Genomic DNA, 72,089 nt, shown 5'->3' with positions numbered 1-72,089 from the left:
AAGTGTGAAGTGCAGCTGCTTTTACATTGTGTGTGAGTCAGTTGTGTTGTGTTTTGTTGTGTGTGTGTAAAGTGTGAAAGTTGGTTTTTGATACCTCTTATTGTTTTTTATACTTTGTTTATTATTCTTATTATTTATTGTTATTGGCTACGCCCAGCCAGCCATCTGACCACCAAGCCACGCCCACCAATTAAGCCACGCCCACAGAACCGGTAGGGAAAATTTTTAGATTTCACCCCTGCCCTTACTAGAATCTTATTAACGATTTTAACTGTTGAATTAAACTAGTAAGGCACAAGCACAAGGCATGTGTAAATTATACATTTTAAAGTGTGTTTACATGTCTTGACATAGAAAATAGCCTTTTTGTAATATCTGATGAACTACCTGGGAAATATAAAAATATTTTTGATAATCAGATCGTAAGAGAGCTATTTAATATCCACTGAGTGGTTAAAACCAGATATTAAATTATTTTCCCCCATATTTCTTGTAATTATCAAAATTTATCTCAATAAGATTCTTCAATTGTTTCTGTAATTGAACTATTGGTTCAGCCTTTTTTGAAAGAAAGAAAGAAAGAAAGAAAGAAAGAAAGAAAGAAAGAAAGAAAGAAAGAAAGAAAGAAAGAAAGAAAGAAAGAGGGAGGGAAGGAGGAAGGAAGGAAGGAAGGAAGAGGGAGGAAGAAAGGAGAAAAGGAAAGGAAAGGAAAGGAAAGGAAAGGAAAGAAAAGGTCCTGGGGCCATGAATCCATTATTCACGCTTTTACTTGTCTTCGCAGTGGAATAGTAGAAGTTGCTCCTCATCTGCCTTTCTGCCTTGTTAGATTTATGGGTTCCAGTAATATTGCTGGAGCTGGCCTGGGTTCTTTCCTTGCCCTTGGTGCTATTTGAGAGACATCAGATTAAGCCAGAAGCAATAAGGCCTGTTGGAGGCCAAGAGCTTATTTCAGAAGCTACTAGCACATTACCACTTTGCTCCTTGATCAAACTTGGACCTTGACCATGTTCGTAATTGTAAGGGTTTCTAGAAAGAGAAGGAGATCATTTTGGCTAGGACTAAAGCTCAGAGGTGCCTGAGGAAAATTCCTCAGAGACCAGGAAGATAAATGAAAAATAAAATTGCAATTGAGGGGAAACTGCTCAAGAAACTTGATGGTTTGGGGGCGGGGGGACAAAAGAGAGAGAGAAGACAGGAAATCTGAGACAGCAGTGGTTACTGTATTTCCAGAACTGAAAAAGAGAGACTCAAAGCTGAAAATGGCCTAGGGTTAAAATTCGAAGCAGGACTGCAGTCATAGGTCTCCAATACAAATTATGATGATAAAAAAAAATATGGCAGAATGTTTCATCACACAGCCTCTGGACATACTAGGCTCCTAATTGACTCTACATCTGAGAAGGCATCTAGGCTTCACCAAATCTGGAAGATTTCGTCTGCAGAATCATAAACCTTTCAGCCTGCCTCTGAGGGCTCTGTAATTGAACCCTGGGTTGAGGAGGTGAAAGAAAAGTAGCCGCCTTACAACCTGAAACAGCTTAGAAGGCCATGACCTTAGGAGGCCTTGTTCCTTTACTGAATGAATCACCATAGTAGATTTCTTCAAACATCTTTATGCCACACTGAGTCAGGCTTTCCTCTAGCTGCATTTGAATTTTTGTCCTTGCTGTTTCAGCTCTCCCATTCAACTATGCATTATGGGGTCACCTCTGAATCAGGTTAGACAGGCTCTTGGGCATAGCTGGGTCAGCTGCCCTAGCAAGCTCTCAATCCCAGGTATCAACTAGGGCCATGATGGCGAACCTATGGCATGTGAACCAGAGGTGGCACGCACAGAGCTCTCTCTGTGGGCACATGCGCTATCGCCAGCTGCTCTTTTAGTTTCCATTTTGGGGCCCGGAAAACGACCAAAAAAGAGGCATGCACACGCCAACCAGCTGGTCTTCGGGTTTCCGGCATTCTGGCATGTGCACATGCACGTACATTCCGGTTTGGGCACTCGGTGCTGAAAAGGTTTGCCATCACTGAACTAGGGCATGTTCGAAACCCTTCCAGTTAGACCCAATAAACAGAGGTGAGCGTCACATACTGTAACAACCGATTCGCCTGGAACTGAAAATGTGACCCTGCATACATGCGCGCCGCAGCATCAAAAAACCTCTGATTATACAGGACATGATAGCGCCAGGGCAGGTGGGTGGTTCACCTGAACCGGTCCAAACTGGCAGCAGCCCACCACTGCCAATAAACTTATTGGGTCGATCATGCTAAGACAAATAGACAGCAATCCAACTTTAACCAGTGAGATATTCATTACAGTGGCAACTGTGAGGACCTCTGATCAGAATAAAGTACAAAATCAAACATGCATCATGTGTTGGCCCCATTCCAACTGAGCTAGACCCATAATTCTCCTAAGGACTTCCATTCTGCTACAAACAAACCATCCTCCAAAAAAAAAAAATCTTCCAGTATAAAAAGCCTAGAGATCTTCTACAACCAGGTCTCTCCAGAAATTTATTAGGCATGGAGCTGGCTAACAGATCCCCTGTCTATCCTTGATTTCAGGACAGATAGTTGATATGAACTAATTTTATCATGGGTATCCTAGTAATGAAAATATAACTGCTTTGATCTTAACTACACCTACTTCTGGCTTGCTGTACTATAGAGAAGTCCTCTAGGAGACGTTGGACCCATATTAGTCTGTAGTGCTGTGCTATAATCCATTCCCTGATCCTAACCAGATGATAACCAAGACCTGTTGATGAAAGTGAGACAATCCAGATTTGGAACTAACAAGAGAGGGACAAGCAAGAAAAGGACGCCAGGAGCCACAACGAAAGAAAGCTAAGCTAAGCTAAAGGCAGAAAGGGCTTGATTTATTTTGTTATTCATTAAGTCTGTTTGTAGTTCTTCAATGGCTTTGGCACCTTTTCAAACAACCTTCAAATGCCTCCCTCAGGCAGGTTTCTCTGACACAAGTCGGGTCAGATTTCTCATCCACAATCAAATTGGGGGTGATCTTTGCTTTATACTGGACTGTTCTGGCATCAAATTCAAGCAAGGCCTTTCTTTCAGGAACTGGAACTTATTTTCCGTTGTCTGGGAGCAGACAAGACCAGCAAAATAAGAATTGACTTTTAATTGGGTTTTTTTTTGGGGGGGGGTGTCTCTGTCATGGCTTACCAGCCTGCCAAGGCCAAATTTTCTATTCCACCCTGCTCTCCGCCATTTCTAGGATCCGCACCCCAAGTCCTATAGATACAGACCTTGCCTGAGCCACATACTCTTAACAGAGCAACTAAGTACTTTAAAAGGATGTATTCTCTGTCTTTCTCTTTGCTTCCCACGCCCTCTCAGTCAATCTCCACACCCAGATTAGAGCAAACACACAAACCACTCAATGCAGAGTCAAAAATACAGGTTGATGTTTATTTATTAAACATCAGCTATTTTTTTTTAGTCAACTGGCAAAAGAGGACAAAAGGCAGGGAAAACCAAAGTGAGAGAAACATGAACAAAGGCAAGAGATAAAACAGAAGAGCAGTTCATATCAAACATCTGCATTTTCTATGTCTCAATTTCAAAAGGCACAGAACTTTCCAGAGCTGCTAGCAATGATACCGCAGGTAATTAACATGGACAGGCTCAGCCCTTGATTTTTCCACCTTTAACACTTTGATGTAAACAACAATAGCGGAACAGAGAACGTTGATTCTGTGCCTTTAAAGAAACAATTTGACAGAGGAGAATGATCTGGTGAAAGGTATCCAACCTTTATACATTCTAGACAACTGATGTATACCAATGATTTTCTTACTTTAGAAAAATTATCCTTAAAGTTATAACATAATGTAAATTTCAGCCACATATTTTTCATTATTCCATCTGTACATTATAATCAAAAATTTTAGCCCACTTTATCAACATTTTTTCACTTCTTATTCTGTTTCAAATTTCAAGAAAAGTTTGTATATTTTAGCAATTACATGCTCATTACCTGTACACAGTTCTATTTCAAAGTCAGTCTTACAATGTTCAAAGCTTAATTTTTCTGTCTCCTTTAAATCTTACTAATAATTGTAAATGAGAAAACCATCAATATGAATATCCTTTCTCTTGGTTTTATTTTACATTCCCCTTGACAAAATTCTAGTATCTCCCAATAAGTTAGTCATTTGTGTTTACTTATTTTTTCTCATCTATAAAATGCATCTTGTGCTGAGAGCCACAAAGACATTTTCAGGCACAACTTGGGTTTGCATCTATCCCATATTCTTAATGTAGTATGTTTAACATAACAATTTTTAAAATGCATATTATCCTTAACTTTGCTGTTGCACAAATACTCATACCACCCAAATCTCAGGTCATGTCCTCCTAACTCCAGAAGTCTTTTACTTCTCAACAGCAACCAATCTTTCATCCACATCAAACAGAAAACTGCAAAATAAAATTTCAGTTCAAGTAAACCCAATTCTCCTCCTTCCTTTGCATGTTGTAACATCTTATATTTAACGTGTTTTTCCCTACACAAAATTAGGTGCAGCCTTCTGCCATTGTTTAAATAGTGCATCACTTGTCCAAACAAAGAGACAGGCTGATAGATAGATGATGGATGATAAAGAAGGGCCGTGATAGCTCAGGCTGTTAGAAGCCTGTTATTAGAACACAGCAGCCTGCAATTACTTCCATCCTTTATAAGGTAGGTAAAATGAGGACCCAGATTGTTGGGGGGGGCAATAAGTTGACTTTGTAAATATACAAATAGAATGAGACTATTGCCTTATACACTGTAAGCCGCTCTGAGTCTTCGGAGAAGGGCGGGATATAAATGTAAATAAAAAAAAATACAGAGATAGGTAGGTAGGTAGGTAATAGATAGATAGATAGATAGATAGATAGATAGATAGATAGATAGATAGATAGATAGATAGATAGATAGATAGATAGATAGATAGATAGATAGTATAAGACCTGAGTGAGCAGGCTGACACACACCAGGAACACATGACAGGACCTCGGACTTGGAGCCAAACCAGGGCCCGGGATGCTGCATCACAGCCATCTGCTCAAGACATCACATCACAGAACTTCAGAGGCTACAACACCAAAGCTCAGGAACAAAAGACCAGGACCACACCCACACAGGATGCTATGAAACAGCCAACCAATCTGCAAATACCCACTCCATCTACCAATCAGGATGCAACCACACAGCCAACCAACCCACTCACAGCAACACTCCCCACCTCCCCATGAGTATTTATAGAGAGACGACAGCTTCGACCTCCTTTTTGCTCGAGAAGCACGAAGCCGAAGACACCAGCCTGAAGATGATGATGACGAAACTTCGCCAAGATACTCTCAACCTTACATAGGAAAAGACCCGAAAATGCCAAGACCTACATACCTATACCTGTGAAAACCTACAAAAACAAATATATATATATGTAGGTCTTTGGATATTCGGGTTTTTTCCTGCATAAAATTGGAAGTGTCTTGGCGACGTTTCGACGAAGTCTCATTCATAATCTTCAGGCTGGTGTTTTCTGCTTCGTTCTTCCTGTGGATTTAAGGTGTTCAAACCCCCACCAGCAGTTAAAAGGAAGAAACAGCTGCGATCACACTTTGCTCCTAGAAGCACGAAGTAGAAAACACCAGCCTGAAGATGACAAATGAGACTTCGTCGAAACGTCGCCAAGACACTTCCAATTTTACGCGGGAGAAAACCTGAATAACCAAAGATTTACATACAAACCCTAACATGAAGAATGACGCAAGACCCACACTCACGAGTGCCACACAGCATGTCACCACCACACATCCACGCAGAAAGCAGACTCAAACCCACACCGATGATGAAGCACGACCACGGACCAGAAGCCAGACCACAACTGCATCATTAGCCATTTCAACCCGCCCCCCAATCCATACAAGCAGCAGACTGACACCCACCGTGAAGATGTAGCATGACCACGACCACGAAGCCAAACAACAGCAATGCAGCTCACCAGCTCTAATCCCCCTGCAACTCAGACTAATCTGAGCACAACCAAGCCCCCACCCAAACAGGACATACCCCCAGCCAATCAGAGCACAAAAAAACCCCATCCAATCAGAGCACAGCCAAGCTCCCACCCAATCAGTTCAAACCCCCACTAGCAGTTAAAAGGAAGAAACAGCTGCGATCACACATTGCTCCCAGAAGCACGAAGCTGAAGCCTGAAGATGACGAATGAGATTTCGTCGAAATGTCGCCAAGACACTTCCAATTTTACGCGGGAGAAAACCTGAATAACCAAAGATTTACATACAAACCCTAACATGAAGAATGACGCAAGACCCACACTCACGAGTGCCACACAGCATGTCACCACCACACATCCACGCAGAAAGCAGACTCAAACCCACACCGATGATGAAGCACAACCACGGACCAGAAGCCAGACCACAGCTGCATCATTAGCCATTTCAACACCCCCCAATCCATACAAGCAGCAGACTGATACCCACCGTGAAGATGTAGCATGACCACGAATGCGAAGCCAAACAACAGCTATGCAGCTCACCAACTCAAATCCCCCTGCAACTCAGACTAACCTGAGCACAACCAAGCCACCCCACACCCAAACAGGACACACCCCCAGCCAATCAGAGCACAAAAAAACCCCATCCAATCAGAGCACAGCCAAGCTCCCACCCAATCAGTTCAAACCCCCACTAGCAGTTAAAAGGAAGAAACAGCTGCGATCACACATTGCTCCCAGAAGCACGAAGCTGAAGCCTGAAGATGACGAATGAGATTTCGTCGAAATGTCGCCAAGACACTTCCAATTTTACGCGGGAGAAAACCCGAATAACCAAAGACCTACATACAAACAGCCGCAAAAACCTCAGAAAACAAATATATATATATATATTCGTAGGTTTTCACGGGTATAGGTATGTAGGTCTTGGTGTATTCGGGTCTTTTCCCGTGTAAGGTTGAGGGTGTCTTGGCAACATTTTGACGAGGTCTCACTCATCATCTTCAGGCTGGTGCTTATGGATTCATGCTTGTGCTCGCAAGGCACCCTCAACCTTACACAAGAAAAGACCCGAATACACCAAGACATATATAGATAGATAGATATAGATAGATAGATAGATGATATATAATGGATTGTGAGACATAGTATGGTATAGTATTGTATGGTGCTATAACTACACTAAAGCTATATAATTATATACTAATACTAATACTAATACTAATACTAATACTAATACTAATACTAATACTATACTATACTATACTATACTATACTATACTATACTATACTATACACGTATACACATAAACACATATAATGTCTCAAAGTGTTTAGTGCGAAAGGCAGCCATCAGGCTTCTAACCAATGGATAATAACTGGAACTGTATTAAGTCCATATTCAAAGCCAGTTTTTTTTAAAAAAAATATTAAAGGAGGGGTGGGCAATTAAACTTCCAAAGGGGCCACATGAGAAACTGGGAGTCTTGTGGAGGGCTTCTCTTGCATAGCCATCATCTATTGTACACTATGGAATGGGGTTCCTTGCCACTGCATTTAGTCCTCCAATGTTAGGTTTTAGGAAAGTAGCCAAGACTTTTGTCTTTAGCCAAGACTTTTCTGTTTCAAATAATTAATTGCTCATTCATCTGGGATTTTAAATCATTGTTTAACTGCTTATGCTTTATTTTTTACTGTTGGCTGCCTTGAGTGCTCTTCAGGCATAAAGACAAGATACAAAGAGAAGTAGAAGAGAAAGAGAGGGTAATTAGGAAGAGGGTCATAACTATTGGCATATGATTAATAAAGCTATTACTATTACTAAAACTATTTACTGTCATTTGGTAATTTATTTATTTTTTTAAAAAATGAAATCTAATACAGCATACCCAATTCCCCAACAATGGATTTATGTTAAGGGGAAAATAAATGCTTATTGGATTTTGTTCCTGTTAGCATTTATCTAGCATGGATCAGCTGAGAGCAAAACCTCCAAATTTACTCCCAATAGGATGAATGATAAAAATCTTTTAAATCCCTACATTGGAATTTCACTGATGGTGTTATCTGCTACTGTGGTGAACCAGCACTAAGGATCAAAAGGATAAGCATAAATGGATGTTAAGGATAGAGATACACCGAGAATGTCACACAATGTTTAGAACTGACCAACACAATTATAATAAGCAATTGTTTGATGTAAATTCCAGCACAGAAGAGAGGAAGAGGATTCTCTTCACCTTTCTTTCTTGTAGAATTATTTTGCACATTAAAAAAAAAACATATATATGTTTTTGCTCAATTCAGAATCGAATATATTTTCTATACAGATGTTGCATGTGAATTAATCCTTAGGCCAACTGGAACAGATTTTGTAAAATATGTAACTGCAATTATGAAAAAAGAAACTAAGACAAGTCTCTCAGAAGAATGGTCGCCTAAATGTAACTTGAATCTAAGTACTAACCTGTTCCTTAACTGGGCCCAATTCCAATTGCTGAAGTAACAATGCTTATAAATCAGCTAAAGCCTGGGTAAAACTTCAGGCAATGTCTTTATTACTCCCAAATATTACACAATGATTTGGAATGGTGGACCTCAGTTCTTACTTCCCTGTTTACTTACATTGATCACACTGCAAAAAAAAAACCAAAAAACAGAAGACTGAGGTCCAGCCCTCATCGTGCCCATTTATAAAAAGGGCACCTGAAACCTTCCTGCTAATGATAGGCCTGTTAGGCTTTTAAGTATAATAAGCAAGCTGTATGCCACAACATATTAATTGAAAAGCTACAGCAGTGATGATGACGTTTTTGGGCTCAGTTTGTCAGAAAATGCCTGACCTGATTCTGCTTCTCTCTCTCTCACACACACACACACACACACAAACACACACACAAACACACACACCAGACAAAAGAAAAACAACAAAAAGTAATAAATGAAATTATTTGAGTTTATTACTTAATAAATAAGTAACAAAAACTTACATTCCGTATTTTTCAGAGTATAAGACGCACCTTTTTCCCCCTAAAAGGGGGTAAAAATTTGGGTGTGTCTTATACAACAAATGTAGCCCCTCCCACCCACTGGCTCCCACTTTTTGGCCTCTGCCTCCCAGCAATTTACCTCCTTGAAGCAAGCAGCAAGAAGAAACAGCCCATTTCAGCTTTAGCACAGCCTAATTAGCACAACTTGATTGTCCCCGGCTCTCAGGCATTGCCATTGCCTATTGTTGCGCAGGCCTCTGCTGCTTGCTGCAAGGAGGTAAATTGCTGGGAGCAGATTTTTTTTTCTTGTGCTAATCAAGCTATGCTGAAAACAAAAATGAAAGTAAAGCAGGCTATGCTACTTGCTGCAAAGAGGCAAAATTGCTGGGAGACAGGGGCAGATTTCTTTTTCTTGTTTCCTGACCAAAAAAGGTAGGTGCATCTTATAGTCTAGAGCATCTTATACTCCGAAAAATACAGTAATTGTAAATATTTTTCAAAATACTTATCCAAGGCAACTCAGGGTTATATGAGGCCCGGATACTTCAAACAATGCTCCTGCAGGTCTTCACAGCCTCTGAAAAGAGTGAGAAATGCCCATTTTCACACAATTTTCAGAGGCGCCAGAGGCTGTAGAAGACCAGGGTCCTCTTGTGTGATTCCCAAGGTCCAAAGGCCTGGCATATTAACTGTGTCGCACATGTCATAGGTTTGCCATCCCCAACCTAGAACATATATTGGCAGATGAGCAAGTGGGCTTTAGGACTGGATATTTTATCTATATATATCTATATATTCTATCTATGGACATGTCCTTACACTTCAACACCTGGCTGAAACATACACATTTAAAGTAGACTCTGTGTTATGTACTGCATTTATTGATTTTAAATCCACATTCGATCTCTTCCCAGAACAAAGCTATGGACTAAGCTTATGATTATGACAACTGATAGACAGTTGCTTATACATAATCTTTATAAGAATTCCAGAATGAAAGTTCGATTTAGGACCACAACACTCATGAGATTCCAGTTCAAAGAGTAGTGTGGGGACAGGTACTTTAACTCCCCTATTGTTTCATCTGTCCATAAATCTATTCATGACCAAAATTAGAACTTCACCCTGCAAAACTAGCAAACAGACTTATTGCAATATTATTGTATGCCGATAACATAATACTTCTATCTTCAACATTAATTGGACTTAAATAAGCTTTGAATACTCGGCTCTGTGGGAGCACTTGAAATCAACTATAGTAAAACGGCTAATCTTTATAAAGAGATCTAAAACTCCATGCCTGAAAGATAAATGACCAGAGAATTGAACGAGTGAAATATTTTAAATATTTGGGCATAGTTTCTACCAGGGGTGAAATGCTCCCGGTTCGGACCAGATTGGCCGATCTGGTACCGATGGCAGCGGATGATTCAGAGAACCGGTAGCAAAAATCCCTGCCCCCACCCCCTGCCCATGCCCATCTAATCGCCCAGTCATCCGCTTGCCCGCTTGCCGCTTCTTTTAAAAAATGCTTTTAAAAGTAAAAAAAAGAGGCTCTGATGATCACAGCTGAGCCGCGCGATCATCAGAGCCTTTTTTTTTTACTTTTAAATGCATTTTTTTACAACCTACTTGGCCAAATAGGTTGTAAAAAAAATGCTTTTAAAAGTAAAAAAAAAAGATTGCGTGCCACAGCTGATCATACCACACACCCTGCGTGCTGTTCTACTTACCCCATGCCTCCTTTTGGTGTGCACTGCACACCTCATACTTGGTACATGGTGCGCACTGCACATGTGTGCAGACAGCACGCATGCGCAGCCAGCGAACCGGTAGTAAACAGGTTCAGATTTTACCACTTGTTTCTACCATGCCATCAAATGCACTGCAAACCAAAATTATGTTATACAAGCAACATTGTAGTTATATTCATACTATACAAATTGTAATACTGCCTTTAAAACTAGATAGATTTTGATTATCTACCGATGAACCCAACACCAAATGTAATATTTTATCTTGGTTTGTTTTTACTTGATTTTAATGAGTTTTTGTTTGCAATTCTGGACAGTGACTGTAATTTTTTTTTAAAAAATTGTTAATTCTCACAAAACAAGACTTACGAAAGATTTTCTTTTGTTTTAAAGGAAACTATTTATTTATTTATTTATTTATTTATTTATTTATTTATTTATTTATTTATTTATTTAATTTTTATACCGCCCTTCTCCCCAGGGACTCAGGACGGTGTACAGCCAGAAGATAAAAAACATAAGAAATATACAATTAAAACAACAATTTAAAACCGAGCATATTAGAAAATGGCCAATTAAAAAATTTAAAATTTAAAATTACAACCCTAAAATAATAAAACCCCGGTTAAAAAATTTAAAAATATTAAAAAATATTAAAAATATTAAGCCAGTCCCGCTTGAATAAATAGATGTGTTTTCAGCTCACGGCGAAAACTTCCTATTCCTTGAGCCTGGGCATATTTACATACAAATATAGATGTATACATATATACATATATTCATACACACACAAAAAATTACTGGGAAATTCCATTCGCCTATTTACAGATCAAGAAAAAAGAAGACCCTCTGCTTTTAAATTGCATCATTTGCAATCTAATGAGGATTTTTAAATATTGACTAATGTGCTGAAATATTCATCTTCTAGATTCTTCTCTGTTGTGTATCAGATCCAGCTAGCTTTGATGGGTAATTAAGGTATCTTAATTAATGGGTGATGAAGGTATTAGACTACAAGGGGAGACCCAGATTCCAAACTGCCTTCAGTCTTAAAAGCTCAGCAGGTTATCTTGAGCCATTTGTTCTTTCTCAGCCAAACCATTTTACAGGGTTATTGTTCTGCTGGAAGGTAGGAGGAAGAAGCGATGAATATGCCATATTCAGCTCCTAAATGAGAAGTAGACTATAAATCAAATCAATGAGTCATAAAACACTATAAATACCAGGATGAAAAGTTCTTATAATGACCAACTAGAAGGTCAGCAAAAAATGAAGTGGTTTCCCAATAGAGTTAATTAGTCAAGTCTTCTACAGTAGATAGCCACTGCTTGGGGCCTTAACAAAGGGTGGAGCCCACTGGAATTTGTCTCCGAGCTAATCCAATTGAACCTTTCTGCTTCTCTTCTTGACTTTTTCTGCTTCCTGTTCAGCGTTGGCAGAATACTTCTGTACAAATGCAAGAAGAAGAGAGAAAGTCACCTGCATAAAGGAGATTGCTACAAATAAGCCATGATTTAACTCTTAGTATCCTACATCAGGCAGGATGAATAAAAGAACTCGGATTCTGAACAGTTTGAGGAGCACAGATAGTCCTCGATTTATGACCGCAATTGAGCCCAACATTTCTGTTGCTAAGCAAGACAGTTGCTATGTGAATTTTGCCCCATTTTACGACTTTTCTTGCCACAGTTGTTAAGTGAATCATTGAAGTTGTTCAATGATTCCAGGTTGGTAAGTGAATCTTACCATGGGGAGAAACAGGCTCAAGCTCAATCCCTCCAAGACAGAGTGGCTGTGGATGCCGGCATCCCGGTACAGTCAGTTGAGTCCTCGGCTGACTGTCGGGGGTGAGTCATTGGCCCCGATGGAGAGGGTGCGCAACTTGGGCGTCCTCCTGGATGAATGGCTGTCTTTGGAAGATCATTTGACGGCCGTCTCCAGGAGAGCTTTTTACCAGGTTCGCCTGGTTCGCCAGTTGCGCCCCTTTCTAGATCGGGATGCCCTATGCATGGTCACTCACGCCCTCGTGACCTCTCGTCTGGATTACTGCAATGCTCTCTACATGGGGCTCCCCTTGAAGGGCATCCGGAGGCTACAGTTAGTTCAGAATGCGGCTGCGCAGGTGATAGAGGGAGCCCCTCGTGGCACCCACGTGACACCTCTCCTGCGCAGACTGCACTGGCTGCCTGTGGCTTTCCGGGTGCGCTTCAAGGTGCTGGTAACTATCTTTAAAGCGCTCCATGGCATTGGGCCAGGTTATCTACGGGACCGCCTGCTGCTACCAAATACCTCTCACCGACCCGTGCGCTCTCACAGAGAGGGACTCCTCAGGGTGCCGTCGGCTAGGCAGTGCCGTCTGGCGACACACAGGGGAAGGGCCTTCTCTGTGGGGGCTCCCACCCTCTGGAACGAACTCCCCCCAGGACTTCGTCAACTTCCGGACCTCTGAACCTTCCACCGCAAGCTTAAAACGTATCTATTTGTCTGCGCAGGGCTGGATTAGGTTTTTTAAATTTTTTAAATTTAGATTTTAAATGGGTTTTACATATATTGTTTTAATTATCGGGCTATATTTAATAAGTTTTTTAACGGACATTTTATCTTGTATTTATATGTATTTTAACTGCCTGTGAACCGCCCTGAGTCCCTAGGGAGATAGGGCGGTATACAAATTTGAATAAACTAAACTAAACTAAACTAAACTAATCTGGCTTCTCCATTGACTCTGCTTGTCAGAGGGTCGCAAAAGGTGATTACGTGACCCCCAAGACACTACAACTGTCATAAAGATGAATTAGTTACCAAGCATCTGAATTTTGATCATGTGACTATGGGCTGCAACGGTCGTTTGATGAATGGTCATAAATCACTTTTTTCTGTGTCTGCTGTAAATTGGAACCGTCACTAAAGGAACTATTGTAAGTTGAGGCCTACCTGTATTCTACCAAAATCTTAGAATCCAGCAGCTGCCTTTCCAACAGAGTTATAAATAGGGGCTTCCTCAGCCAAGGACAATATCTCTAAAATGATGGATGCAGCGGGGAAATGAAGCCTCGCACCTTTTTATATAAAGGTAGGCCATGTTCAATGACTGCTGCATTTAGTGACTGTCAACAGTTATGAGAGTGATGAAAAAGTAACTTTACAACTAACCCTCCCATTTATTACCTTCAGCGAAGGTAAGCTGAAGTAAGATTGGAAGCACAGTTGTGGTTTCATTTATTGACCGCTTCACTCAACAGCCAAGTTGCCGGTCCCATTTGTGGTCACTAAATGTGGACTACCTGTTCATGCAATGTGTATGAGGTAACATGTAAGGCAGTGGTGATATTCAGCCGGTTCTATCCAGTTGGGGCGAACCAGTAAGGGCAAGTACAGGATGCCCTGCCAACCCACGCAGAGGTCATGAGGTCCCATTTTTCCACATTTTCAAGGCTCTGCGCATGTGCAGACGGTTGTGCGCACCCATTTGCAAATCAGTAGGGAAGGTAAGTGAATACCACCCCAATGTAGGGTTTCATCACATACTTGTATCTGCCATTTTAAAGCCAGTGACAGCAGCTACAGATGCCCCTCGTTATAAACTTTTCCCATTAATTTAGGGGGAATTGGTTGTTGTTGTTTTCATTTTCAGTTGGGAAAATCAAGAGATCTTTGACGATTTTCTTTCTTCTGCTTTAGCACACCCAGCGTTTCCCTTTTATTTTGTCAGCTGAAAGAGTACAAGTCTGTCCTAAGCAACGGAGGGCACTGAGAGGCCTCTCCTGTGAAATATGTGCCAGTACATTGTGATTGATTGTGTTCTTTATGGAAGTCGACTGCCATTCGTTTCTTCATGAGATGATCTCTTAGCCAGCTAGATAACCAAGAGACAACCCACAGGTTCTACCAATTACAGAAAGCTGAAATAAACCACTTTGCAAAAGACCCTCACTATCCTCACCATTTGCTGATCTGTACAGTAAACAGATCATTATCTATCAAACCTTTCTTTAGTAGTGAAGGAATGATTTTGGCACAAAGGGATATTCATTATTGCCTTTTGAAATGCTGGAGAATAATGCCCATCCTTTTGGTTAAGCTTCTCTCTACAACGATGAAGAATAAAAAGTTGATATCTTTAAAAAAAAGAAGAAGAAGAAAGGAAGTTTTTCTAAGGAATTGAAGATCCTGCAGATAGTGACCAATTATCCAGGGTTTTTTTCAGGGACAGACCTACCACCGTGCCTTCATTCAAGGAAAATGTCCATTAGCCACTCGTTATGCCTATACGAGTTCTTTATGAGGGCTGCCATAGATACAAAAATCCAGATGACCAATAAATAATAGCAAAGAAATATAGAGATATAGAGATATAAACAGTGGTGGGAATCAGCCAGTTCGCACCTATTCGAGAGAACCAGTTGTTGGAAGAAATCTTATTTTGGTTTTTTCCACTTTACAGGTCTAATCCTGTAAGGAAGGCAGGAAGGAAACGTTCTGTTGTTTCTAGCCTAATCTTTATTGCCCTGCCTACAGAAACTGCCTCTCTGGTTAACCCTTATTACATTGTACCAGCTAAGGTGAAGCACCCATCGACGTGACTGATGTTGAGTTGGTCACTCCCACACAGTCATATGATCACTGAGCCACACCTACCCAGCTATTCATTAGGGCAGAGAACCGATCGTTAAATTATTTGAATCCCACCACTGTATATATATTTTTTTGTTTACATTTATACCCCGCCCTTCTCCGAAGACTCAGGGCGGCTTACAATGTATAAGGCAATAGTCTCATTCTATTTGTATATTTTTTACAAAGTCAACTTATTGCCCCCCCAACAATCTGGGTCCTCATTTTACCTACCTTATAAAGGGTGGAAGGCTGAGTCAACCTTGGGCCGGGCTCGAACCTGCAGTAATTGCAGGCTTTGTGTTCTAATAACAGGCTTCTCTATTGCCTGAGCTATCCCGGCCCCTGCTGACATACTGCTGACATATAATGGTCACCTGGCATTCTGAAGTAACTCGAATATGTTTGACCTCGGGGGGCTGGGGTGGGTATAGCCAGGGTGGGCATGGCCAGCTCAATGTCATTCCATGTCAGAGGTGCCTGTGTTGGTTCAAGAGCTCTGCCAGCGAAAACGGGCTCCTGAGCTCCATTTTTGACTGTGGCAGCCTCCTGCAACCCTCCACCAGCGAAAATGGAGTTTCTGAGCTTTGTTTTCATTGGCAGAGACACCGTGGACCAGTCTGCTGTTTCCAGGGTGGTCCCACAGGCCAGATCTAAATGCTCTATGGGCTGGATCCTTGAGGCCTTGAGTTTGACACCCCTGCTCTATATGAGAAAAAAAAAAACACCAAAAATAGTCATAGATGTGGCACCAAATGATCAGATTGTCTTTCATTCATCAAGTTCAGGAGTACTTCTGGGTGTCGGAATGGAAAATAGAAATTCTCCACTTCCTGACAGATTGTTTATTTATTAAGTTTGCCCACTTAATGAGAGAACAGGATTGAAAAGAGCAAAGAAATGTATAAATTCCTTTATCTGTTTAACTTCTTTCCCCAGGTGCTTCCTGCTTCTGTTCCTTTTAAAGTTTTTCTTGCCATACAGGCCTTGGTTCTTTCTTCTTCTTTTTACAGATTAAGATAGCCAAGGGGTCAAAGGGCAATCCTCCAAAAAGTTACAAGTTCTTTAAGATCTTTAAATGGGAGCAGGAAAATCTCTGAAATACCTTGAGCTAGAAGCAACATTGGGCCCAGCTAGAGAGCCATATTAAAGTGCTTTCTTCTAACTATGAACCAGTGGTAAAATATGCTGGCAAACTCGTCTGTCCTGACAGCTGATCCCTACTCTGCCAGACTGGGGACTGGTGTTGTTGTTTTCTGTTTTAATGTGCAACAAGTTAAGGAAAGTAATTGTGGATTCTCCTTAAAACATATGAAGAACAGTTGCTGGAATTGGGTAAGTCTAGTTTAATGAAAAGAAGAACCAGGGGAGACATGATAGCAATCTTCTGATATCCCAGGGGCTGCCACAAAGAAGAGGGAGTCAAGCTATTCTCCAAAGCTCCAGAGGGTAGGACAAGAAGCAATGGATGGAAAGTAATCAAGGAGAGAAGCAATCTAGAACTAAGGATGAATTTCCTGACAGAACAATTAATCAGTGGAACAACTTGCCTCCAGAACTTGTGAATGATCCAACACTGGAAGTTTTTAAGAAGATAACCAAATGGATAACCATTTGTCTGAAATGGGATAGAGTTTCCTGCTTAAGCAGAGGGTTGGACTAGAAGACCTCCAAGGTCCCTTCCAACTCTGTTATTCTAAGTTCTAACTTCCTGCCTCCCACCTCACCCCGCTCCTCTTTCACCAAGTACCACTTGCAAATAGGGAATGCAACCACTATTTTTCTCACAATGTGGTGAGACGAGAATAGGCAAGTGAAAGGAGATGCTTGGAACAACAGCTTCAACTTCCTGTCAAGTAGGCCAACTCGCAGTTTGCAGGTGCAGAGGAGTTCTAGACATGTTACCTGTCAATCAGGCTACTTCTGAAGATAGACCAGCAGCTCTTCTAAAAAAAGTGCTAAACCCAACACTTGAACATAGTTTTACTGACAGTCATACATGTGAAAAAGGAACATGGGTGATGCAGGAGGTAATTTCAATAATGAACGAACTTGCTGCTTAGCCGATGTGGTCACATGTGGCAACCAATGAAGTGACATTGGAGTTACTCGCAGAGTAGGCAAAATCATGTCCTTCATACATATACAAGTACAACCAAGTGAAACTATGGAAGCAGAAGCTATGGAAAATCTGAAAGGCAGTCAATGCATTTCATATCTTTTATTTTTCCTGGCAATTGAGTCACTCTTTCAGTTTTACAGGGAACATTTTCAGAGCTTGCCAATGCCTCTTTCTAGGATTGAGAGAAAGTAACAGGCCCAAAGTCACCCAGTTGGATTCTGACAGGACTAGAACTCCGGTTCCTTCCCGACAGTCTAAAGGCCTCCGCCATGAAACCAAAGTATTTATTTATTTATTTATTTTGTCAAACACAGCAATATATATAAGTATAAGCATGAAATAACCACACAAATTGAATACAACCAAAGGGAACATTAGGACAGGAACGGTAGGCGCACTGGTGCTCTTATGCACGCCCCTTAGTTCCACACAATTGACAAAAGTTGGTTTTCTCAGACAGAGGATCGACATAAGTTAGACATAAGTCTGCCATTTTTTCAAACGAGCAGTAAGCCTGTATAAAGGGTGTCCTATAAGTCTTAGTATCAATAAATAATAAATAATAAATAAACTTTAAGGTCTCTCAGCTACTTGCTGTTTGCGATGAGATAGAAGGCAATGTCACAAGGGCCCAGCATTAAAGAACAACAACACACCAATTATTGGAGCATGTTTCTGCTGTGGTTAGTGGAGGGAAAGCCCATGGACTGTAAATGTGGAAGGACAATCCTAGCGCTTTCCCACAAAATGAATGACTGTTTTAGAAGAGTACATTGCCCAAATTAGCCATTATCCAGCGAATCAACCATCTACATAGGTTTCGAATAAGGGCAGCACTCTTATATTTATATCCATTTGCCACTTCATGCACTTTGCAGCAAATCATCTCCGAAATTAATCACTACTGCTGCCTGCTGTTATTGGGTGAGTTCCCAGGTGTCTCTCTTTTGAGAGTAGAATAATGTCATTCTCTTTAAAACACCAATCCTTGTAAAAAAAAAAAAAGACAAAAAAGAAGGGATATGATTTACCATGCCAGAAAGAGTTTGAAACAGTGGATGAGTGGCCTGGCCTATAGTGAAGCATGCAGACAAGTTGTGATGGTTGCCTTTGAGCTTTAGAGCAAATGTTAGTCTTTCAGTTAAATTATCAGCTGCTATAAAGTACTCTTAAAACAGGGGTGTCAAGCTCAATTTCATTGAGGGCCACAACAGGGCTGCGGTGGACCTGGGGGGGGGCAGGCGGGTGTGGCTGACTGGGTGGGTGTGGCCAGCTTGACACCCACTCAATGGATGTGGCGAACTGGGTGGATGTAACATAACATAACATCAGAGTTGGAAGGGACCTTGGAGGCCTTCTAGTCCAACCCCCTGCCCAGGCAGGAAACCCTACACCATCTCAGTCAGATGGTTATCCAACATTTTCTTAAAAATTTCCAGTGTTGGAGCATTCACAACTTCTGAAGGCAAGTCGTTCCACTTATTAATTGTTCTAACTGTCAGGAAATTTCTCCTTAGTTCTAAGTTGCTTCTTTCTTTGATCAGTTTCCACCCATTGCTTCTTGTTCTACCCTCAGGTGCTTTGGAGAACAGCCTGATTCCCTCTTCTTTGTGGCAACCACTGAGAAATTGGAACACTGCTATCATGTCTCCCCTAGTCCTTCTTTTTGTTAAACTAGACATACCCAGTTCCTGCAACCGTTCTTCATATGTTTTATCCTCCAGTCCCCTAATCATCTTTGTTGCTCTTCTCTGCACTCTTTCTAAAGTCTCAACATCTTTTTTACATCGTGGCGACCAAAACTGAATGCAATATTCCAAGTGTGGCCTTACCAAGGCATTATAAAGTGGTACTAACACTTCACGTGATCTTGATTCTATCCCTCTGTTTATGCAGCCCAGAACTGTGTTGGCTTTTTTAACAGCTGCTGCACACTGCTGGCTCATATCTAAATGGTTTATATGCTGGCTCATATCTAAATGTGGCCAGCTTAAGGCTACTCCTCAAATTGCTGGCATGTTTCCTCTTCACATTAGGTAGCCCAGACCAAAGCGATGTGTGCTGGCACCTTACATTTTGCAGGACAGCCCCAGGGGCTGGATCCAACCACATCACAGGCCGGATCTGGCCTGCAGGCCTTGTGTTTGATACCCCTGCTCTAAGAGGCCCTTCTTATATCAGGATAAATACATAGGAACCTGATCACATGCTGCAAAAAATATGTGAGGACATTATGGCTTAAGTCAGGGTGGTCAAACTCCTGGTCCATGGGCCAGATGCGTCACGCACTGGCCACTCCCACATCCAGTTTAACGAAGGGGGGGAATCCTGATATGTCACGTGATGCCGCCATGACGGTGTGAGTTTGACATCCCTGGCTTAAGGCAACATAGAGAACAATTCTAACTATGTTCCCCATTCAGCAACTAGATGAAGGTCTCCAAAAACAAATGGATGCATACGTGCTCTTCAAAGAATGAGGTAAGCTTTCTTAAGCCTTCTGAAGCTCTGAAAGGGTAGTATAGATTGAGACCATGTAAAAGGCCAAAGCAATTTTAGCTAGTGGGCAGCAGAATGAAAGAGACCCTCTGCATACATCAACTGTTCAACGCACACACAAAAATTCAATCTCTGCTCGTTTTACAACTTCTGCAGCATGACTCCCTTCCCTCATTTTTGGTCATAAACATAGACATGAGCAAGATTCTCTGTGAGTTTTTCTCCACAGCAATATCACTGCACAGTTCCAGAGGGAAAAGGTTTGGCACGGAAAGAATCCACATCACTTCTTCTTCCACTGGGATCTTGAGTTCCCGATGTTACTCGAACAGAGCAAGAAGGAAATACACCATATCAATTCCCACTTTATGGATATAATGTTATAGTAGCTCTTTTAGAAGAAGGCATTCTGATTCTCCCCTGAGAACTTTGTCCATGGAGCATGGAGAAATTTCCTCCACCCTTGAATGTTATTGACTATGTTCTTTGACACAAATCATGACTGCACAGAGTGCAGTTGTTTGAATGTTACTAAACAACCACTTCTGACAGCTCTAGGAAGCCTAATCAAAGCACCTTAGGTCCTCATCATGGGGCATGAAATGGCTAACATATGTGCAAAAGTGAACTATTCATTGATTTTTCTGGCTGGCTCTCACAGTAAATGGGAGTTTTTCCTTCCTGTGGAACAAATCTGAGGGATACGTTATGTCTATTAAATTTTGGGGGTGGGGGACTGTTGAGGGAAAGTTCCATCCCCCACCTCAGCCCCTTCTTTTTCATATTCCTACTCATTCTGTGAAACTAAGCCCTTTCTGCCTACAATTCCTCAACTCTCTTGTTCTCCCACTTAATTGATTCCTGGTGTTTCTTCACTTCCATTTATAAACTCTACTTTTGGGATTGTTCAGGTAGCCAAAGTAATTCATGTGTGGTGCATATATATGAATGATAAGAGGTAGAACATTAGAGAGCAACTACATTGTCTCAAATGGCTGCCATTAAACAGATACCTCAATAGTAACATTTGTGTGCAAGCCAATACAGTACACAACCAAGGTTTCCCCAAGAGATACTGGGGTTAGTGATAGACTTCTCCCCTGTTCTCCAGTGACCTTGCTTCAGAAAGGAAATTGATCACAGAGTAAATTGGAGGAGAAAATAAAAGCAGTGCCAGGACTTATCAACTCATTATATGTGAAAGGTTTTTGGAACAACAAAATACCATGGACCTAATTTGGCAGGCACCAAGCTGGTAAGCAGCTGTTCTGCATACATTCTTGACTCATTTGGTGCCAGCCTATTTCAAATTTCTGCCAAAATAAGTGAATGTGAACTGAATGCCAGTCAAGTTAGGTGAAAGCACAAGATAGTTGCTGGGATTGACATTGCTAATTCTGGAAAAGTTGTTCTTGTTGTTGTTAGTTGCGAAGTCATGTCTGACCCATCGTGACCCCATGGACAACGTTCCTCCAGGCCTTCCTGTCCTCTACCATTCTCTGGAGTCCATTTAAACTCATGCCTACTGCTTCAGGGACTCCATCCAGCCACCTCGTTCTCTGTCATCCCCTTCTTCTTTTGCCCTCAATCTTTCCCAGCATTAGGCTCTTCTCCAGTGAGTCCTTCCTTCGCATTAGGTGGCCAAACTATTTCCGTTTCATCTTCAGGATCTGGCCTTCTAAGGAGCAGTCAGGGTTGATCTCCTCTAGGACTGACTTGTTTGTTCGCCTTGCAGTCCAAGGGACTCACAGGAGTCTTCTCCAGCAGAGTTCAAAGGCCTCAATTCTTTGGCGCTCAGCCTTTCTTATGGTCCAACCTTCACAAAGTTGTTCTTAGCAGTAGCTAAAATCCAACTTCTAAATGAAGAGCACATTGCTTTTTTCAACAGTTGTATTGAACTGTGCTTTGCTAGAACTTTTGGTTTCTCCTCATTCATTTCTCCTTTCCCTAATATCTTCTTGACCATGATGTCCTAATAAAAAATACCCTATAGTAGCTTTTAACATTAACTGTAGCAGGGTAACAGAGTTGGAAGGGACTTTGGAGGTTGTCTAATGCAACCCCCTGCTCAGGCCAGAGACCCTATACTATTACGGACAAATAGCTGTCCAATCTCTTCTTAAAAACCTCCAGTGATGGAACACCCACAATTTTTGGAGGCAAGCTGTTCCACTGATTAATTGTTCTAACTGTCAAGAAATATCTCTTTAGTTCTAGGTTGGATAAGCTTCCATCCATTATTTCTTGTCCTGCCCTCTGATCCCTTGGAAAATAATTTGACTCCCTCTTCTTTGTAGCAGCCCCTCAAATACTGGAATACTACTATCATGTCGTCCCTAATTTTTCTTTTCTTTAGACATACACTATGTTTTGTTCTAAACTTCTTGGTTTACCACCTTTGTTGATTGAGTTTGAGTTTGTAAGTCCTGACACAAGAGTAGAAATGTGCTTTGCCATTTCTACCCTTTATGTTATGAAAACTTCGCATTCTGCTTTTGCTGGAAATGGGATTTCCCCCATTATCCTATATCCAATCGCATATAAAGATGGAAGAGTAGCAGACATTCGTTTTTCATATTCAACTGAATGGTTTTTTTGAAGATGTTGGACTTGCAATTATCTATGTTGCAAGTTGACTAGACCAGCAGTCACCAACCGGTGGTCCATGGACCACTGGTGGTCCACAAGAAAATTTTGATGGTACGCAGAAAAATTATTTGCATTTTTTATATTGCACTAAATCAAGGGTTCTCAAACTATGCCCTCTGGGCCAGATACATGCAATGAATGTTTGTGTTGCCGCAGAGAGTCTCCCCCTTTGGGGTCTTTTTCTGTGGGTCGGAGGAAGGCAGAAATTCCGACTTGGGGTCTGCTTCAGCCTCCTGGTACAGGGGCTTTGGGTGAAGACTGGAGGGAAGTGCCACTGGTGGCGAAGAGTCGGAGGGCCTCATTCCAGTGGGACTCCATTATGGCCTGGAACTGGCTGCCCATCTCAGCCTGTTGATCCTCCAGGCATTGGTACCTGGCCTTGTACTCCTGCAGGTCTTCCCTCTGCTTGGAAAGCCTATGCTCGTAGTCCTCAGTGAGGTGCTTCAGCTGAGCCTCCTTCTTGGTCAGATCCAATTTGAACTGAGTCAGCTCTTTTGCCAACTCTTCCTCATGGTGGCTGCTTAGCTCCAGCAACTGCTTCCTGTTGGGGCCCTAAGGAGCCCAGGTGGGCAGGCAAGGAGTAGCGAGTAGAGACTGGCAAGTCACTCTTCGACATGAGTGACTTCGAATTGGCCACGCCCATCCAGTCACATGGCCACCTTGCCACGCCCACCCACCCAGTCATTAGGCAGATCATATTAGTGGTCCGCAGGATTTAAAATTATAAATTTAGTGTTCCCTGAGGTCTGAAAGGTTGGTGACCCCTGTATTAGAGCACTGTGAAATTGGGGCAAATGGATAAAAATAAAGAAATACAATAACAATTTGAATTTCCCCAAAGCTTTGGATATGATCCCTCTGAGATATTTATTCAAGAAACAGAACCAGGGCTTTATACAGTCTTTTGAAAATATTTTCAAAAATACATACGTTCACAAAAAAACATATCAAACGGCAATACACACTTGCTTCCCAATTCCCCTCCTCTCTTCAGATAGGTTGTAAGAGAAAGCAGAAAAGAGATTTGGGGAGTGAAGGGTCACTTCTTATCAACCTGAAACCAGAAAGAGCCAGGTACCTTTTGACATTTTGCAGATAAACTCTTAATTCAAAGCACCTTGCAATCTCTGCTGTGCCAAGAATTAAGGACAAAGTAACAATGGATTGTCTCCTTTGATTTAAAACATGACCCTTTTTAAACTGGCTTACAAAGTTCTTGAGTGCTATAAATATAAACTGTGATTAAAAGTTTCCCTTGATCTCTCTTTGCTTGCTTGTATATCTTTGTTTATTTTCCAGGTGAATGGCTTTGAGTATATCCATAAGATTATTCACCTCCTTCGAATTTTCTCAGCCAGAAAAAATGCCAGAAATTACTGGAGTTAAAGAGATAAATCAGGCAATTTAATGCAACAACTAAGTCTGAGGGAAGATTATTCTATATATACTTGTCTGATGTAAGTATTATTCAACTTTGTATATATTTCTAAAACATTTATATGACTATCTCTTTTTAACCCACTTTATTCTGTATAAATGAGTCCTATATTTCATTATAGTTGTCTATACGAAGTCTATGTCTACAGGCAATCTGCTCATAAGTGGCAACTGCAAACAGATCTACAATTCAGTGAATAAATGAATGCGTACATTTATCTTTCCAGTGTTGCAATATCAGTGAACCATAGTGTTTTGCTGGTTTCAGGTGTGGCTTGGTATAAAGACAGAGTCTCTATAAGGGGTGTTTTCATTGAGGGCCGCATCAGGGCTGTGGTTGACCTTGGGTGGGCCAGGCGGGCATGGCTGACTAGGTTGGTGGGTGTGGCCAAGTGGGTGGGCATGGCCAGCTTGATACCTACTCACTGGATGTGGCCGACTGGGTGGGCATGGTCAGCTTGAGGCCACTCCCCAAATTGCTGACATGTTTCCTCTTCACACTGGGTAGACGGGGCCAAAGCGATGCGGGTTGGCCCCTTACATTTTCCAGGATAGCCCCAGGGGCTAGATCCGACCACATCACGGCCCAGATCTGGCCTGCAGGCCTTGTGTTTGATACCCCTGGTCAGCTGAATAAAGACAGGCCTCCCTTAGCAAGAAAGAACCCTGAACACACTTTGACACTCAAACTTATATGTTTGCTACATTGTCCACTTCTCCACCCAGAAGCACTGGCACGCTCCACCCAGACAAGCACACTGGATATACAGAAATATCCATCTACCACCCTTGGAGATGCTCCAAGGACATTGGGTGTCATCATCTCAGGAACTTTGGGTGTTTCCTGAGGAACTTTCCGTGACCTTGAAGGCCTGCAGAGGCAATGGTGACATTGGCACATCTGGTCCTTCAAGACTTTTAATAGAAACATTAGATTCCTGGTCAACAATAGTGAGGGCAGGGAGAATTCATTTACATTGTCCAGTTGCCAAATTCCATGTATTATGTATATTGTTCAAAAAGAATATTATCCTCTGAAAATTTTACCTTTTGTCACAGAAACTTATTTTTATAATCTACTACCGTATTTTTTGGAGTATAAGACACACTTCCCCCCCCCCAAAAAAGAGGGTGAAAATTCTGGGTGAGTCTTATACAATGAATGTAGCCCCGCCCACCTCCCGGCCCCCACCCTTCGGCCTCCCTTCAAAAGGTCCATTTTGCAAAGAGAAGATCCTTTGCAAATGGAGCTTTTGGAGGCTGCAAAGGCAGCTTCCCAAACAGAGAGCCTGTCAAGCAGCCTCCAAAAGCTCTGTTTGCAAAGACAGCCTCTCAAATGGAGCTTTCAGAGGGTGAAAAAGCAAGGCCCAGAGGCCAAAATGGCAACCCGGAACAGCTGCTGCCTTGCCGGACCGGTTCCGCGCTTCCCCTGTTGTACTCACTGGAGTGCCCTGCAACGATCAGCTGCATTTTTGAAGCTGCGTATCTGCCACAATGTGGCACGTGCGTGCTCACAGCCAATGGACCTGTTGATAAAGTTCACCTCTGGGAACAGCTGATTGGGGGTATTTTGGAGGTGATCCACTAGCCAATCAACTGCTCGTGCTGAATCAGGCTAATCTGCTGAACCTAATCAGGCTGTTTGCTGTTTGGTGCAAGCAAGGACACTAGCCAGATGAATATTGATGGATGCTGGTAGGCAGAGGCAGAATTTTTTTTCTTATTTCCACCCACCCCCCCCAAAAAAAATAAAAAATAAAGTGCATCTTATACTCCAGAGTGTCTTATACCTGAAAAATATGGTATTTTCTCCCAAAACTTGCTAAGTATAGGAGATCTCCAACAAAACGCTCTATCAGGCACAAAAACATAAATTCTAAATATTACTTTTTGTTGTATAAGTTGTAATTTGAGGTCCACTGACACTCCTGTTAAAGAAGTTAAAACTCTCTCCCATTGTCTAGATAATATAGTACAGGTAGTCCTCGGCTTACGACCATAATCGAGCCCAACATTTCTGTTGCTATGAGATACATTTGTTAAATGAATTTTGTCCCATTTTACAAACTTCCTTCCCACAATTGTTAAATGAATCACTGCAGTTGTTAAGTTAGATAACAGGGTTTTTAAGTGAATTTCCCATTCTTTGCTTGTCAGAAGTTTATAAAAGGGGATCACATGATCCTGGGACACTGCCACCGTCATAAATATGAGTCAGTTGCCAAGAGTCTGAAGTTTGATCACCTGACCATGGGGATGCTGCAATGGTCGTAACTGTGAAAAATGGTCATAAGCCACTTTTTTCAGTGCTGTTGTAACTTTAGCAGTCACTAAACAAACTGTCGTAAGTATGAAGAATACCTGTAGCCTTTTATTCCATTCATTTCTTAACATCAAATTGGTGTATTGATAACAAATATCTGTAAAAACTAATAATGGGGCGGGTTTTTTTTTTAGTTTTAAAAGTTTTAACAAGTTGTTCTAGTATCTCAGGTGTCTCAGAAGTTGAAAATGCTGTTGGTCCAAACAGTGTTATTAACAAATGCTCTATTTATGAATATTGTAATTGGGTTATATTCAGTGGTGGGTTGCTCCCGGTTCAGTCCTGTTCTCGCGAACCGGTAGTAATGGTGGCGGGAGGCTCCGCCCACATGCCCGGATGTCATCATGGATGATCTGTGCATGCGCAGAAGCGCACGCACGCTCCCATTGCAAACTGGTAGTAAAGGTAAGTGAAACCCACCCCTGGTTATATCTGATATATGATATTTGTCTCTTAACACATGATAGTTAGATGAATCTGGTTTCCTCCACTGACTTTGCTTGTCAGAAGCCAACTAAGAAGGCCACAAATGGTGATCAGATGACCCGCTTTGCTGGCTGAGGGACTCTGGGTGTTGAAGTCCACAAGTCTTAAAGGGACCAAGGTTGGAGACCCCTGCCCTAGCACAGTGCAACTGTCATAAATACATGACAGTTGTCAAGTGCCCAAATTTTGAATCACATGATCATAGGGTTGCTGCAACGGTCATAAGTGTGAAAAACAGTCATAAGTCATTTTTTTCAATGTCATTGTAATTTCGAGCAGTCACTAAAGGAATGGTTGTAAGATCAAGGACTATCTGTTCCAAATATTGCTCATAATTAATAAACCACATTTTAAAAAAAAAACTCGAACTTGAATTGATTTTCATCAAACTGAATAAAAATTGTCAGAAAGATAGGCTGGATAATTTTTTTCCCCACCCAGCACTTATTCAAAGAGTGGGTGAAATGGCACAGTTCGCATTCATCATTCTACCCTTTCAGTTTTTGTTTGATTAAAGGGCAGTTTCTTAAAATTCTCCCTTTTGTGCTAATTTTATGCTAAGAATCAACCGTTGGTGAGTCCTCTCCCCATCCCTGTCTGTTGTATCGCATTAAGCCATGATTTGATTAACCCATGTTTATTGAATAAGCCACCTTTCAGTATACTAAACTTAAAGCAAATGAAAGTGCCCTGTTCCTATACATAAACCAATTCTATCTTTTCTACGGCAAAGAAGGAGGACTGAAAGAATTTTTTGCCATTGGGGTCATCTGCTTTTGTTTACCATCTTTAGCATGGCATTCTCCCAAACAGACAGAAATGAAACAAACTACATTTAACCTAACCTTTTCTTGTCTCAGTTCCATTATCACCAAAATAAACAAAAAAAACACAACCCAGACTGTACATAACATTGCGAGGTTAACTCGTTTTCCCCAGCGTGTCTCATTTTTATCCTTTCTCGTGTCGAGAACAGCAGGAGGTTACAGAGGAATCAGGGTGATGTTTCTGATTTCCTGAGTTCCTTGTTGGGGGTAGAGATTTCAGAAGGAGAAATTCCTTACATCTCAGGGTCAAGGACATCTGTTGAACTTCTGAAGGGACAGGATTCTACACAGCTGGGACAACTTCTGAAAAAGGTCCCCATCTTGTCTCACACATAGACAGTGGTGGGATTCTAGTGATTTAACAACCGGTTCTCTGCCCTAATGACTTCTTCCAACAACCAGTTTGCCAAACTGCTCAGAAAGTTAACAACGGGTTCTCCCGAAGTGGTGCGAACTGGCTGAATCCCACCACTGCACATAGATATATAAATACTATATGTTCATCTGTTGGGGCTGACGTGACTCTGTGTTGTAACCCTTGCAGGTAAAAAATAAACAACCCAGATAGATCTATCCATGAAGTTCCCAGAATTATGCCTGGCCTAGCCCAGATAATGGCTATAGTCCCCTTTAAAAAAACTGAAAACAGCTATTGTTACACAAGCACCAAGTTGTCTACGGTATTATATAGTACGTAGCCTGCTAGGATCCAAGCTGAAGGCTAATTGTATGGTTTGAATGGAAACCTGGTAGTGCAATGGTTACAATGCAGAATTGCAGGCAAAAACTCTGCCCACAGCCTGGAGTTCAATCCTGACGGGACTCAAGGTTGACTCAGCCTTCCATCCTTCTGAGGTCGGTAAAATGAGAGCCCAGTTTGTTGGGGGCAATATGCTGACACTGTAAACTACCCAGAAAATGCTGTAAACTACATTGGGTGGTATATAAATCTAAGTGCTATTACCATTGCTATTGAATATCAAAGAGATAGATCAGTCACATCTCCATATACTTAGTTCCTATCTTAATTGTCTGGATGAAGTCTTCCCCTCTTCTTCATTGGAGCAGGCTTTACCCTTCACCTGACACCCATATATGCTCATTACCGTTCCCCTCACTGGGGTAGACCATCTAGTCCAGGTGGAGCTACATTCTTGGCTGGGTGGAGCTATATTCTTGGAAGAAGAATGAATGACATGGCAGGCATCTGCAAAGCCTTTAAGGGTGATCTTTGGACCACCATCCCAAGCCGGCTGCTGAACTGAATATTTTCAGTATTAGAGAACAGGACAAGCATTAAATACAGGTGATCATATTATCTATCTAGTTAAAAGTATTAGGTATTCTCTGTTTTTTGGAAGCCCCTAATAAGCTATCAAAAGGGACGTGGTGGCTCAGGGGCTAGGACGTTGAGCTTGTCGATCGAAAGGTCGGCAGCTCAGCGATTCGCATCCCTAGTGCTGCCATGTAACGGGGTGAGCTCCCGTTACTTGTCCCAGCTTCTGCTAACCTAGCAGTTTCAAAAGCACGTAAAAAATGCAAGTAGAAAAAATAGGGAGCAACTTTGGTGGGAAGGTAACAGCGTTCCGCGTGCCTTTGCCGTTGGAATGGAATGGAATGGAATGGAACGGAATGGAACGGAATAGAACCGAACCGAACAGAACAGAACAGAACAGAACAGAACAGAACAGAACAGAATAGAATAGAATAGAATAGAATAGAAATGGCATTGCACCAATCTCATATGTAAAGCTCTGGTAACAAGCCACAGTAAACATGTGAGTTACTCTAAATTGACTTCACTTGTCTCACAAGGCCTTTTTTATTTTTATTTGTGTGTTTATATCCCACCTTATTTTTACAAATAATTCCAAAGCACCAAATATATCCAACACACCTTCCTCCTTCTCAACGACAACCCTGTGAGCTGGGTTGGGCTGAGAAAGAATGTCCCAAAGTCACCCAGCAGGCTTTCATGCTTCTTGCTTTATAGCCTGGCGCCTTAATTACTAGGACCAAACTGTCTACATTGATAAACTTAATATATTGATCACCTGAGCAATCCGTACAATGGTCCTTGTAAAAGAATTCAGCATTTAATGGAAGCGAGTGTTATTACTCCCACATCGCAGATAAGAAGACTGTTGTTCTCAGTGAATTGTCCAAGATCCAACAAAGAACTCATTGTGGCTGCAGAGCACAATCCGAACTGGAGACTTTTAGATTAAATTCATACTTTAGCTAACTAAACTGTATCAGCATGCCATTATACAAGCTGAGTGATTTGACTAACCCAAATCTATTCACTAATGTCCTTGAGCTAGAGGAGGCTGTGAAACACGCAAATGGATAAATTATTGAAAAGAGATGTGTTTTGCAAAAGCACAAAGATTCCATCAGTTAGCCAGCTGTCCCTAAACAGATGTCTTTTTGCTTTATCTGCTCATCACCTCTTCTTGCAGCTTGCCAAATCAAAATCTGGCAAAAGGACAGAAAAGTTACAAAAGACTAGTGCTATTTCAGCTATCAACTTATTCCGTTATCTCGTGACAGCACGCTACAGATTAAAATAGTGTAAAAGTATCACTGGTCCTGCTAATATGTAATCTGGGAACAGTGTCCTCCTCTATTCCTATGGATTATAAACATGTAAAAAGTTTAAAGTTAGCTCAGACCAGCATCCTATTCCCAGGGCTGAATTGTATCCTCCTTTGCAGTTTCTGATATTCTTACTTCAGCTGAAAGTATGTACACAATGAGAGAAATTGAAAAACAATGGTTATGCTTGCTGGACACAATGAACAGACCTGCCACATTCATTTTAAGTTACATTGCAAGTTTAGGAAATGGAGGTGGCAAAGAAAAACAAAAGTCAATGAAATTACGAAGAGAGAAACATAGCCAGTGAGTGCCTTCTAGGAGAAAGGAAATACTGTATATAAAGAGGAGGAGGGTTTTATTCATTAAGGAATGACACAGAATGAAGAACAACAAAAAAAACTATATATTTGACTATTTTTCTTCAAAATTTGAGTTCCAGCCAGGAACCTAGAAATTATCCAATTAACATTGTAAGATATTATTATTCGTTGCGGTCAGCCAGATGTTCAGTCTAAATTGACATTTTTATTAGACCTATTGAGTCCTTCCCAAGGACTTGTGATAAGCAAATGTAGATGTCTGATAGTGTCAGAGGTATCGTCTAGGATGTAAGCTGCTCGGAATAAAGCTACCTTTTGCAATTGACCAATGGAGATTTTTGTCAATGCCAGTGGTGATGCTCCAGTTGTTGTTGTGGTGGTGGTGGTTGTTACTCCTCTTTCTCTTCCCTCTCATTATTGTTATCTCTTATCTTTTAGAACTAAATTTCCTTCACAACATAAGCCAGTAATAAGTGTGCGCACACACATACAGACAAATAGTTGAAAACTTTTCCAATGATCTGTCCAACTTACTGTCTAAATACAGTCAAAAGAAGAAAAGAAAATTCTAAAAAAATTCTAAAAAAAAGAAAAAAAGACTGTTATTTCTTTGGATGATAATATAGTTACTTAGTCTACAATTGATAGCAATTTGTTCAGAATTGCAAAATAAGAAATGGTGGACTGTGGGGATTTTATTTTTTATTAATTAATTTTATTTCTTATGTATTCAATTTATATGCTACCCATCTCAGTCTGAAAAGTGGCCTTGTCAACTGACAATTAAAATCATAGATATGAAACAAAACACAAAGACAAGAAGCAAACAAGGCAAGATACAATGGTAGTATCTTCTCAGTCAATCCACCACCTCCAACACTGAGCACTCCGTCAAGACCCCAGGCTAACTGGCAGAGCTGGGTTTGAATGCTCTTCCAGAAAAGGATGGGGAGCTGGGGAGTTCGGGAGGGCTGCCTCCTAGGCTCTGTTTTTTGCTGGCAGGGGGTTGAAGGAGGCTGGAGCATCCAAAAACAGAGCTTGGGAGCCCATTTTCGCTGGCAGAGTGCTTGGACCACGACAGGCGCCCCCGACACAACTGACGTTGAGCTGGCCACATCCACCCTGTCCCCACTCCCAAGGTCAAATACAACTCTGATGTGGCTCTCAATGAAATCAAGTGTGACACCCCTGATGTAAGTGGTACATACCATTTCCAGTGGGAGTAGCTGTGTGTTGATACACAAGTGCAGAGTCTGGGAAAGTGTTCAAAATAGGCATATAAACCCATCAGTCTGTCTGCCTACCTGCCTGTTTTAGCTACCTCTCCACCCTCCGTTGATCATCTCTATTTAAAATGTATTTTAAAAATGACTGACGAATCTTACCCTATATTGTGCTTTTGGTGTAGGCTTTTAGGAATCCATTTGAACTTTGATTCAGAAGACTGGATTTCATCCAAGTTGAATCTGCAAGGGTCAGACAAAAGCCAGGAAAAGCTCCAGGCCCAGACAAGATAACTCCTTCTTGCTTAAAAGTCTGTGCTGACCAATTGGCCCCCATCTTCACCCATATTTTCAATAAATCACTAGAGATGTGTTATGTTCCTTCTTGCTTCAAACGCTCTACCATCATCCCAGTGCCGAAGAAGCCCACCATCAAGGAACTGAATGACTACAGACCAGTTGCTTTAACATCTGTAGTCATGAAAACCTTTGAAAGGCTAGTGCTTTCCTACCTGAAATCCATCACGGATCCGCTGTTAGACCCCTTGTGATTTGCATACAGAGCAAATAGATCAACAGATGATGCTGTTAATATGGCTCTGCACTACATCCTACAACATCTTGAGTCTCCAAAGACCTATGCAAGGGTCCTTTTTGTAGACTTTAGTTCAGCATTCAATACCATCATTCCAGACATTCTTCTAACTAAGCTAAACCAGCTACAGGTACCGGAACAGGCTTGTAAGTGGATCACAAGCTTCCTAACAAACAGGAAGCAGCAGGTGAAGCTAAGCAAGATCACATCAAATACCTGTACAATTAGCACAGGGGCCCCCTAAGGCTGTGTGCTCTCCCCACTTCTCTTCTCTCTGTATACCAATGACTGCATCTCCAATGATCCATATGTTAAGCTACTGAAGTTTGCAGATGACACAACAGTGATTGGTCTCATTCGAGACAATGACGAATCCACATATAGACGAGAGGTCGAACGACTAGCCTTGTGGTGCAACCAAAACAATCTGGAACTGAACACACTCAAAACCGTAGAAATGGTGGTAGACTTTAGGAAAAACCCTTCCATACTTCCACCTCTCACAATACTTGACAACACAGTATCAACAGTAGAAACCTTCAAATTTCTGGGTTCTATCATATCACAAGATCTCAAATGGACAGCTAACATCAAAAACATCATTAAAAAAGGACAACAAAGAATGTTCTTTCTGCGCCAACTCAGTAAGCTCAAACTGCCCAAGGAGCTGCTGATCCAATTCTACAGAGGAATTATTGAGTCTGTCATTTGCACCTCTATAACTGTCTGGTTCGGTTCTGCAACCCAACAAGAAAAACACAGACTTCAGAGGATAATTAGAACTGCAGAAAAAATAATTGCTACCAACCTGCCTTCCATTGAGGACCTGTATACTGCACGAATCAAGAAGAGGGCCGTGAAAATATTTGCAGATCCCTCGCATCCTGGACATAAACTTGTTGTGACCCAGGTTCCTGGACCCTGACTCCTGGACTCGGATGATTCAGAAAGTGAGGGAGAAGACCTGGCCAGCCCTGCTTCTCTTGAGCCCTTTCCCTCCCTGGCACCCACTCAAAGGGATGGGGAGGGGCCGGCACAGCCTGATTCCATGGAGCCTCCTTCTGATTTGGCAACGCCCCAAGAACAGTTTTGGAGCGATGCAAGGTCACGTAGACGTAATCGCCGTGCGCAGCAGCGGAAGAGTTGGGACAAAGCCAAGTCATAATTGTCATGCAGTGACATCTGCAGAGACTATAAATAGGAGGCGGGACTTCCTGGTTTTTTGTCTTGGACAAAGTAATGAGTTGGCGAGCTAATGAATTGGCGAGCTAACTATTTCAATGGAGGAAGAATATATTCGTGAGTAATTCTGGCCTTATCTATAATTTCCTCGTTATCTCCAGAAACTTGGCAGGCCCGTGGGTAGACGTGGCCAGGACATGTATCTATGTAAATAAAAGGAAAAAGGAAGGCCTCTGACGGACTCTTTGCTGGGAGTATTGGGGAAGGAAACAGAACATTTTGTCCAAGACCTGACTAAAACATCTTCCACCAAAGATGGATCAGCAGCAGGTACAGCAGCAGTTAGAGCAGCTACAAGCAGCTAATCAACAGCTCCAGCAGCAAGTGGCTCACTTGGCAGGCCAACTTGCTGCCAGGAATGTGCCTGCAGCCCCCATCCTCCCACTCCTCCTCCTCGCCGCAGTGCCCGATAACCGTGCGGATAAGTTTTCTGGGCAGCCTGAGATGTTCCCGACCTTCTTGGGACAGTGCCAGCTCTACATGGCTATGAGGCCAGAGGATTTCCCAGACGACCGGGCTAAGGTGGCCTTCGTGATTAACCTTCTTTCCGGCTCGGCTGCTCGATGGGCCACGCCTCTTGCTCCAGGACAGCCCCTGCTGGCGGACCAACAGCGTTTTGGCAGCACCTCGCACCATGTATGAGGACCCGTTCGAATGCTGACGGCAACCAGGCGCCTTAAGGAACTCAGTCAAGGAAACGCCCCTGCAGGAGTACATCGCCGAATTTCGTCTTTTGTGCCAGGACTCTGACTGGAATGATGCAGCGCTGGTGGGCGCGTTCAGGAGGGACTCTCAGAGGAATTGCAAGACGAGCTGGCCAGCGTGGAGGCGCGCGGACCCTCGACAACTTGGTGCCCTTTGTCTTCGCCTCGATGCCCGTCTGCAACGGCGACCGTCCCGTCGCACCCCCCGGGACCCTCCGTCGACATCTGCACCCCCACTTCCTGCACCACCAGCACCCAGGGTCGCCCCACGTTTTGTAACCGCTGCGGAAGAGCCCATGGAGTTGGGAGCGGCCAGACCTCGCCTGACAGCCCAGGAGCGGAACCGGAGGCGCCAAGGGGGATTGTGCCTGTACTGTGGGGGGCCCGCCACCGCTGCTTCTTGCCCCAGAAAGTGGGGCACGCACGCCGGTCCCCGAATCACAGCGTGACCAATCGGGAAACGGAGCAGGCCCGACCTCGGGGAAACCCTAGGTCGGGCACGTACTAAGCCCCCACTGGACGTTGCGGAAGTAGACTCTGGGCCCCCTCGGCATCTGATTCTGGACACACGGATATGGTTGGGGAACCAGTCGGACGGGCTCCAGGCGCATGCGCTGGTGGACTCAGGGGCCACAACAAACTTTATGGATCAGGCCTTTGTGACCCAGTTTGCGGTCCCCGTGGTTCCGGTGGACCCTCCGATGCGGGTAGAGACAATTGATGGGCGAGAACTGGTGTCCGGCCCCATTAAATTTGCCACCCAGCCTTTGCGCCTGGCTATTGGGGACCATGAGGAGGCGATCCAGTTTTATGTCACGGCGGACCTTCATTTTCCTGTGGTCCTTGGGATGGCCTGGCTTCGGACCCACGATCCTCAGGTGGCCTGGTCGCGGAACACCATCTCTTTCCCGAGTCTGCAGTGCGTCGATCACATCCGCCACACCTGTGCCGCCAGAACGCCCCACCGCTGCCATCACCTTGCCTCCTGAGCTGACGGACTTCGCCCGGCGTGTTCAGCGAGAAGGAGGCGGACCGACTACCCGCGATCGGCCCTACGATTGCCCGTGGACCTTCTGCCCAACGCACCACTGCCTGTGGGACGCCTGTATTCCATGTCGGAGCCCGAGTTGGCCCTCAGGGACTTCCTGGACAAAAACCTGGCCCGAGGGTTCATCCGCCTTCAAAGTCCCTCTCGGCCCCGGTCCTCTTGTGAAGAAGAAGACAGGGGACTTGCGCCTATGCTGTGATTACCGCCGGCTAAACGCCATTACGGTGCGGAATCGCTACCCCCGCCGCTCATCCCGGAGCTACTGGAGAGGTTGCGAGGCCACGATCTTCACCAAGCTCGATCTCCGGGGCCTACAACCTGGTGCGGATGCGAGAAGGAGGCGAATGGAAGACGGCATTCGGCACCGATACGGACACTACGAATACACTGTCATGCCATTTGGGTTGACCAACGCTCCGCCGTTTTCCAGCACTTCATGAACGACGTGTTCCGAGACATGTTGGATCGGTTCGTGGTTATCTACCTGACGACATCCTGATTTACTCCCGGTCCAGGAAAGCCACCTTCGACACGTCGGTCTGGTTCTGCAACGCTATGGAGCAACAACTCAATGCGGCTGGAGAAATGTGTCTTCTTCCGGACTTCCATAGAATTCCTCGGCATATCATCTCGCCCGAGGGCATAGCCATGGACCCATGTAAAGTAGAAGCTTTGTGTAGCTGGGAAGCCCTCGTCGGGTGAAGGATGTTCAGCGCCTGCTGGGCCGCCAACTACTACCGGACCTTCATCCCGGCTTGCCACACTGACAGCTCCACTTACCCAGCTCCTCAGGAAGAAGGTTGCGTTCCGGTGGGGTCCCCCGCAGCAAGAAGCATTCACAGCCCTCAAGAAAGCCTTCGTCACGGAACCCGTCCTGAGGCATCCCGACCCGCTCCGGCCTTTTGTGGTGGAAACAGACGCGTCCAATGTGGCTCTGGGAGCGGTGCTGCTACAGGCTCCGACGAATGGTGGCACACTTTTTCCCGCGCTTACTACTCCCGGAAACTCAATCCTTCCGAGCGCAACTACACTATCTGGGAAAAGAGTTGCTGGCTATCAAGGCTGCATTCGAGGCTTGGCGACACCATCTGGAGGGGCCCGACATCAGGTGGAGGTCGAACGGACCATCGGAATCTCGAGCACCTCACCACAGCTCGGAAGTTGAACCAGCGGCAGATCCGGTGGTCGTTGTTTTGCCGGTTCAACTTCCGCGTGACGTACATTCCCAGCGGTCACAACCGGAGGGCGGATGCCCTGTCCCGCAAGCCAGAGTACCTCTGCGCCAAGGACCCCCTTCCTCCACGGACAGTGCTGCCGGCAGAAGCCTTGGCCGCAGCACGGAGCCAGTGGACTTGCGGGCCCAGGTGCGAGGCGCAGCGCCAGGACGCCTGGTCGCAGCAAAGGAGAGCGGAGGTGGGCCCACGTCTCCTTGGACCTTGGAGGAGGACTTACTCAAGTTTCGGGGGCGATTATATGTGCCCACAGGACCACTCCGAGCCCTCGTCATGACCCAGTGCCACGACAACCCTGCAGCAGGACATTTTGGGTTCTTCAAGACCCTCCACCTGGTGACACGGACCTTTTGGTGGCCCCGAGTGCGGCATGATATACATGCCTATGTGACATCCTGCGTACCGTGCCGGCAAGCCAAGGTCGCCACGGGGGCCCCGCCCGGGCTCCTCCAGCCCTTGCCGACACCCGACAGACCCTGGGGGGCGATCTCTATGGACTTCCTGACAGACCTGCCACTGTCCTCTGGGTTCACCACGGTGCTGGTGGTGGTGGACATGCTCACCAAGATGGCACACTTCATCCCATGCCGCGGACTGCCCACAGCCGCAAAAACAGCCCGTCTCTTTCTGCAGCACATCTTCCGCCTCCATGGTCTACCGGACAGGGTGGTTTCGGACCGGAGTTCAGTTCACAGCCCGCTTCTGGAAGAGCCTGATGGCCGCGTTGGAGGTGCAGGTGTGTCTGTCGTCATCGCACCATCCGGAGACCGGCGGGGTACAGAGAAGGTCATCGGTATACTGGAACAGTATCTCCGTTGCTTCATCAACCAGCAACAGGACAACTGGGCCGACTACCTGTCCCTGGCGGAGTTTGCTTTTAACAACTCTCAGCACACCTCTACTCAGATGACCCGTTCTTTGCCAATGTGGGTACCATCCGCGGCTCTTCCTCTGGCACCACCGGACTCTCCTGTTCCCGAACGCAGACCTTCCTGACGGAATTGCATGCGGTCCAACAGTTGGTACGTCAGCAGCTGAATCGGGCAAAGGAGGATTACAACGGTCCGCCGACCGCTCCCGACGGCAACGCCCCGCTGGCAGTTGGAGACCGGTGTGGCTCTCCACCAAACACCTCCCGTCCGACCGCCCGGTAAAGAAGTTGGACCACCGATTCATCGGCCCGTTCCCTGTCGAGGCAGTCATCAACCCGGTAGCCTACCGACTGACCCTGCCACGATCCATGCGGATCCACCCCGTTTTTCACCGGTCCCTTCTGGTTCCTGAGGCCACACCGAGTCCCCTTCGGTGCCCAACAGCACCCGTCACTGTCGCCGAGGACGGATCGGAGGAATACGAAGTCCACAGCGTATGAGACTCCCGCTGGCTGAAGGGTCGTTTCCAATATTTGATCGCGTGGAAGGGATACGGGACTGATTTCTCCTGGGTAGATGCCTCCGACGTTCATGCCCCTGACCTGGTGCAGGCCTTCCATGAGCAGAACCCAGCCCGACCGCATCCCGATCGTCAGCCCCGGGGGAAGGGCCCTGCGGTGAGGGATAGTGTTGTGACCCAGGTTCCTGGACCCGGACTCCTGGACTCGGATGATTCAGAAAGTGAGGGAGAAGACCTGGCCAGCCCTGCTTCTCTTGAGCCCTTTCCCTCCCTGGCACCCACTCAAAGGCATGGGAGGGGCCGCACAGCCTGATTCCATGGAGCCTCCTTCTGATTTGGCAACGCCCCAAGAACAGTTTTGGAGCGATGCAAGGTCACGAGGCGATCGCCGTGCGCAGCAGCGGAAGAGTTGGGACAAAGCCAAGTCATAATTGTCATGCAGTGACATCTGCAGAGACTATAAATAGGAGGCGGGACTTCCTGGTTTTTTGTCTTGGACAAAGTAATGAGTTGGCGCGAGCTAATGAATTGGCGCGAGCTAACTATTTCAATGGAGGGAAGAATATATTCGTGAGTAATTCTGGCCTTATCTATAATTTCCTCGTTATCTCCAGAAACTTGGCAGGCCCGTGGGTAGACGTGGCCAGGACATGTATCTATGTAAATAAAAGGGAAAAAAAAAGGAAGGCCTCTGACGGACTCTTTGCTGGGAGTATTGGGGGAAGGGAAACAGAACAAAACTGTTTCAACTCCTACCCTCAAAACGACGCTATAGAGCACTGCACACCAGAACAACTAGACACAAGAACAGTTTTTTCCCGAAGGCCATCACTCTGCTAAACAAATAATTCCATCAACACTGTCAGACTATTTACTGAATCTGCACTACTATTAATCTTCTCATAGTTCCCATCACCAATCTCTTTCCACTTATGACTGTATGACTATAACTTGTTGCTGGCAATCCTTATGATTTATATTGATATATTGATCATCAATTGTGTTGTAAATGCTGTACCTTGATGAACGTATCTTTTCTTTTATGTACACTGAGAGCATATGCACCAAGACAAATTCCTTGTGTGTCCAATCACACTTGGCCAATAAAAATTCTATTCTATTCTATTCTATTCTATTCTATTCTATTCTATTCTATTCCTGTTTTCCAACAAAGAATTTCATCCTAAATCCACAAGAATGAATAGCCTATGATCTTCCAACATCTTACTCTCTTTTAACCATATTGCCCCAAAGGGACATTCCAGAATGAAGTCAACTAATGATCTTTTTGAAAATCTGAACAAGTGGCTTTCTGGATAGGCCTAAACCCATTTCCCAGAAATAGGAATGCTGTTCTTCCAGCGCTCCCACCTCTTTTCTCTTTTCTTTTAAGTGAATAAACAACCAGTAGAAGTAGTGATAAGGAACAATTTTCCACTTGTAAGATATCTGTTTGGCTTTGCATTTCAAGCCAGCCCTGAATCCTTCAAACATGTTTTTTTTTTACCTTGGAGTACTCATTTCTTTTCTTTTTTTTAAAATCAATTTTTATTGATTTTTTTTTCTTCACACACATCCACATATTTTATGAACAGAGTATTGGCCATATCATATCTTATACAGCTTAACATATCCAAATACATTTTAGTTAGTTACAATTTCTGCCAAAAGGTTGTTTTTCCATATTTTTAATTATATCTTAATATTTCTATGCTTGTTTATATAAACCACATCTTCTTTCGCTCTCAAGTTCTAATTTCTCCATTTTTACTGATATATATATAACTTGTTCAGGGTTGCCTTTCTTCCATTTCATCTTTTTTTGTTTTACAGCAATCTTTCTTCTCTTTCTCTTTCCTCTCCCTCCCTTCTTTTATCCTTCCTATTTTCTTCCCTCCTCTCCTACTCCTTCTCTACTTCCCCTTCCTTTCTCCCCCTCCTCCTTTCTTCCTCCCTATTTAAGCTTCTCTCCTACTCTTATTTCTCCTCCCTTTCTTCCTCCCCTCTTCCTTTTCTTCTTTCCCTCTCTCTCTCCTTCTCCCTTTCTTCCATCTCTCTACTCCTTCTTATCTCTCTCTATTGCTGTATTCATTTTCAATTCAGTATTTTCCACTAAGGTGTCCAGACAACCCCGGTTTTTCTTCCATTTATTATTTCTCAGAATTCCCCTCATATATTTTTAATTATTAACAATGTATTTCAACTTATTCCATTTTTACCTTACAACCTTTTAGTTAATTCAACCTTCCACCTCTTATTTTCTTTAAATTCTTATTCCCAGTTCAATAATTATTTTTCTTTCATTAGCATACATCATTTACTAACATTTTAATTTTATTCAATTTTATATCTCACTTTCAATTATTTTCACCTATAAACCATTCTATCTTTCACTTTTCATCTGGTGGTCTATTTTTCTTAAACAGTATACTTCTTCCTTTTTTACTTCTTGCATATATTTCATTTCATCCTTACTTATATCATTTGCTAACTTTTCAGTTTTATATCTTAATTTCAATTAATTTCTTTCAATATTTAAAACATTTTTTTTAGCATCCACTATAGTTCTCTCCAATCCATGCATCCTCAGACAACAAAAAATATAATCCATTTTATCTTTCACATTTCATCTACTTCTCCATTTTACATTAAACAATATATTTCTTCTTTTTTTGCTTCTTACATACACTTCATTCCAGCCTTGATTACTTCCCTTTTACAATAATCTATATATTTCTTCTAATTTACTTCTTACATATAATTTCTACTACTAATATCCTTCCCTTAAATCAACCTATTGATGTTTTAATTTCCTTTCTGCTATCCATTTTTCTTCCCCTTTTAACCATTTTCTTTCAGTCTCTCCAAAATTCCATTTCTTAATGTTTTCCTCCTTTTCTCCCATTCTCTTGTCTTCCTCTTCCTCTTTTTCTTGTATCTTCCTTTCTGCCTCTTTTCTCTAATTTTTACTCTTTTAATTTCCCCCTCAATCTTTTCCCATTTCCTTCTTCTCTCTTCTTTTTTGAGAGATACTTCTTCCTATCCATTTTTATTCTGTCACTGTCAATCCCAGTGTAATCATCTATGTTTTTATCTTCAATTATTTCAACATTGTATTCTTGTTCCCCTTGCTTCTCACTCATATTTTCTTTTTCTTTTTTTTACATTCTAACCAGTCTGCCACTTCCTTATTTCCCTTAAACGCTTCTCACACCTTTTGAAACATCTCCCTTAGTTCCTCATATTCATGCTCCCAACTCTCCATGTTATCAATTTAAAGAAAAAGGATTTTTGAATTTATTATTTTAGCTTATGTATAATTCAAATTCAAGTCCATATAATGTCTTTTTTTTCTTTTTTTCTTTCCAAATAACGTCCAATTCAAATGTTCATTTAAACCTTTCCGTTTGAGTCTTTATTCTTTCCACTTCTTTTTGAAATCATGCTCCAGCTGTTTAAACAAATACTCCTCCAGTAGTTTCCCACGGTGGTCTAAGTAATGCAATACTTTCTTTCCAGCAGCAGATGTCTCTTTCCAATTCACAAATCCCCCAGCAACAAAATGTCAATTGTTAATCCACAAAGATAATTACTTCCTCTTCTTCAATTAAATCCTTTTGTTGTTAAAAAATGCTTTTAGTTTTCTTTTTCTTTTATTATTTTTAATTTCTTCCAAGTCCAATTTTAAATCCAGATGGAAAGTTTTCCTTTTAGGGCTTTGATCTTAAAGTTCCTCTTTGTTTTTTGTTTTCCTTCACTTTGAATTCCCACGTGCCAATTAGCCACTAATTTTGGGTTGGGACTTCTTTCAAGCTTTAAAAATGTTTCCTTCTTACCTGTGAGTTGGCCAATCACTCACCTGGTAACAATACTCCGTTCAATCAGTACTCCTGCTCAAATCTTAGCCCAGCTGCCCCAGCTTGTAGTGGCCATTTCAATGGCCACCGCCACTGCCGCCAGGTCAAAGAGCTGCCTCCAATCTATCAAGGAACTTGCCTGTTCCTCTTGGTCTTCCAGGGCGCCTCTCTCTCTCCCCCATCCCTCCAAGATGGTTCCGGTCTGAAGACCCCCTGACAGCAGTTTGTCTGGTTGGGTTTTTGCAAAGCTCATCAGAGCTTCGCTATTTCCCAACCAGTATCGCCACGAAGCTTCCGGTTTCTCTGGAGTACTCATTTCTAAAGATCTAGTGCTAGAGCCCACTGTGCCCACAAAGCCCATTCTTTAAAAGGCATTAAGAGTTGTTAACCTAATCTTGTATATCTTCTTTTCTGGTAATATTGTACTACTAACTAGAGCATAGAAAACATTTACTAGACCAATTCTTGAGTACAGCTCATCTGTCTGGAACTCGCACTGCATATCGGACATAAATACAATCGAAAGAGTTCAGAGATATTTTACGAGAAGAGTCCTCCACTCCTCCTCTTAATAAAATACCTTATGCCACCAGACTCCAAATTTTGGGCTTAGAAAACTTAAAACTATGCCGACTTCAGTCTGACCTAAGCATAATACATAAAATTATCTACCACAGTGTCATACCTGTCAATGACTACTTCAGCTTCAACCACAACAATACACAAGCAAATAATAGATACAAACTCAAGGTAAACAGCTCCAAACTCAATTGCAGAAAATATGATTTCAGTAACAGAGTGGTCAATGCCTGGAATGTACTACTACAACCCCCAAAACTTTAAGCTTAAACTGTCTACTGTTGACCTCACCCCATTCCTAATAGGTCTGTAAGGGCGTGCATATGTCCACCTGCATGCCTACCGTCCCTGTCCTAATGTTCCCTTTTACTTATTCTTTTCATGTATACAAATTATGTTTATACTTTTACCTGTTATCTTATATATGATTGACAAAATAAATAAATAAATAAAATTAAAATGTTGGTTTGGTTTGTTGCTTGTTGGTTTCATATATTTTCCTTTGGGATACTGAAATAAATGAAGACTCTCTCAAAGATGAGGGAAGTAAATTATTAACCTTCAGAGATATAGAAAAAAATAGGTAGGCCTTCACAGGGCTAAATGAAGCAAATTAAACATAAAAGGATGATATTTCAGGGACAAAGGTTTATCATTTAGAAAGGAATTTGGAGGAAGCCAACTGAGATTCCAAGGTCCTGAACAGGATTGCTGTGTGGGGATTTTTACTTTTATTTTTTTTTCCTTCCAAAATTTAATAAGCTTAACAGTACCAGCCCCCCATCTCCCATTTGTAATTTAAAGGACTTACATATTTCATCACTTCTCCTTTCTTTCTTCTTTCTTCTAGGAGTAAATTACAAGGATGTGTTCTTCATTCTCTCTTTCTCCCTGCAGCCCCCACCCCTTCAGAAAATGAGGCTGCTGCACCATTTCCCTCTGAGGACTTTTTGCATATAAGAAGCAAATTTGTGCTATTTCATCGCTCAGCCTGTCAAGGTGAGGCTATTCCGATTCATCACGGGTTCTTTTTCATCAGTTTTTCCCTCAGCAGAACACCTAATAGACTCTTGATGGGATAGGCATTTCCATTTTGCTCCATCATCACACCTCCCACATATGTGTGCCTGCTAGAAACATCAAGGAAGCTTATTAAAAAATTGAACAACCCTAATTTGGACCCCATAGAAATGATTTCCAGATGGTTATGAGCACAAGGGTTCAAGAAGAAGGGTCTGAATGAGGAGAACAAGTTGTTACTTAACCCTGATAAGACCCAGTGTTTAGATCTGGGGCATTCCCATTTTTGTTTCTGAATAGGGTTACGCTCAGAGGTGAGCTTCAACAATTTTAGCAAGGGGTTCTCTGCCCAGTTGCTGGGTGGGCGTGACCATGGTGGCCATGGCCTAGTCATCCTCCTGCACAACGGTAGTGTTTTTGCCGTCCTCAGGCTCTGGAGGTTTTCCACGGGCCTCCCGGAGGGTGAAAATGGTGTTCCCAGGCTCTGGAAACCCTTCCCAAACTTCCAGTAGGCTTGTTTTTCGCCCTCCCCAAGCCTCTGTGCACGCCCTGCATTTACCTGCATTCAAAACGGGCCGCGTGAGGACTCCTGGGAGGGGTGGGGTGGGCGGGGCAGGGCCAGCCAGGAGTGAGATTTTTTCCAAACTGCACAGAATCTTAGCTAGAGGTTCCCCCGAACCCCTGCAAACCCCCAGCAGCCCACCCCTGATTACACTGCCCCAAACAGACCAAATATACCATTTGGGAGGTGTCCTTGCAGGGTTTGGTCAAAGAGCAAGTGCCACAGGGACTTGGGTGCCAGTTATGCCTCCTCCTAGACCAGAAAGCTGTCCTTACAGTCACTCACATTTTGGTCACCTCACAATTTGTAGGGAAGCACAGAGATGACCTTGTAGAAACTAACGATGGCAGCTAGAAAACTGTGATATAAATGCAGGACAGGAAGAAAATCTTATAAAGAATTTCAAACCAGCGCTGCCCTAATTCTAATTTCCAGTGAAGTTCTAGGTTCAATTCAGGGTGCTGGTTCTTACCTAGAACGCCCTTATAGTACAAACCAAGTTACTTGCAGGATGATGTGTTTGCAATTAGATAGATCAAATAAACATGTCATTAGATCCACGAGAGAACTAACATCTCACGAGGTTTCTGCCATTCTCACATTCTCACATACTTCTCACATTGCTATTAGAAGCTATGGGTGCCATTTTGGTGATCTACCAAAAAAGATGCTGTGGAACCCATTCAATTTGACCATTTCCCTGTATTACAATTTAAGCCTTATGATATTTTAATATTCCAATATACATCAACCAAATCAATTTAAATAAAGCCAATGAAAGTATAGAAAGCATTGGAGGTTTAAGGAAGCAGAAGTAAAGATGATGTCCACATCGGTTCTGCTTTTTGGAAGTCAACAGCTCACATACAGGAAAGTTCTATTTCAAAAAAAATGACCCTTCCAGTTTTGAATTTTCTAATATCATTAATAATCCCCAAAGAACTTTATGACATAATTGATCTATGCAATTTAATGGGGGGGATGTCTCAAATCATTTGTTGAGAGCTTTGTTTCATAAACATGATTTTACTTAAAGTCCATTTCCCTCATATAAGTCAATTATTTGATTAGAGTTTATTGTAATGCTGAAGTGTTTTGCTCATTTTTTCTGCACTAATTCCTTTGCCAAAGGCATATATCGTAAGTCCTACATAAGATCAAATGTCTGCCAGATTTTATTATGCAGAGCCTACTAGTAAGCTACTCAGGTTCCTGTATACATTATTAGTATCAGCAGAAGTTAAAGAAAAATCACACAACAGATTAAGGATTCTGAAGATTCCAGGAGACTTTGCAATCATCAAAATATCTAAGAATACTTTTGCCATTTAACATTTGCTAGGAATGAAAGAAGGGGAAAGGAGAACTAAATAATTTTTATGAACACCAACTTCCAACAATACTTTTATTAGGCCTCTTCAGAATTGGAAATGTATGTATGTATGTATGTATGTATGTATGTATGAGCATGCTTTTGAGTTTTAAGGCAAGATGATTTTTAAAAAGGGGGGCAGAGGGAGTGAAGAATAAATGTGACTGGTGTTTGTGTCAACATTATTTACAATCTTAGTTCAAATGTGGAAGAGGACTAAGATTTGGCTGAGCGCAAGACTCTCAAAGGTTCCTGGAATGAAGAAATAGTTAATCTATTTTTTTATTCCTCCATTTCTGAAAGCAATAATTTTCATTATACTCACAGACCAGCATTATCAATCAGAGGCATTAAAAAAAATGTCTCTGTTTCTGAAAATCTAAACTCTGTCTCCTAAGCCCCTTTGTTCAACCTTCAAATAGGACACGTCATTAGCTTAACAAGTGGCCAAGAGAAGAAAGGCCAAATCAAGACAATCTTTCTTATATGTTAACAAGTCAAAGATAATTTTGACATGCTAGTAATAGCCATATCAGAAAAAGAATAAACGGATGTACAAGATGCCCTCTGACCACATTCTCCCAGTGAAGCAGGAGGAGGCAGCGGCAGACAGGATCACTTGCGTCAGGGGAGAACATGTTGCACAAATGATGAAACCACTGTTCCATTCAGAAGCACCCATTAACAGTCCAATTAGTCAGATTTGCCTACAGGCTAGACAGTCTATGTCCTCAGAGAATGTAGTTGGCAAGAGTCAACACTGACTTGATGGCACATAATTCGTCAATTAAATGCTTTAATATCCCCAGATTTCTCCTTTCCCCTTTAAAAAAAAATACACTTCCCTGAGAAAAATTAACAGCTTGCAATGTTTGATAGAACTGTCCATTTTTACAAAGCACTTGATGATGACACAGGCTCCAGCTTAAACTCCCCAGCTCAAGGATGCAAAGTCCACTGGTGGAATTGTATTGAACGAAAACAGCCAGGAGTGGCTTATAATACTAATGTTATGATTACTATGATACTAATCATGTTATGATTAATACAATACTTGCTAATGATTGTCTTATTTATCTACTGGTTTGTTGTACGCCAACCAGAGTAATATAAGTTTGGCAGCCATATAAGTTTGATAAGTAATATTACGCTGTTTAAGTACTTTACAAGGGGATTCTCAGCAGGAATTTTGTTATGGAGGTTCTTTCAGAAGAATGGATTCGTGACTTTATACAGGACTATACAGAAAGTATGTATTTAATTATTCAAAAATACGAATTGATAAAAAATGGGGACGTTTTGGATGAGAGTTTGGAGCAAATTAACCAGTGCAATTATTCGGAAAATGGAATAGAGGACATACAAATAAAAGTGGATAAATATGAAGATTTGATCGTGAAGAAACAAGGTGATCTAAAGAAGTTTTCTTTAAATAGTTTGGATGAGCTGCCTGAATTTGTGCTACAGGAGATTGTCCCTCAAATGGAAAAGACTCACAAGCTTAATGTTTCCCAAGAGTTCTCTTTTTGGACTGATGGAATATACGGCAGTAATTTTTGGATTTCTGGACATAAGGAATTACTAGGAAATATTGTGATTGACTTTTAAAAGGAGCAACGAAGGAAAGACAGAGATTAATGCACCAAAAAATGGCAAGAGACAAAAGTATTATTTTGAAACAAGGTTTTTAAAATATTAATAGACAAAAATATTAGTGTCCCTGAAAGACAATTTGTGATTATAAGAGACTAGATATTTGGATATACTGGATTTTGATGAGGAAGGACTAAAGTTGAATAGATATTGTAATTAATTAAATAATATTGTAATTTTCTCTATTGAAATTTTATAAATTTTATAATTTGTTGTATTGAATTTTAAATAGAATATTCTTGAAAGATCTTATGTAAGAAAGACTTGGGGGGGAAATTATATGGTTATATGGTTATAGAAGCTATAAGGGAGATATTCTCTGAATTGGATTGGATTTTTATGCTTTAGCTGGTTTTAAATATTTTAGGATTAATTTGTTCTACTGATTTATATATTTTATTACTGTTTATTGTTAATTTTTTGAAGGATTTGGTTATGTAAGGAGAAAGTCAGAGCTAGAGAGGGAGAATTGGTAAATAGTTTTGGGAAAAAAATTTTTTAGCATATGTTTGTTTTATTTTTAACTATACCTTGTGTTTGTTCCAGGAAGCCAGAGGGGGAGGGGGGAGGGGGTTTGTGAAGGGAGAGGGGTTGGGGGGAAAGGGGGAAAAAATTTTTTTGTAAAACTTTTTGAATAAAAAAAAAAAAGTTTGATAAGTAAGTAGGTAAGTAAGTAAATAAGTAAGTAAGTAAGCAAAAAAATAAAATAAAATAAAATAAAATAAAATAAAATAACTGCTTTTAATGCAGGTATTAAAAGATGCTTTACTCCTGGGGGTGAGGAAATGTCTATGATGAATCCCACCTTTAATTTGATGCACGGAGATTGTGAGGTGTGGTCTTTTCTGCTCAGATACGCATATTTTCTAGCTGCAGCTAAAAATCATATATAGGTAGTCCTCGGCTTATGACCACAATTGAGCCCAACATTTCCGTTGATGAGTGAGATATTTGTTAAGTGAATTTTGCCCCAAGTTATTACTTTTCTTGCCACAGTTGTTAATTGAATCACAGTCATTAAGTTAGTAACATGGTTGTTAAGTCACCTTCCCCATTGACTTTGCTTCTTAGAAGGTCGCAAAAGACTAGACTAGAATAGAATAGAATAGAATAGAATAGAATAGAATAGAATAGAATAGAATAGAATAGAATAGAATAGAATAGAATAACAGAGTTGGAAGGGACCTTGGAGGTCTTCTAGTCCAACCCTCTGCTTAGGCAGGAAAGCCTACACCACTTCAGGCAAATGGTTATCCAATCTCTACTTAAAAATCTCCAGTGTTGGAGCATTTACAATTTCTGGATTTCTGGAGGTAAGTTGTTCCACTGATTAATTGTTCCCACTTCAGGAAATTTCTCCTTAGTTCTAAGTTGCTTCTCTTCTTGATTAGTTTCCACCCATTGCTTCTTGTCCTGCCTTCAGGTACTTTGGAGAATAGCTTGACTCCCTCTTCTTTGTGGCAGATATTGGAATACTGGTATCATGTCTCTCCTAGTCCTTTTCACCAGACTAGATGTACCCAATTCCTGCAACCGTTCTTCAGATGTTTTAGCCTCCAGTTCCCTAATCATCTTTATTGCTCTTCTCTGCACTCTTTCTAGAGTCTCAACATCTTTTCTACATTAAGGCAACCAAAGCTGAATGCAGTATTCCAAGTGTGGCCTTACCAAGGCATTATAAAGTGATATTAACCCTTCACGTGATCTTGATTCTATCCCTCTGTTTATGCTGCCTAGAACTATGTTGGCTTTGACCATCATAAATATGAATCAATTGCCAAGTGTCTGAATTTTGATCACGTGACCATGAGGATATTGCAATGGTCCTAAGTATGAAAAACAGTCATAAGTCACTTTTTTCAGTGCTGTTGTAACTTTGAATGGTCACCAAATGAACTGTTGTAAGTTAAGGACAACCTGTAATTGTCTAAATGCCTTTCAGGAGATAGACCGAATGACAACAATTAATAACAAGTGGCTTGCATGGGTGTTGCAGCAACATGGGGGTGGGGTGCATCTAATTTGTTTGAATTTGTGGGCACAGCTCTCCCTTTCCCACACCATCAAGAATGCAGTAAAACAACAAATCCTCAGGTGGAATTGTTAAATGAATATATAATAGAGGTAGCACGAAAATGATGGCCATTAGAGTGTAGTTCACAAATGTTTGCAAAGCCTCTGAATAGACTTGGCTCAAAGAACATTCAAAACTGTCAGAAAACCAGGCTGTCAGATTAAGTCCGACTCCATTTCTTGACGGAAGCATAGTTGTTAGTCTGAGCCTTAAACTTCACGTAAATCTTAAGGGCAAGAAAGAGCTTTATAGGACGAATTGAGAATGGAGTCTAACACAGGAAACAAAAGTGTTATGGATCCTTGAAATAAAATCAGCAAGGAAAGAACGCAAAGGAGCAGCACTATACTAGACCATACTAGACTTTAGGGTTCCAGATGCTGCCTGACACAGCACATTGAAAAATGGGAACCGGAAGAAAATGTCAGTGAAACGATCAATAACAGAAGGCAAGTCTTCCTGGAAACCCAGGTTGTCCATCACTGTCAATTGTTCTTGTCAATATGGCTCCTTGCAAATGACAATTAATTCCTTCCCCCATCATCCCTTGATATGTAATGTTCATTGATATGTGCTAGGGGAAAATTCGATTTTGTGGCAGAGGAGTCAATACAAAAAGAAAAAAAAATGTTTCCTGAAAATAGAACTACAGGCCCTGCTTTTGCTGATTTGGGTGAGGCAGGAGGCATCTAAGGAATTTTAGATTCCAGAAATTAAGCTCACTGTGTTAATGGACAAGTACAACACAAGTTTGATGGGTGAAGTCAAAAGGGAGGTGTTATGTCTTTGGGAATACGACCCGAGGAAAGCAGGCCTGTTGCTAGCCGCCGCTGATTGGTTGAGGCGTGGCTAGCTAAAAGAGCGGGAGACAGGGTTTGTTCTGATTGGTTCCCCGACATGACAGCCAGTTTTAGTTAAGCAGCTGTCACACGAAGGGAGTAGTTGTTCTGTCAGGATTTCTCTAAGTTCGTTCGTTGCAGTTGTTGTTGTTGTGAACTTTCATCAATAAACAAGTTATTGCTGACCAAGCCTCAGACCCTACTTGGTTGTTCTAAGTACAGAACAGGAGGTATTTGTTTTCCTTCTCCTTCTTCTAGTTCAGGCTACTTCCCTCCAGAGGGATGGCTTCTAGAAGCTCACAACCAGCGCACATGAACATGGGACAAACAGGGACGTTTTGCAGAGGGGCTGGCTAGGAAAGTCAGTGGGGAAGCTCAAGCACCATGAACAGTGATTCAGCCATCAGCCATCATGCTCTCTAATTTATACATTTACAAGTTTATTTATAAATTTATATTTATAAATATAAATATAAATTTATACATTTATACATTTATAAATTATTTTATAAATCTATAAATGTATAAATTTATTTATAAATTTATTTATAAATTTATTTATTTATTTATAAATTATTTATAAATGTATAAATGGAACCCACACCTCATTTCGGACATTAATACAATTGAGCATGTCCAGAAATATTTTACAAGAAAAGTTCTCCACTCCTCTGATTACAACAAAATACCTTATGCCACCAGACTTGAAATCTTGGGTTTAGAAAACGTAGAACTCTGCCACTTTCAACAAGACCTGTGTTTAACTCATAGAATCATCTGTTACAATGTCCTTCCTGTTGAACACTACTTCAGCTTCAATCGCAACAATACACGAGCACACAATAGATTTAAGCTTAATGTGAACCGTTCCAGTCTTGATTGCAGAAAATATGACTTCAATAACAGAGTTGTTAATGCTTGAAATAAACTATCTGACTCTGTGGTCTCTTCCCAAAATCCCCAAAGCTTTAACCAAAGACTATCTACTATTGACCTCACCCCATTCTTAAGAGGTCTGTAAGGGGCGTGCATAAGAGCACCAACGTGCCTACCGTCCCTGTCCTAATGTTCCCTTTGATTGTATCCAATTTGTATATTTGTATTTCATGCTTATGCTTATATATATGCTTATATATTGTATAGTTATTTCATGCTTATGCTTATATATACTGTCGTGACAAATAAAATAAATAAATAAAAAGTGTTTACAGTCTTGGCTTTCTATCCTGTACTTGATGCATGTTCAACTTGTGTCCTTGTTGGACAAGATAAGGTTTGAAGAGGTACTCCATATTGCAGAGTAACAATGAAGAGATGTGGTTTCTGGACAGGACAGCTGACACTTTTTGGGAGAGCAGGAAAGTGAAGAGAATGCTAGAGAACAGAAAGACTCCTTTGACAGATGCAGACAATGGGAGCATACAGTATCACCTAAAGAATCGGGACAATCAGGAGGCACTTGGTGGCAGTGGAGTTCAGGATACCAGGTTTTTCATCTAAAAGATAATCCATACCTGCCTAAGCAAGTGATCTGTAGAATCACTATGGAAGTTTAGAGTAAGGAAGATGATTTTGATCCAGCTGGACAATTGTTGGTAGGGCAATGGGGATGAAAAAATAGCTGATCTCTTGGTAGGGACTATCTAATGGGACCGATAAGAAGACATTAAAGACTACTTCAGCTTTAATTGCAATAATACTAGAGCAACTAATAGATTTAAACTTAATGTCAACTGCTTTAATCTAGATTGCAGAAAATATGACTTCTGTCAGTGCTTGGAATACTTTACCTGACTCTGTGGTCTCTTCCCATAATCCTAAAAGTTTTATCCAAAAACTTTCTACTATTGACCTCACCCCATTCCTAAGAGGACCATAAGGGGCGTGCATAAGCACACAAACGTGCCTACCGTTCCTGTCCTATTGTTTTTCTTTTCTTCTTCCTATATATATGCTTATACCTCCTTATATTTACCCATATATGTGTTTATTTACTATATAATCTTTTTGTATGATACCTACATATATTGTTGTGACAAAATAAAAAAAATAAAAAAAATAAACATTCTTTTCCCCATGAGCCAAAGAAATTACCATTCTGATGATTTAAAAAAGGACATGTTGATTTCCTACCAAGATGAAGTGAGGCAGCTGCATGCAGGTTCAAAACAATATCATGTAAGATGCATTATCTTCTAGAAGATTATGGAAAGCTAGCAAGAGTAAACACACTAATAGCTAACTTTTTTTCTTAATCCAAGTAGGGATGAATGACTTAGTCAGAAGACATTACGACAGAATACGATCAGGGATAGGAAAGATTTTAATCAATCCTTCCAATTGAGAGTCACAGTAATGAGAAAGCAGGAGTTGTCACCAAGTAGGGTTTTGATTCTACAAGAATGATGCCTTCTCAAAAGATGCCTGGAAAGAGACAGGCTACATACTACAAAGACTGGGATTAAAATGATTAGTAGATATTTCATCAGTCTTAAGGGACAGGATAATAAAAGGCCCAGAACTGCAAATGCAATCAAGTGCTCAGGCCAAGAAAAGAGAACAGCAAGGGAGAAGCAAGAGGTCAAGCTAGAAACTCAAGACTTTTGCAGAAAATAACAGTAAGGCAAATAGACAATGCTAATGAAAATGCCATGTGTTTCTACAGCAATGAAGAATGTATGGGAAAAAAGAACTAATGACCATAACTTAGGAAGACACCCTATAATGGAATAGGGACTACCCAAACTCATTGGTAATAAACATAACCAATACTCATTATTGACACACAGCACAGAAAAAGTAAGCATGATGCAGTCTTCATATAGATAAAATGAGTTCTTGCCCAGCAATTCAACTATGGATATTTCAAGTAACCTCTGTTCCTCTGCTGGAAACCTAATTCTTCAAGAGTCAGAGAGCCAATAAATTCTTTTCCACCTTGCTGACAACTTCATTTGTCTAAAGAGGGATACAGCAGAAGAGTCTGTTTTTTGGATCTAATCCTAATGCTCAGTCTAGTCTGTGCTGCAGGGGGATTTGAGCTGGTGGGCTGCACAAAGCCAAACAACAGCTATGCAGCTCACCAGCTCAAATCCCCCTGCAGCACAGACTAGACTGAGCACAACCAAGCCCCCACCAACACAGGACACACCCCCAGCCAATCAGAGCACAGAAAAACCCCCATCCAATCAGAGCACAGCCAAGCTCCCACCCAATCAGTTCAAACCCCCTCCAGCAGTTAAAAGGAAGAAACAGCTGCGATCACACATTGCTCCCAGAAGCACGAAGCTGAAGCCTGAAGATGACGAATGAGACTTGAAACGTCGCCAAGACACTTCCAATCTTACACGGGAGAAAACCGACAACAAAGACCTATATATGTATATGTATATGTATATGTATATGTATATGTATATGTATATGTATATGTATATGTATATGAATAGAATAGAATAGAATAGAATAGAATAGAATAGAATAGAATAGAATAGAATAGAATAGAATAGAATAGAATTTTTTATTGGCCAAGTGTGATTGGACACACAAAGAATTTGTCTTGGTGCATATGCTCTCAGTGTACATAAAAGAAAAGATACGTTCATTAAGAATCATAAGGTACAAAACTTAATGATAATCATAGGGTACAAATAAGGAATCAGAAAACAATCAATATCAATATAAATCTTAAGAACACCAGCAACAAAGTTACAGTCATACAGTGATAAGTGGAAGGAGATGGGTGATGGGAACAATGCGAAGATTAATAGTAATCCAGACTTACTAAATAGTTTGACAGTGTTGAGGGAATTATTTGTTTAGCAGGATGGTGGTGTTGGGGAAAAAACTGTTCTTGTGTCTAGTTGTTCTGGTGTGCAGTGCTCTATAGCGTCGTTTTGAGGATAGGAGTTGAAACAGTTTAGTCCAGGATGTGAGGAGTCTGTAAATATTTTCACAGCCCTCTTTTTGACTTGTGCAGTATACAGGTCCTCAATGTACCTGTATACTGCACAAGGTAGGTTGGTAGCAATTGTATATATATATATATATACATACATACATACACACACACACACACACATAAATTTGTGCAGCAGGAAAAAGATCACATTATATATATATATATATATATATAATTCTGCCACTATTTAAATGTTGCATCAGTTGTCAAAGCAAGTGTTGTCTGAAACAAAAAAGATCGCTCTAGGCAAAATTCATTTTTATTACAGAAATTATTCCCAGCAATGACAGTGTTAGCTTCTCTCATCTTTTAAACTTCATTCCATATCTTAATGTCATCATCATCATTATCATCATTTTAGCCATTGTCTATCCACTTCAGGATGAAGGCCTCTTTCGCATGTTTCCAACCTATACAGTCCAGAGCTTTCTTTTGCCAATTGGGTTCTCAATACTTTTTGATACTGTCAATCCATCTTGTTTTTGGTTTTTTTTCATGGATGTTTTTTATTTGGAAATAGCAAACAGTTCATAGTTGTGGTAGTTATTCCCAGATAGTTAACCTTCTCGATCTTAAAATTATTATTATTCATCAATTCTGTTTGTTCTTCTACTTTCATATTTTAATTTGCCTGTTAATGTTGCAATTTTCTTTAAAGGATATTCCAAAACGAACACCAAGTTATTTGCATGGTTTGAGGATTAACTTTTACACCTTCTATAAAACACGATGAATTCCATTTTATAAGGAGGAATGATGCCAATATAGCATTAATACACAAACTGGGCAAGATATGACTTTAACAAGCAGCTATAGACCAATATCATTACCGAATAAAAATTAGACATTGTTCACAATGATTCTAGCTGATAGACCGAAAATAATTTTGCAAGAATTTATTTGTGAGGATCACTGAATACTCTTACCTAAAAGATTAGAGAACAAGTGAAAGAATATCAAAATGAAACAATGGGCATCTTTTTATTTTTTTATTTTTATTGTGCCCTCTATTATTTATACCAATAATTCAAAACTGCAAACATGTACAACACACCTTCCTCCTCCTATTTTCCCCACAACAATCCTGTGAGGTAGGCTAGGCTGAGAGAGAGTGTCTGGCCCAAAGTTACCCACTTGGCTTTCATGGCTGAAGCGGGGACTTGAATTCACAGTTTCCTCCTTTCTAGCCTCGAGCCTTATTATTAGACCAAACAAGTGATTAGAAGTATTGAAATGTATAATATTTTATCATTTTAAAGAGACTTTTTACAAAATGATGTATCATAGGTATATGTCACCAGAGAAATTGTCTAGGATGTACAAATGCACTTGAAATTTATTTTGGAAATGTGAACAAGGGACATTTTATCATGTTTGGTGGACATGTTAAAAAGCTAGAAAAGTTTGGATTCAAATAAACACATTGATTTTAAAGATTAATATACAATTGAGAGCAGAAGGTGGTTTTTTTGGGGTGGAATTGATTGACAAACATTTGGGGAGAAACCTAGGGAGCTTTATTTTAGAATATGACAACTGTGGTGAGATTATGTTATGTACAAAGCTGGAATGATTTAGATGTACAAACAATGGTGAAGATAACAGAACTTGCTGAGATGGATAAATTGACTTCGTTGATCAGAAAAAAAGACAATGTCTATGTTTATTGCTGACTAAAAAACCCTTACGGACTTTTCGAGTAAAACAGAAAAAAAATGAGCTTATGATTTGTGGCCTTTATGGTTAGACAGGATAGATGGTTAAAAGAAAAGAATTATGTTGTAACCGGAGAATAAGAGGTAACTTTATAATTGTATTTATAACTGCTGTAAAGAGGATCAAAAAAACTGCTGTACTTCTTTGTATCTTTTTTCCCCATTTTTCTTTCTTGCACTTTTAGCTTTCTCTTTCTTTTTTTAACTTTCCCTTAGTTTGCATTAGTTTTCATCTTCCTTTTAAAAATATTTAATAAAAATTGATTAATAAATTATATATATGTGAAATTATATTATAATTAAAATTATAATAAATTAAATATATGTAGGTATATGTGTATGTGTATCTCTGTGTGTTTATACATATACATATACATATACTTGTTTTCTGAGGTTTTCGCGGGTGTTTGTATGTAGGTCTTTGGTTATTCGGGTTTTCTCCCACATAAAATTGGAAGTGCCTTGGTGACGTTTCGACGAAGTCTCATTCGTCATCTTCAGGCTTCAGCTTCGTGCTTCTGGGAGCAATGTGTGATTGCAGCTGTTTCTTCCTTTTTAACTGCTAGTGGGGATTTGAACTGATTGGGTGGGAGCTTGGCTGTGCTCTGATTGGATGGGGTTTTTTTGTGCTCTGATTGGATGGGGGTGTGTCCTGTTTGGGTGGGGGCTTGGTTGTGCTCAGATTAGTCTGAGTTGCAGGGGGATTTGAGCTGGTGAGCTGCATTGCTGTTGTTTGGCTTCGTGGTCGTGGTCGTGCTACATCTTCATAGTGGGTGTCAGTCTGCTGCATGTATGGATTGGAGGGATTTGAAATGGCTAATGTTGCAGCTGCAGTCTGGCTTCTGTCCTTGGTCGTGCTTCATGATCAGTGTGGGTTTGGGTCTGCTTTCTGGGTGGATGTGTGGTGGTGATATCCTGTGTGGACCTCGTGAGTGTGGGTCTGGTGTCATTCCTCGTGTTAGGGACTCGTTTGTCAATAAGGGCAGGTTTCCAAATGGCTGGTAGGCGGGAGGTGTCATCTCGTTTGTTCATGCTGTGTGGGCATTTTTCTATCTCGATGGCTTCTCTGATAATTCTGTTGTTAAAGTGTTCAGTTTTGGCGATAGTTCTGGTCTTTTTAAAGTCAATATCGTGTCCTGTGGCTTTAAGGTGTTGGACCAGGGAAGAAGTTGGTTCCTCTTTTTTGACTGAGTTCTTGTGTTCTTCAATGCATGCACTTATTCTTCTGTTGGTTTGTCCAATGTATGTGGTGGGGCAGGCGGTGCATGGGATTTCATATACCGTATATACTCGAATATAAGCCGATCCGAGTATAAGCCGAGGTCCCCAATTTTACCCCAAAAACTGGGGTAAACTGGGGACTCGAGTATAAGCCGAGGGTGGGAAATGAGGCACCTACCGGTTGGGGAAACCCTCCCTCCCTCAGCTGAGAAGGCTGGCGGCTCCCCCGCCCCGCCCTCTCACTGCACCGGCAGGGCTTCAGTCCGGTAAAATGTGAAAAAAAGAAAAAAAAAACTCGAGTATAAGCCGTATATACTCGAGTATAAGCCGAGGGGCTTAAAAAAAAAACAACTTGAGTATAAGCCGTATAGACCCGAGTATAAGCCGAGGGGACGTTTTTCAGCACAAAAAAAGTGCTGGAAAACTCTTATCTTTCGATATATCTGATACTCCTTGATTTTCTAACTCAATTTTGTCTTTGGGGTTTCTTAGGATGGTGGATATTTTTTGGTTTGTGCAGAATGCTGTCTTGATGTTGTGTTTGTGGAGGATCTTGCTGATTCTGTCTGTGGTGCCTTTTATATATGGGAGGAGGGCTGTGCCGTTTTCTTGTTCTCTGTCTTGGATTTTAGTGGGGGGTTCTTTTTGGAATAGTTTGGTAATCTTATTTCTCTGGAATCCATTGGATGTGAGTACGTTAGTGAGAGTGTGTAGTTTGGTTTTTAGGTGTTGTTCTTCAGCTAAGCGTTTTGTTCTGGAGATGAGTGTCTTGGCTACGGAGTTGATCTGTGCTGGGTGGTTTGTGAGAGTGCGTGCAGATAGTGGTTTGTTATCTATCTGCACGCACTCTCACACCAAGATCATATACATATACATATACATATACATATACATATACATATACATATACATATACATATACATATACATATACATATACATATACATATACATATACATGAAAAATGGTTGCATTATCCAGAGAAGCAACTGAGAAAAGCAAACTTTGATGAACCCCAGGAGAAGGCAGATGAGATCCAATGGTTTCAAATTGTTAAGGAGAAAAGCATCCAACAAAATGAGAAGTAAAGTAAGATGCTGAAATCACAATTGCAAACAAAAAAAAAAATGACAGAAATCCAAAAATGGGTTCATGCAAATGTTAAAGAGAAAAAAAAGGGACAGGTATAGGACTAGAAGAAAAGTCACATAAAGAAAAGGTAGCCTACATAAACTGTAGGAACTGTGTCAGAAAAGCTGAGATTAAAGCTACCATGGCTATATAGTCAACACATTATCCATCCCCTGTCTCATAGATAAATGGAATAAGAGATGCAGCATCAGAAATAGAACCTTTCATCCTGATCACATCGTGCATATTTGATTCCAAATGTATACGGATGCCTGCTTGAACATGCTTTTGAATGGATCAAGGCTCCTTAAAGACAGATTACACTGGTATTTGCGGAAAGAAATTAATACAGACTTTAAATTTTATATATACAAAAGTGGAAGCAGGCATTTTAGCACTTTCCAAAGGAAACAACATGAACGAAAAAGTAGAGTCAGAGCAAATCTCTCCAGAATAAAGTCCTCTGAGCCAATTTTTCATCTTAACCCTTCTCACTGGAGACGTCTCCTATAAATAAACATGTGTAAGTTATTGCCACCGTGTTCCGCTTTATTAATTTTGTGTAGAGTATGTTGGCTTTTGCAGAGGTTAATTTTCTGAACGGAGAAGAAAATGGCATTTCACCAATCTGAAAATAAATAATTGTGCTGAGGTTCCCAGTTCATTATATTTAATTCTGGCAAGTCTTGCATACTCCAGAGGCACCAGTGACAGCTCAGAGAAACAATTATTTTCACTAGCCAGCCGTGTTCTCTCTCTATGATATGCGTCTTCAGGAGGCTTTAGGGAATCCATTCTCATTATCAATGGCACTTTAGGATAGCTTGGAGAGTGCAGTGCCATGCCATCACACAAAACTCCACAGGTTCACATTGTCCCTTCAGAAGACAGGGAGAATCCATACGCAGGACTAATGTTTCTTGACTGCGGAGGATCATTTGTCACACTACACCAGTGGTAGTCAACCTGGTCCCTACCGCCCATTAGTGGGCATTCCAGCTTTCATGGTGGGCAATAGGGGTTTTGTCCAATATTGAAGCACTTTCCTTTTTTTAAATTTAATTGACTTTTAAAAAAAATTTCATAGCATTATTTAAAAACATATTCATTAGGTTTTCATAAAATTCCCTGTGACAATTTAAATTTCTGAAAATATACTATTTGTATCACACGCACATAAGTTTAGTTCACGTTACATAAGTGAAACCACAGACAAAACAGCCTCATCCCAGAATAGCTCGCACATCTCCCCCCACAGACAAGCAGAGCTGGTAGCCGGCGCCCCCCACCCCCAAACCCAATCCACAATGCACAAGAGGCACGGTGCATTACTGTGGAACCGGTGGGCAGTTAGAAAATTTTACTACTAACAGAGATACAAAAGTGGTAGGTAGATATAAAAAGGTTGACTACCCCTGCACTACACCTTCATGATTTAAGTAGCTCTATTTTTGATGGTCCATGGAATCTCTACCAACCATGTCACCAAATTTTGGCAGTGGAATTGCAGAAAACTGGAGGAGAGCTTTATCTATTTATTTATTTGTTTGTTGTTTGCTTATATAAGGTGATTTTGGGTGGCTTACAGATCATAAAAGGCAAATAGAAAAATTTTGGAACTATGCAAATTAAAATTTTAAAACTGCACATAAATTGAGCTTCCCCTCCATTGAGTGTAAGACATGCATTGCACACTCTCTCAAATAGGCTGAATTAATGTTATTTTAAAAAAAGCAGGGGCTCCCCTGCCTCCCCCAACCTGCATAAAACTTTTAGAAAATCTTTGGCCCAGTATAGGCCCCTCAACTGCCTTGTAGGGTGCTTGTTGCTCTTGTCCCAAAGGTGCTTTTTCGAAAGGCAACTGGACTTTGTTTTTCCTTGAAGACATTTCGCTTCTCATCCAAGAAGCTTCTTCAGCCAGAACTGAAGGTGTTGTGCCTCGTCCTCCCTCCTCTCCTCAGCCGGGCCCCTCCCGTCTCCTCCCAGGCCTGCTATCTGACTCCGAGTCTGATAATGAAGATGAACGGCCTGTCATGCCTCCAGCCCCCGGCCCTGGCCCCATGCCTGGACAGGATGTCAGGAATGAACAAACAAACCTCACTCATACGGCGTGTGTTTGGCTCAGCCATCAGAGGAAGTCAGCCACGGATTGGAATTACTCAGGCCTACTCCTTCTGACCCCTCCCTTTCTCAAACAGCAGAAGACATTCAAAGTGGGAGGATCCTCGCTTCCGGAGATCTGAGAGGCGATGCCAGCAGAAGGAAGGGAGGAGCAAGCCTGGATAAATGCTGGGTCATGGAGCCACATCCCACAGCCTATATAAAGGACCTGCTTTTGGCATTCCAACTTTGAGTCAAGCAAAGTCTCATCTAGTTTGCTGAAGTCACAACTTGGACTCCTGCTTGCCCTGAGAAACCTCAGAGGAATTTGGCAAAGCTGCAGAGGCTTCGTTGCCACGCCTGATACGGACTTCCTAGACCCGGTCGTCGGAGGGGGAGGGGGACATGACAGAAGGAGTTTCCTGGATGAGAAGTGAAACAACTTCAGGTAAAAACCAGAAAGTCCAGTTGCCTATTGAAAAAGCACCTATGGGACAACCATGATCTGGACAACTGAGAATCTTCATAGACATGATCATCACTCCTGAAATATGTCAAGCCCAATTCCCAGGAACCAAAAACTTGCCTCTGTGCTAAGGCCCAATAACCCAGCCAAGGAAAGGAGTGTTTCTTACTTTTCATGTCTGAAGAACATCTGAGCTGCTTTTCTCAGTCAAACTCTCCTTCCCCCATTCTGATTCTGCTCCCAATACAAATCTAACTGCATGCCCTCTTGCCCTCTTTTTTCTATACACACTTCATTCAGATCCAGTAAGAATTTCCTGAAGAAGAATGTAAGGAACAGCTATGTAAGGGCCTCTGTGGCTCAGACTGCTAATGCAGTCTGTTATTAACAGCAGCTGCTTGCAATTACTGCAGGTTCAAGTCCCACCAGGCCCAAGGTTGACTCAGCCTTCCATCCTTTATAAGGGAGGTAAAATGAGGACCCAGATTGTTGGGGGCAATAAGTTGACTTTGTATATAATATACAAATGGATGAAGACTATTGCTTAACACAGTGTAAGCCGCCCTGAGTCTTCGGAGAAGGGCGGGATATAAATGTAAATAAATATATATATATATATTGTACGTGCAAAACATAACACAGTGAATGCAATCAACATGAACATGCAAAAACCAGATTCTCACTGTCTGTTAGTCTGGACATATAATCATTTTAAGAATAGACAGAGCATGCTAATATTATACACTGATGTTTCCCAAATGAGAATGACAGATTGTTCATTACAATAATAGTGTTAACTTACCTGTCTATTATACCAATTCAATTTTTCTTCTCTGCACTAGAGAGGGCTTTTATCTCCCATCCTGTGTTAAGTCTGTTCTAGCCTTGATATTTAATTTGCTCTTTTTAATGCATTTTTTTTCACAACTATGTTGTGCAGATGATGTAGTCATTTGAGATGTGAAGCGTCAGGTGTTGTTTTTTCCCCCTTATTGACTCTGTTTTAATCCAATCTGTGGGATTTAACCGTGCAATATTAACAAGCAAACTTTACTAAAATGTTTCTTGGGTGAAAATTAAATACATCACAAATATGCCTCCAAAACACCATGCCTACAGAGGCAGTGCTTAATAGGGGGGAAAAACCAGTTTTGAATATCCTAATACTGAACACAAGGGAAAGCCAAAGGAAGGGAGAAGATTCACATCCTGCAATGCCACCTGATTCGTGCGGAACAATATTTAAACTCAAGTCCTGACAGTCTTTTGCAGCAAGGACATGGCCCTGAAACCTCTAGGCTGAGTTTTTATTGGTACTCTGTAATCACTGATTTGCACATAATGCTGTCATTTGCACCTCTATAACTGTCTGGTTCAGTTCTGCAACCCAACAAGAAAGACACAGACTTCAGAGGATAATTAGAACTGCAGAAAAAATAATTGCTACCAACCTGCCTTCCATTGAGGACCTGTATACTGCACGAATCAAGAAGAGGGCCGTGAAAATATTTACAGATCCCTCACATCCAGGACATAAACTGTTTCAACTCCTACCCTCAAAACGACGCTATAGAGCACTGCACACCAGAACAACTAGACACAAGAACAGTTTTTCCCCAAATGCCATCACTCTGCTAAATAAATAATTCCCTCAACACTGCCAAACTATTTACTAAATCTGCACTACTATTAATCTTCTCATCGTTCCCATCACCCATCTCTTTCCACTTATGACTGTATGACTGTAGCTTTGTTGCTGGCAATCCTTATGATTTATATTGATATATTGACCATCAATTGTGTTGTAAATGTTGTACCTTGATGAACGTATCTTTTCTTTTATGTACACTGAGAGCATATGCACCAAGACAAATTCCTTGTGTGTCCAATCACACTTGGCCAATAAAAATTCTATTCTATTCTATTCTATTCTATTCTATTCTATTCTATTCTATTCTATTCTATTCTAATCGATGGTATCTTTAGCCTTCTTTTCTTAACTACAGTAGTGGCCAAAATTGTGGAAACCTTTTAGGAAAAGTGTATTTTCTAAAACGAACTAATAACACCACTTTTTTTGGGGGGGAATAGTACCATAAAATTATATATCAATGGAAAGATAATTTAATCAGGAATGTAATGCAATAACTTTTATGAAGGATTTGCTGTTAGAATAGCAGTTACAGTATAAAAAAGAAAAGTGAAACCCATAGAAAAAATGAGATATACAAAATTATCACCACAGGAAAAAATGAGATATACAAAAATTATCACGTCAGTTAATACTTAGTTGGGTAACCTTTAGCATGAATTACGGCCTTACAACGTCTTCCCATGGAGTGAATCAAGTCTTTTAGTTCTGCAGCTGTTATAATGTGAAACCAAGATTGAATGATTGTTTCTATTAACTGGGTTTTATTGCTGGGTCGCTTCTGACTAACAAGTTTCTTTAGTAAGCTCCATAGATTTTCATTGGGTTAAGGTCTGGGCTATTCCCAGGCCATTCCAGCAGTGGAATATGAGTATCTTGAAACTCCAAAAAAAAAAATGTTGTTAAAATGCACTTCAAAAAATACACTTTTCCCAAAAAGTTTCCACAATTTTGGCCACTATATGTTCACCGTTGGCTTGGTTCACACATTGCTGTAACCACACAGCAAGATTTACAGATCACAGTAGTTGGATTTACACAGGATGCTAGGCAAAACCCAAACAAGCTGCACGATGGATTAATATGATGTCCTACAGGTGCATAAGCCATTCCAACACACATCCTTATTACAGGTATTAATTTTAGTTTTGATCATGTCTAGTTGATGGCCGTCGCATCCTCCTTTTGAGAAGGAATCCCTGTATTTGGAAGGGAGAGATTGTCAGAAAGATCTTTTTTGAAGATCTTCCCAGTCTAACTGATGCCAAGAAAACAGAGCAAGGAAGGTATTGCAGCTACCCAATCCATTTTTTACATTAAAATGTTTGCTTCCTTGTAAAACATAAGTGGTCACTATCTCTTCTCTGTTTGATCAGTCCAGGTTAGGGAAGTCTGCACAAAAAATTTCATTTATTGCCTTTCTTCTTTTCTCACATAGGTGGCTGCATCCAGCCAAACTCAGCTGATCTTGAATAACTAGGTCAGGATCAGAATGGGCTATATTATTAGATGGGAGTGGAGAGAGTTGAACTATGAGGCACCCCACATAAGGAGACCAGAGCTAGAACTCTGCACCATGCAATCTCAAGCCTCCCAGACAAGCACAATGAAAATTGACTTGACACTATAACCCCTCTAGGCATTCCATTAAAACCTCGAGACGCATTCCCTAAATCAGAGGTCTTCAAACTTGGCAGCTTTAAGACTTGTGGACTTCAACTCCCAGAATTCTCCAGCCAGCTATGCTGGTTGGAGAATTCTGGGAGTTGAAGTCTACAAGTCTTTAAGCTGCCAAGTTTGGGGACCCCTGCCCTAAATGGTCTGGGGTTAAAATATACACTGGATAGCATTGCACATTACCATGCCCCAAACTTGATTACCTCACCCAATGTCTTTCTATAGATGTTAACAGAAGGAGAGAGAGTATAGAGCAGTGATGGCAAACCTACCGAGTGCCCAAACTGGAAGGTGCGCATGGATATGCATGAACATGCGCATGCATGTACATGCGTGGATGTGCACATGCATGCATGAGCAGCAGAGACCCAAACACCAGCTGGCCTGCAAGAGATGGTGCATCCCAACACCGGGAGGGTGGCAAGAGGTAAGATCTTTTTCTTTCTTCAGCTTCTGTTTCGTCATTTGCAGGGAAACAGAAGCTCACGAAAGAAACACCACAGAGATCTGACCTGGAACGATGGCTCGTGTGTCAGCAGAGAAGGCTCTGCGTGCCACTTCTGGCACACGTGCGATAGGTTCGCGATCACAGATATAGAGCCTTGAGGCACTCCACACACTGAGATCATCTCTTGGATCTTTCCTTCCCTGCCAACACTGATAGGGCCCAATCACAGAGAACAATCATTACAACACGGTGTCCCCATTCCTAAGCTCCATAGGCAAACCATAAGGTCACCAAAATCAATGATATTGAACATCAATGAAACATCAAGAAGATTCGGGATCGCAATAGCAATAGCACTTAGGCTTATATACTTCTTTACAGTGCTTTACAGGGGGTTCTCCTTATGGATTTTTTAAAATTTAGTGTGGGGGGATTTTTGGGATTTTGAAGGACTTTGTATTGACTCAAGGTGCCCTCAAATCTCAGGTGGTGAACTGAAGTCAAAATATAGATAGTCCTTATTTGGTAATCACAATAGGTCATTAAATTGCTAAGTGACACTGCAACAGGGCTTATGATCTTATTTCCACTTTCCTTTGCTTTGCAGATCTGCAAAGGTTTGGTTGGAAAGTTACTTTTTCATTACTGTTGTAACTGCAAACAGTCACTAAAGAAGGCAGTTGTTAAACAAGATTACCTTTGTACCCACTTTGAATCTTGAATCTTCCAACTAAATTGAAAGAAAGAATAGCAATAGCTATAGCACTTAGACTTATATACCGCTTCACAGTGCTTCACAACCCTCTCTAAGTGGTTTACAGAGTCAGCCTATTGCCCCCAACAATCTGGGTCCTCATTTTACACACCTCGGAAGGATGGAAGGATGAGTCAACCTTGAACCTGGTGAGAGTCAAACTGCCAAATTGCAGGCAGCCGGCAGGCAGCAGACGTAGCCTGCAGTACTGCACTCTAACCACTGCACCACCATGGCTGGTTGCATTCCAACTGATCTGTCTCCACCAAAGGTCAATACAAGCATAATTAGTGCAATCTTAGTACTGTGTCCAGATCTGAACAGACAAGGGTCCAATTAATTAGTTTCCTCTAGGACCCTTTGCAGTTAACAGCCCAATCATTTTTCACCAATCTTCCCTAAAAAAAGAAGACTGGGACTAGACAAAAGCCCAGTGAAGGGCTCTTGAGGAGGGGATGCAACCCTGCCTCCTTCAGAGCTGTAGGGATCACCCCTTTTCTCTATAATTTTATTTATTTAGTTATTTATTCATTAAATGTATATGTTGCTCAGAGTCACCTTATGAGAGATGGCTGGCATATAAATTTAATTCATAAATAAAGTAGATACCACAACATGGATTCAACTACATGTCCCCTTCCCCAATCAGGAGAGACACAGAGTTAATAAAAAGGTGATCGGATTAGGAGAGAGACAGAAAAATGTTCAAGAAATTAAACCAGAATGCTCTGTGAAGGACTTCAAAGACAGGATTTCCTTGCAAAAGGAAATCTGTAATTAAACTCGCTCCATGAGAACATTATTATTCACCCAGAATGAAAACAACTCTGCCAGATTTCCTTTAGCACCTCTCTTACATGAAGAAGTTTTGAATCTTTGCTTTTTATCAGTGGGGGTTTGGGAAAGAGAAGAGTCTGTTCCAGTTTGGCTTTAAAACATATCCTTTTGAAAAGACTTCACCAGAAGCTCCTGTAATGACTTCAGGAATATGGAGTCAGCTTGGCAAAAATTCATTATTGTTTGACTGTAGTTGCAGAGGCTTTCAGGAATTGCCAACCACAAACGCAAAAAAAAAGAAGAAGAAGAAGTTCAAAACCACAATTCAGAGAGGGAGAATATACAAAAGTGAAATACTGCTTTGCATTGCTTTGAACTTTAGCAACCGCTATTGGATTCCTCAGAGCAAGACTGTCCAACCTCGGCAACTTTAAGAGGTGTGGATTTCAACTCCCAGAACTCCCCAGCCTGCCTTAGAGGAAAATCCCCCCCCCAGTCATCTCCCCCCAGGTTAATTTGGTTTATAAGCCTTGTCTGTTGACAAACTTTTGTTGTCTGTTAGTTCAGGGAGAATGCAAGTATTGCATTCTCCCTGAACTAACAGCATAAACTGTTCATCACCTCATCCTCCCAGGAGCCTCAGGTGACAAAGATTAAAGGCATGACTCAAAGAATATCCAAAGTGGAAATGAATAAAGAATGGTTTTCTCCAGGTAATTTTGCTACCTCCACATTTATTAATAAAGCAAATATGCAGGACCTAGGATAGAGATCTATGGTGCTCTACAGAATGCCTCCTTCTAAAGTGACCCAGAGGCATTCATTAGCTGAATAGACTCTCTTCACCTACCTTGATCCATCAGATAGAAGCAGCATCCAATATTAACAAGGGCATCGCGGGAAACCTTTGCCAAAATGCTTTGCTAGCACAGGCATTCCAAGATTTCAGCAGTTGCGGAGAGATTTCAGTTCTGTATTTCCAACTACCAGTTGTCTCGGTGAAGGTTTTGTTGTGCATGCAGGGAAGGCACTCCTTGTGTCTTCCACTTTTATAGGTTATCTGAATTAACACAGAGCTTTGAAGGGGTGTTTTCAGAGGTGGGTTTCAGCAGGTTCTGACCAGTTCTGGAGAACCGGTAGTGGAAATTTTGAGTAGTTCAGAGAACCGGTAAATACCACGTCTGGCTGGTCCTGCCCCCATCTATTCTCTGCAGTGGTGAAATGCACTTACCTTCGCTACAGGTTCGGGAAGGTGCTTGCAAGGGCCTCTTCTGTGCATGCTCAGAGCCTTCTGCACATGCGCAGAGGGTCAAAAACGGGATAAAATGACATCCTGGCAGGGAGGTGGAGCCTCCCACCGCCAGCGCTACCGGTTTGCGCGAGCCAGATAGATCCAGCCGGATTTCCCCATTGATTGTCTGCCTCCTGAGTCCCAGCTGATCGGGAGGAAATGGGGATTTTGCAGTAACCTTCCCCTGGAGTGAGGAGGGAATGGAGATTTTACCATATCCTTCCCCTGCCACGCCCACCAAGTCATGCCACGCCCACCAAGCCACCCACAGAACCAGTAGTAAAAAAAATTGAATACCACTACTGGGTGTTTTGAGTCAGTGAAGTTTCGTTTAAATCAGTCCACTGGTGCAGATTTGCACACTGAAAAACACTAGCCACTTCTGAAGCAGAAAATCAAGTCAGGGAGTTTTGAAACAGTTTCCAAATCCAAGGCATTTTGGTGCTTTCCTTGCAATATACAATTTGGCAATTTCACTTTGATGTATAAACATGTCAGGGAAGGGTGTTCCTCCATGACACGAATAGCCAGCCAATGAGCTTTATCATCTCATTAAACTCTCTGCCTCCCAGTGTTCTTTAAGACTGGTAAGCCGATGATCTCTGCGAGCTGAGAAAGTCATTCACTTTCTCAGCTCACAACTTTTGTTTAAGATTGATAATCACAAGGTTCAGCTGTGCTCTTTCTTGCACCAAAAAATTCTTCTAATTCTGCATCGCTTTGGCCAACCCAACTGGGAAGCCAACTTTGGTCTCGGCACTCTTGACTATGTGCTCGAAGCCAATCAATCTTGAATACAATCTTAGTCTAAGCATACTTCCAGATTCGGTGTGATGGCAGACATGTTGTCTTCTGCAATAAGGGCGTAGGTGTGAAGCTGCTACTTTTGGATATTGGCCTACACATGTATTTTTTAACAATGGAAGAATAAGAAAATTCTACTTATTCTGTAGTAGGCTTTTGTATATGTAGTCTAAACATTGTACCCACCTGATTTTCCAGTCTGTGCCAGCTAGCAATAACCCTGACACAACCAAGTCCTGCCATTTACAAAGAAGACTTTTCCAGCTCTGACAACTAACCAGCTATGATAATTCCCCCATCACCCAGGCAAACCTAGCCATCAGAGGCATAAGGCATCATCCACATAAGGCCAAGTCAGTGTTGTGACTCCGGCCTCGAGCCTGTCCTCATGGAGGAGGATGACTCAAAAAGTGAGGGAGAGGAGCCGACAAGGCCTCCCTCTCCAGGTCCCTCCTTCCTGGCAATGCCTCAAGTGCTGGCGGAAGGCCAGGAAGAAGGCGTGTCAGAGCCCTCACAGATAGAGAACGAGGAGGGTCAATCCTGGATTGACCCTAGACAGCGTTGGAAAGAGAGGCGTGCGCAGCAGAGGAAGAGGTGGCTGGTTCGGGGGCTGGAGTCACAACAAGAGGTGTGGCAGGCCCAGAGAGTGCTGAGTCACTGAGCTACATCCCACAGGGGATAAAAGCGGGTGGGGTTGCCATCGGGCCCTTGTGATGGACAAAAGCTACTAAGAGTGAACTGCATCGTGTGAGCTTCAGACAGTTTTTGGATTTAAAGCTTGGATTTTTGTGAGTAACTCTTGACCATTCTTTAGACTCCTGGTTGCTCCGGCAACGGACTGTAAACTCGCTGACTCTTGATAAGAAACTTGGCTTGCACTTGGAGTGTAGCTGCCAGAACTTTCCTGTGCCAAAGGAAACCAGGCCAACTTGTAAATAAATTGCTGGCAGACGTCCTTCGGTGTTTTCTTAGGTGAGGTGGGGGGACAGAACAGCCAGTGGCCATTCTTCACTGTCAAGCAAAACCTCAGATAACTTTTGATTTACTGTTTCAACAGCTTCTTAAAGACTTTTTTAAAAAAAAATTAAATTGGGATATGACATGTGCTATACTGGTTTAGGAGAATTTGGGCCCTTTGCTGACAATCTGAAGACTCCTTTGCTGGCCTTTCCTTATCTCTGCTTTCAAAGAGGTGCTGAAGAATCTTGTGGGGGGGAGGTTTACTCTTCATGACACTGAGCTGAAACCAGGCAGGATTAAAGTCCTCTAAAAAATCAACGCTCTGTGGAATTTTTCATGCCATTCTGTCAAAACCTGGAGTAAAGGTAAAAGAGTCCCTACAGATTTTACTCTGTCATTGCCAACTTTAGGGGCGGTGCTCATTTCCATTTCAAAATCTGGAGTAGCTGCAGACATTTTCGCACTTTCCCTTTACAGGAGGTTCTCCTTCTGGGTTTTTTAACATTTGTGTGTGGTGGGGGGGATTTTTTGGATTTTGAAGGAATTTGTATTGACTCAAGGTGCCCTCAAATCTCAGGTGGTGAACTGAAGTCAAAATACAAATAGTCCTTATTTGATAATCACAATAGGTCATTAAGTAGTTGCTAAGTGACACTGCTATACACCGCCCTGAGTCCTTCGGGAGAAGGGCGGTATAAAAATCTAATAAAATAAATAAAATAAATAAATAAATAACGAGGCTTATGTTCTTATTTCCACTTTCCTTTGTTTTGCAGACCTCCAAAGGTTTGGTTGGAAAGTTTTGGTTTGGTTGGAAAGTTACTTTTTCATTTCAGTCGTAATGGCAAACAGTCACTAAAGAAGGCAGTTGTTAAACAAGATTATCTTTGTACCCTCTTTGAATCTTGAATCTTCCAACTAAATTGAAAGAAAGAATAACACTAGCACTAGCACTTTGACTTATATATCGCTTTACAGTGCTTTACATCCGTCTCTAAGCAGTTTGCAGAGTCAGCATATTGCCCGCCCCACCCCCAGTCTGGGTCCTCATTTTACACACCCCCTTGGAAGGATGGAAGGCTGAGTCAACCTGAAGCCTGGTGAGATTCAAACTGCCAAATTGCAGGCCTACACTACTGCACTCTAACCACTGCGCCACCATGGCTCATGGAATGGAAAAATATTCAAGTAAGACTTCAGAAAGAAGACTATGGAAATCTTTCTTTCATGGCCTCCTTCATAGAGCTGAAAGAGAATGACTGGCCTAATGTCACCCAGCTGGCTTTATACCTAAGGAGTTACTAGAATCCATGGTCTCCCAGTTTCTAGCCTGGTCCCTTAACCACTGCACCAAACTGGTTCCACACTCCTAATAGGAAGCCTATTAAAAAAGAAAAAGAAAAAAAAAGAAAAGCTCATCTGAAATACTCTGTACCCATGTGAACCTCCCCATATAAAAATTATATAAAACTTTTGAATATAAACCATGATGTGTCGTGTAAACAAATTAACGTTGGAAAGCAAAGCAGGCACTGGCATCAAACATTAGACTAAAGCAGAAATCATGGAGCCATCTCAGAGACTTCATACTACTTCGTATTAACTGACTTTGATACTTTGAGGTTGTTTGCAGTTAATTGAGAATGTTGGGCAGCAGTGAAATCCTCTGAAGTCTGCTACTAGTTCTGTGAGTCTGCTACCGAGTGCATGCTCTGTGTGCACATGTGTACCTGAGATGCGTCCGCGCAATGCTAAAAAAGGAATATTTTGAAGCCTTCCTAGTCTGCAAAGGTAAGTAGAACAATGGGGGGGGAATCCGCTGTGCCACCCGATTTAGATTAGCTAGAAATCAGGAAATCTAACGATTCTAGCTAATATAAACTGTGCATCATAGCTAATCGTCACCCAGCTGATCATCGGAAATACTGGTTCGTCCGAACTGGTAGCATTTTTAACTACCAGTTCACCTGAACCGGTCCAAACCAGTAGCATTTCACTCCTGATGTTGGGCCTTTACTCGTATATACTCAAGTTGGGCTGAGAGGTGCAATAGGTTATCTGGGGTTGACATGAGTTACACAATGAATTTTATCGTTACCTTATAACTACTGCCTACCAGAGTTGAGTTTGGATATTGCAATAACAGTTAGACTTACATACACTTCATAGTTCTCTACAACACTCTCTAAGCACTTTACAGAGTTTTGCCCTCCAAAATCTGGGTCATTTCATCAATCTTAGGAGGATGGAATGGTGAGTCAAATTTGAACTGGTCAGGATCGAACTCCTGGCGTTGGGCAGAGCCAGCCTGCAATATTGCATTCTAATCGCTGCACCACTATGATCTATTTCTGTTCTTCTTGTGTTTTCTTATCCATTTGTTTGCTCTGCAGCTCATTCCAAGTAGGATAAGAGAAAGCAAGAGATGACCTTTGAATACCAGTAAAGCTCATCTCTTTCTCTGATATCTCCATGTGTGACCGATAACCAGGTGGCACAAAGAGAGACAAGTGCATCAGAGAGTCAACCCAAAAACAATTCCTCTGTGCTGGTATCAACAGGTGCTTTTTCTCCTGTCTCAAAGCAAAAGAGAGCTTTCTATTGCAGGCAGGATATTACAGAAAGGAGATGAGGTTTTGGCAGAAAAGGAGAGTGTCAGGATGCCCTCCAAACTTTCCTTTCCATCAGCAGGAAGCCACATTGCTTTTTCCTCTCTGCCTGAGAGGAGCTCTTGCAGCAGCCCTGAGGTGATTGGGGAGGCATGTTGTGTAAGAGATGTCCAAGTAGCACTACATGCGATCTCTTCCAGCAGGCAGCAGATGGTTCAACTTTGTTTTCTGCACCTATCATTCCCCTGCCTTACACTTAACACAAGACAGGACAGCACTGATCCCCTTAAGACCATTCTTGGTTCATTCCTGCTTAACACGTTAGAATCTGAATAGAGCTGGAAGGGACCTTGGAAGTCTTCTAGTCCAGCCCCCTACTCAAGCAGGAGATCCGATACCATTTCAGGCAAGTGACTGTCCAGTCTCTTCTTAAAAACCTCCACTGATGAAGCACCCACAACGTCTGAAGGCAAAGCTGTT

The sequence above is a fragment of the Ahaetulla prasina genome, chromosome 2, assembly GCF_028640845.1.
Source record: "Ahaetulla prasina isolate Xishuangbanna chromosome 2, ASM2864084v1, whole genome shotgun sequence".
NCBI classification, from domain to species: Eukaryota; Metazoa; Chordata; class Lepidosauria; order Squamata; family Colubridae; genus Ahaetulla; species Ahaetulla prasina.
This window is presented reverse-complemented; position numbering follows the sequence as displayed.